A 72,089-nucleotide genomic window follows, 5' to 3' on the forward strand; every position below is an offset into this window, starting at 1 on the left:
GGGAGAAATGTCAGTAAGAAGTTCAGGAGCCTTGTTCACCATGAAAATATTAAATAAATGCCTAGAAACCATCGAAAGTAACTTTATAGGAACTGTAGAGATCAGTCAAAGATCCACAGCAGTGAAGCAAATTCCCAACCAGGCAGACGGAGTAGGTGAAATGGTGGCTTGATCCCCGGTTACTTTCGCAAACTAAAATGAAAGCACAATATTTTGGCCTGACTGTAGGCCATCAGGGAGATTGGATTCAGTCCCCTAACTTGGAGTTTAGACACTCCAAAGTGGCTAGGATGTCATGCTAGGGAAAGCCATACAAAACAATGAGTGTAGCTTTTGAAAACTACAGAACTATAGATGTTTGGGGTAAGATATTATCAAACAAAGAATTAAACAGAGCAGTGGAAGTCATAAAACAAAACATGAATGAGACTATCAGGGAAATTAAGATATTTAAAAGCATATATAGGGAATTTGAAAAAGGCACATACACAAGGTTAAAGAAAATGCATACCTCAAAAACCCTAAGAAGACTTCAAGTCTTCATGTTGGTGTAAGGGTCCCGCGAAACGTCGGAGAAAGAGACCACCAAGTGACCACTCATGCAATTGGCAGAAGGGGGATTTATTGAACCAGCATGCTGGGGCTCCGTGCCCACTCAAGAAGGGAAAGCAGCCCAGAGCCCCGAGCAGGGGCTGAGCACTGCTTAAGAACACTTTTTGGGGAGGGCGGAGGGCTTTGTATACATCAGAACAAATCATCATGAGGCGCGGGAAAATTGAATAACAACTCCTAAACATGATTGGTTCATTCATTGGCGGGAACAGGTCAGGCTGGAGTGATAGGTCATTCCTAAAGAGGGGGTTACATTTAAACTGATTGGTCCAGGCCCTGCAATGCCTACGTGCGACCACACAGAGCCCTTATTAAACAACCAATAGTCAGGGGAAATATTTACTGGGCAGTTCCAAGCATTGTCTCAACAGCTACAGAAATTTCAGGTTTTGCAGGTAGCATAGAAACCTAACAATACCTAATCCTTTACATTTTAACTCAGACCTTGCAGCTTAGAAACTTTACAACACCGGTCTTTTACCCTTTAACTTTTACGCTTTAACTTCAATTTCTTTTACCCTTACATTGGATTGATTAGGAAAGATGTCCCCCTGCACAGGGTCATTCTGCAAGGACTGGAAAAGGGGGCTGTTTTTTCAGATTGTCCAGTTTTTAACACAAGATCACAAGGCATACAGAAAAGCAGAAAAAAAAAGTGATTCTGAAGAAAAAATAAATCTGCAGAAACTACCTCTGAAGAAACACAGGTATTAGAATACTTACTTGAAAATAACTACTTTGAATAAGCTCAAACAGCTAGTGAAAATATGGACAAATAACTAAAAGAAATCAAGAAAAATGATACATGAACAAAATGAGAAGTTCAGGAAAGAGACATAAATTATAAAGAACCAAACAGATTCTGAAGCTGAAAAAATTCAAAAGCTGAATTGGGGGGAAAAAAATCACTAGAGGGATTCAGCAGCAGATTCTGACAGAAGAAATAGTCCATAAACTTGAAGACAGTTGATTTGAAATTATTATTCTAAGGAACAACAACAAAGGAATAAAAGTGAAAGGAGTCTAAGAGTCATACAGAACACCACTAAGTGGACCATACCCATGTTGTGAGAATCTGATGAGGAAAAGAGAAAAAGACAATGAATTTATTTATTTATTTATTTATTTGAACAAATAATGACCAAAAATTTCTTAGATATGAGGAAACACAAAGGAAAGAAGCCCAATGGACTCGATGGAGGATAAATGCAGAGAGACCTACCCAGAGGTATATTGCACTTGACATAATCTGGATCTGGACGGTCCCTCAAAGATCATGTTTTGGAGGCTTGGTCCCCATTGCAGCAATGTTCAGAGGTGCCCTGGGAAGAGACTGGATCATGAGGGCTCTGACCACATCAATGGATTGATCCATTAATGGGATAACAATTGAATGGACTATTGGAAGGTGGTAAAAACTGTAGGTGGTGGGCACTAGTGGGAAGCAGTAAGTCTCTGGAGACATTCCCTGGAAGGGGATATTTTATCACTGGCCCCTTCCTCATGCCCCCACATCCTATTTTCTGGCCACCATGAGGCGCAGTTTTGCTCCACCATGCCCTCCTACCACAATGAGCTGCCTCACCGCAGTACAAGAAACAATAGAACCCAGCTGCTGTTGGACAGTATCCTCAGGAAACATGAGCCAAAATAAATCTTTCCTCCTTTAAGTTGATTTCCTCAGACATTTTGCTATAGCAATGGAAAGGTGCAAACCCAATATGCAAACTGTTGAATGCTAAAGACAAAGATAGAACTATGAAAGCAGCAAGAGAAAAGGGTCATCCAGAATTATCAGTGGATTTCTCAGTAGAAACCTTGAAGAACAGAAGGCAGGGGGAATACAACTTTAAGTGTTGAAAGAAGGAAAAACAGTCAGCTGAAAATTCTGTATCTGATAAGACTGTATTTCAAAATTAAGAAGAAATGAAGATTTCCCAGATGAGCAAAACTGAGGGAGTTCAGTAAGACAAACTTTACTACAAAAAATATATATCTAAGGGAGGCTTTTAATTGAAACTAAAGAACACTATGTAGTATAGTAACTCAAAGCCATATGGTATAGTAAGAGCTTCTGAAGGTAAATGCATGTGCAAATTTTAAAATCATTATTATTCTAATTTTTGTTCATAGCTCTACTTTTCTTCCCAAGATTTAAAAGGCAAAAACATAAAAGATAATTACAAATTTAAGTTAATGAGCAGAGAATATAAATAAAGGATGATTTATGACATCAATAACATAAAACCTCTCAGTAGAGTTTTTGCATATGATTGAAGTTGGTATTGCTATAACCCCATGATGTCACAGGTAATATCCACAATAAACAAAAAAGAAAATACCTATGGAATATGCACAATATGAAACAGGAAGGGAATATGTCTTGTCTTTTTATACATCTTCCTTTAATTAAAAAAAAAATGATGCTAAGACCATCCAAATTCAAATTTAATCAATCGTTGTTGATCATATAACAAACACTGGTATTCTTAAGAGAACAATACTGGACTCTGAAGTCCTATGACATGGCATCCACGATGTTAACTAGGCAATAAAAATTACTAGATATGCAAATTGGGGGTCAAGCAAAGAAGAGTCAATTGAAACAAATGCAAAACAATGTACCAGATATTGTACTGCAATAAAACTTGAATTAAGTATATTAAAAGAATTAAAAGAAAACATGCTCAAAGAATCGATGCTCAATGGTCTTAACAAATCAACAAGGAAAGGATCTCAGAAATGATTAAAGAAAATTATGATGTAGAATCAAATGGAAATTCTAGAACAGAATAAGGAGAGCAAAGGTAAATTTTAAACTTGCTGCCCATGGGCAACAGCAGATTGAAATAGCGGATGAGTCAATCAACTCAAAAATGGATAAATAGAAATCATGTAATCTGAAGAAGGTAGAAAAAAAGAAACAGTGCCTCCAGAGCTGTGGAGCAAAACCTGTGATAAACACAAATATTCACCGCCCAGTTCCTCTCTCAAGAAGGGCTTACAGTCCAGCTGCAGGGAATTGGCGTGCAGCCTCCAGCTACCAGCAACTTCAGTGCCTGACTTTTCTGCCGAGCTGCCTTGCCCGGTTCTGTTTGCAGCAGTTTGTGTGTGCTGACTACATAAGGCAGAGACCTGAAAGCCCAATTCTTTCAGTTCAGCATGGACAACATTAACTAGAGAGACCTGTGACGCTTGGGCCAATGTTTGGTCTTCCTGCCTCTCAGTTACACATCTCCCTCAGCCAAAGTGAACTTCTTCTCCCGTCTTTTTACACGGATCCATCCCTTGTGAACCTTTTTACTTACAAATGCTGTTGGAACATCCACTTTCAGAGGACTCAACCTTGAAGAGTTGGTACAGTGTCCTGAGAAAGCAGGCGGTGAGATGCGATGGTGGAGGTGAATCAACCATTGCTCAGTGGCTCTGAGAATCCTCAGCTGATGCTCAGTGGAGAATAGTCAGTCAGTCTGTCAATCTGTCAGCAGGGGTGGCTCAAATGTTAAACTTCACCATTATTGAACTGGGCAAATTTAATAATGGTGATTATTACTCTGACCTCCCCATTCAGTGTTCTCTGGAAGAAGAACCTGAATGAACTGAGCAAGAACCTCCCGTGTCTTATCGTTGGGCACCTGAGGCCCCCTTCTGCGGCCTCTTCTCTGTTTTCATTTTCCAAGTTTCATTAAGGCTGTGATGAAAGCTGTTTTTTTTTTTTTTTACCCTACTATCCTTTTAAAAAAATTAATTCATATTATGGACTGAACTTGCTCTCACAAAATATGGATTTTAGGAGAACACTGTTCTAACCCCCAGTGTGACTATGTTTGGAGATGGGGTCCTTAAAGGGAGTAATTAAGGTTAAGTGAAGTCAGAGGGTAGGGCTCTAGTCAATTATCAATAGTATCTTTATAAAAAGAGAAGACACATGAAACCACAGTAAGAAGGCAGCAGTCTAAAAGCCAGGGAGAGAGGCCCCAGGAAACACCAAACCTACAAACCCCTTCATCTTGGCCTCCCAGCCTCCAGAACAGGGAGAAAATTCATCTCTAATGTTTAAGCCTTTCAGTCTAAGATATGTTGTTATAGCAGCCCTAGCTGCTATATATTTGCAAATTCATACAATACCCAACTCTGCCTGTATCGCACAGGTAGGAATGATCCTAACTTTAACCCTACAATGTTAACCGTTGCCCACTCTAGTACAAAATCCCAACTCAGGTCTGAGAGTTTGGTTTGGAGTTAAATATTTGAGCAGCACCACATCAAAGTATCCAGGATATCACCCCAGAATTCTGGGCAAGGGGACGTTCATCTCCTCTGAGGCTGCTTAACTGATGGAGTACAAACCCACAGCCGCTGAAATTAAGTTTTTCACCTTGAAGGAAGTGGAAGTCTGAGAATGAAGCCAAGACAGAAAAATCAGAGCCAGGACTTGGGGAAACTCAGCTACCAGACTTCACTGTGTGAGCACCTGGACTTGGCCATGCCTCCTATCATCCCCCAAGACTTGGAGTTGTGGGAGCTAACAAATTCCCTCCTGTGACAAAGATGTAGAATTAAGTTTCTTTCAATTAGAAAGCTCTTCACTAAAGCAAAAGGCTGGGTCTTGCTTTACTATGCAAATGTTGCAAATGTTGGGGGCAAGCCTCTGGGGTGTATATTTTGGGAGCTGAGCTTAGTCTCTCTCTCTCTATGCTTCCTGGTGTGATGTCCTGAGCCACTTTCCTCCACCACATTCTTCCACTATGATGTTCAGCCTCATCTCTACCCCCAAGAAATGGAGCTGACTGTCTGGGAAAGAGACTTCTGAAATTGTGAACAACAAATAAACTTTTCCCCCTTAAAATTGTTCTTGTCAGGTCACAGCAAAAAAAAAAAAAAAAAAGCCTTCATAAAATAGCAAGTCTTTGCCTAGATATGCAGATGGGGCTGTCATGTTCATGAGAGCAGGCTGCATTCCCAAGGTGAGGCTCCCTGTCTCCCTCAGACTCCTCTGATTACTTGTCAGAATTCATCAGCCTCTTGTGAGGCCTTTGGTGCAGCTGTTGCCTCTGTGAGGTGTGCAAAGGGTGTGGTCCCACAGCGTTCTGAAAGGCAATGTCAAAGATGAGCTGAGATTGCAAAATAAAACCATCACCCTTCCTCTTGACTTCATCAGCCAGATGTTACTTCTTAGAAAACGATGCTGCTCTTTTTCTCATTTAGAGAAAGATTTTGCTTTGGATTGACTTGAAGTAAAATAATGGCACATTCTGGCAAAATGCTTCAGGATGGAAGTTAGCTTTGTTCCTCCTGCTTCCCATGAGGGAACGAGCACACTTCCTGAATGAGGTAGATCTTAGTGGACACCTTTACATAGACATGCTTTATCCTCAAGGCTAACACTTTGTGAGTGGTTTGGGAGGTCTCCTCTAAATTATATAAAGCATATATAAGGAGTGCTTATGTAAAAAAAAAAACATAAGTACAGATTTTCTCAAACCAGAATAAGAATACCTATGAAGAGTCTGTTATTGTAAGCTTTCTTTGCACCAAAATGATATATATTAAATATATCAAAGATGCTCATATGACCAGGAAATGCATTATTGATTGAAGATCAAATTCCACAGGGCTAGAGTCTATACTATTATACCTAATTTCTATCACATAACCCAAAACTAAACTCCAAACACAACCAAGTCATATACCATGTATTAAGCAAATGAAAGACCGTAATAAAAGACCAGAATATATCCAATTCATTTATAAACAAAATTCCATGCAATAACGCTGTTTGACGTCTAATAACCATCACAAATTTAACATGTTAAAAATGGAATTCCTGATTTTCTCTAGCCAGAAAAAAAGAAAAAAATAAAGCAAAAATGTTCCTGCATTTTATAGTCTTTCTCATTTCTCATTTGAAAATTCCATTCTATCAGTTGTTTACACCTAACCTAAAAATATTGATTGATGTAAACTTCAAATAGTAATCCTAATGACAATCCTAAAAAAAAAAAAAGAGCACTTTCCTGCCCCAGCACTCTATGCCTCCATGTGCTGCTTCTCAACACTTACCCATAGAACACTGAATATTTGCTAAGGAGGACAGAAACTTTATCTATGCTCTTCACTACCTAATCCACCACACCTGGGAGTGTGCTCGGGATTGAATAGATGTGCATATTTTTCGATAATGAGTAAATGAAGAAGTTTCAGCAAAATTCAATGTTATTAAAAGATGAAAAATCTCAAAATACATATGCTAATGACCTTAACATGTCACTTTCTCTCTATAGAAGACTGCCATTCATTCATTCATAAAAGCAAAATCTGTGTCCATGTAGCAGTGATTAAACACTCAGGAGGCAGCATAATGCATGGATGCCTATGACCCAGGGCTGACTTCTTCCTTCCCTCTCTTTCCCTTCTTTCCCTCTCCTTCTTTACCTACTCTTCCACATGCTTCTTTCCTTGTAGTTGATAATATACATTTATTATAGGTAAAGTAAACAAATATTTCTGAGTTTGAAATATTAATTTTCTTGATATTGCTATTAATGGATTTCCAGTTTGATGTTTGACTTTGCACTCACACCAGCAACACCTAATCAGGTCTATATTTTTGCACCCCAAAAAGTACTAGATGCTCATTTGCTTTACCTTATTATTTTAATGATAAAAGTTAAAATAATATTGCTTTTAACATTTTCATTTCTTTGATTACCCAAGGGGCACAGTTTCCTTGCCAAGAGGGTCTGTACACATCTGTTCCCTCCTCTTGGAATTCTGGTTTAGATTGCATGAATCTCAGGATGCTAGAAGTGGAAAGGGCTATCCTTGCATCTTATAGATGAGAAGATCAAGGCCAGCAAAGCAAGACATCTTTATTGTAAGTCTTTCACCTAATATATAGCAGGTACTGAGACCAAAATGAGGAATAACCTGATTCCAAGACTAGTTGTCTGGTTATTACAGTAATTAAAAAGAGGTTGCTATTTTAAAGATTTTATAATGAGAGAATTTAGGAAACACAGGGACAGTCAGGGTCCTTACAAAAGCAGCCCTTTGAAAAGTTGAGCAACTTGTCCTTTATTTGAGTAATACCATTGGGAACTTAAAACAGAAAATTTCAAAAATATAGTGAGTTCAGAGATGTGGCCTTTTCAGACATGAATAACATAAGATTTTGCTATCCTGTCAACATGCAGAGGTAAGACTGTTTGCCCACCTCTGCCATGTGGCCTGTGCCCCAGGACTGTGTAATTAGAAGAGTGTCGGGGCCATACCACAAGCAATCTCAGCCATGGAACTAAAATTTTCAAGATTAGCTCCTGGACTTTTGTAATTTCCCCTCATTGCCATTTTTTAAAATCTCCCACACAAAGGAAGGAATTCTCCACCCAGAGATATCTTCCTGGCTGACTTGGCCACACTTTTTAACACATTCTCTCACTGATTCTTGCTGGTCTTGAGCAAAGAATGATTTACCACAGCCACTTCTGCAAGCCGACAGCACAGACAGAGCCTCCGTCTGAAAGAGATTAAGATCTGAATCCACTAGACAAAGAGGCCTGTGTTTCCTCAGGGAGAGGCTCTCTGAGAGTGATCTCCCAAAGGATTTTGGAATGAGCTCCTGCCAGTGCACTCAGGAGGAAAGATCTAGCAGAAAGCTCTGCGTGTGGAATCAGGAGAGGGTGGAACTCCATCTTCCCAGAGGTTGGGATGTCTCAAGATTGTCAATAACATTCATCCCTTGGTGGTTTGGAATAACCCAGAGGGAGAAAAGAACAGTAGAGTTCATTTCAAAGCTACTTACTCAATATCTTTACTTATTCAGTCAATCTATGGTCTGAGACACCATTTTTCTACAGGAGGCAGGAGACCCCAACAGTTTCAGATTCTGTCTTTCTGCAGAACCTTGCAGCCGTCTCCCAGTCAGCCCACATACAACAGAGGTTTGCTGCTGTTACAGCTCTGACCTCAGACCTGACCTTGCAGGTTAAATGCATTACCTGTTTTCCCCAAGGTCTCCAAACAACCATACCTGCAAATCATCAGTCAGAGAAGCCTGAGCATTCCAGTTCATCTTTTATCTTTTTTCCCCCTCTCTAAAACTGACCTTTTTTTTTTCTTTTAAATCTGTGTGTTGTAATCATGCAGACTAGTGAAATTCATTGTTAAATATTATATCATGCACATAACATGATTTGGTCAATTTCCCAGTACCTCTCCTTGCTCTACCCCCCTCCCCTGGGCCCCTTCCTCTACTGACCCATCTTATTAACTAACCATCATCATTTTGGCCCTTGAACTGTGTGCTGTCATCCACAAACCCCTCTATGTCTTCAACATCTTCTCTGAAAATTTCCTCCACTTCTTTCCTGTTCCCTGAAAATACGGTTCTTTTCAGTTCTCTTCAGTGGATGCTGTTCAGTGGCCATCTTTCCTATCTTTCACTAGGACTGTTGGAGACACCATCCATGTCTTTCATGGAGGTGGGGTGACTTCTCCCATGCTCTCTCCTGCTGCTCCCCAATCATCTCATTCCTCTTTATTTCAAACCTCATTCCTGGGGAAGTTCATGTCAGCTGAACTTGCTGGTCAGTAAACCTTCTGTCATCATCTACCAAAATCCCGATCGCATCCCTCCCTTTCTGATGACAGCTGATGCACCTGTGATACTGTCTTTGTTTTTCAGTTTGACTCCCCCATCATTCTCTTGTGTCCTGCATCCATGCAAGTGACCCCCGAACAATGCCAGTCTCAGACTCTCAGCACCAGGCACCTACCTATTCTCCACCTCCCACCACCATCCCACTCTGGTCTACTTGACCTCATCCGATCTCACATTTTTGTTGTCTGAAAATCATCAGTTTCAGGCATCTCACTCAGCGATAACCATCTGGTAATTCCAGCTCATCGCTTAATGGCTATACCTCATTGTTCTCAAGAAAATGTAAAATCCATTGAGCATAAAAACTTTTCCCAGTCCATATTCATCTGCATGTGGTCATCTTTTTACTCAATTTAAGTCATGTGGTCCATTGTTGTCTTTTCCTTGCTAACAGCCTTAATTATCTTTACCCTCTCCTTCCATTCACGGCTCAAATGGAAAACAAACACAAACAAAAACCACAACAAAAATCCAATTCTTCCCTGAACCTGAGTAGCTGAATGCTACCTGGTTAGAGTACAAAACCGTGCTCTCCGTTCTCACTTTGTATTTATTACCTAGGTCTGCACAGACAGCTCCCTGGGAGATGGCCTTCCTACCTCACTTGCTTCACATTCACTTTCTTACCTCCCCAGAGAGCTGTTTTCTACTTTTTTCTTCCTCCTCACTCTTTGCCATTTCTCCCTACCCATACTTCTCAGTCGAGGAAAGTACCTCAGATGGCACAGAGAAACTATTAAAAATGGAAGCCTCCCTATTTTCCCTCCCAATCTACTTATCTTCCATGGTATGTACCTGGCTTGTTGAATTCTATCCTGTTACTGTGGAGGGAACGTCTCTACTTCTGTCCAAGGCCAACTCCTCCTCCTACACTAGAGATCCATCACCTCTCGCCTCTGTTTTTAAAAAGCCATAGCGGGCTGGGGCTATACTGTAGCTCATTGGTAGAGCGCCTGCCTCGCACGTGTGGACGCTGGGTTTGATCCTCAGCACCACATAAAAATAAGTAAAGATATTGTGTCCAACTACAACTAAAAAAAATATTTTTTAAAAAAGCCATAGCAAACACACATATTATATACATACTCATATACATTACATATGTGTGTGTATATGTTATATCCCCTTGATGAATTAACCCCTTTATCACTATATAAGGACCTTCTCTGTCTGATTTTAAAGTTCTTGAATTGAGGTCTATTTTATCTAATACAAGGATAGTTCCCTCTCTTCTTTGGTGTCTGCATGTGTGGAATGTCATTTTGCATCTTCAATCCATGTGTGTCCTTAAAGATGAAGCAAATCTCTCATAGGCAGCACATAGTTGGGTCCTGTATTTTATCCATCCTGAGAGGGGGATTTTAATCACATTTAAGGGAACTATTGCTAGGACGGATGCACTACTGCCATTCTGGTAATGCGTCCTGGCTGTTCTGTAGATCATTTGTGCTCTTTTCCCCGCTGCGGTCCTCTGTGTGTTTTTCTCCAGTGGTATGCTTTGATTCTTTACTTTTCATCTTTTGCATATCTAGTAGTTTTTTGTTGTTGTTTGCTTGTTTGTTTTGAGACAGGGTCTTGCTCTGTTGCCGGGTTTGTCTCAAACTCCTGGCTCAAGTGCTGCTTCCTCTCACATCAGCCTCCCTGGCAGCTGGGACTACAGGTGTGTGTCACTGCGTCCAGCTCTGACACACACATTTACTCTGCCATAGTGAAGCTTGCATAAGACACCTCACAGCTGTAAAAGTCTATGTACGCTGATAACAACCTTACTTTGATTACATGAAAATACTCAAAGCCTTATATCCATCCCACCTCCACATTTTATGTTTATGGTATTAAAGTTTTCATCTTTTAATATTGTGTAGTCTTTAAAGTATTACAGCTATTATTATTGGAATGGTTTTGCCTTTTTACCTTCCTACTAAAGACAGGAGTGACTGACACATTCTCACTTTACTGAACATCTCAGCAGCATCCCTTGTGGTTGACCACTCCACTGGTTTTGAATGTTTTCTGTCTTTTGACTTTATAACATCAACTCCACTAATATCCTGGTTTTCCTTGTGTGTATATATATTATTCCCTCCTTTTCGGTTTTCTTTCATGAGTTTTCCTCCTCTGAAAGATAAAGAGGTTCTTGCATGTTCCAGGACATGGTTCTGGAAACTCTTTTCTTGTCAATCCATCTTCTCCCTTAAATGCCACATATACATGAGGCACTGCAGAACAGAGAATTATGTATATTTAAAATAGCCCTATCTCATGGCAAATAAATGCAGAAATCTGCAATGTATACAGGAGCGCTGAGAACATGGGAAGTATAAAACAATCTCCCAGAAATGGCTCTTACTTACTTCTCAGGAATACGTAATGCAATCAGAATAACTGATATCTAGTGCACATATTTTCTACCAACTCAGGGTTCTTATGCAGTGACACCTGTGATGACACATGTGATCATGTATATGAAGTTGTGTAAATGGGTGTGCTTGTGTTTGTGAGTCTGTGCATCTCCATAGAGAGTATTCATAGTTTTTATCAGATTCTCTTTGGGGTTTAGGGTGAGATTATCTTCTGAAGCAGTTTAAGAATCATTTCTACTGGTTTGAGCTGTTGCACTGTGAGGTTATCTTGGTGGCCACTGTTTATACCAAGTAAATGTTTCCTGAGTGAAATTCATTAGGTGTAAATTGTACTGTGTGTGTATTTTAGTACCTACATTTTATTTTTATGTGCCTATCTCTACTAATTGTTAATTATATAAATTGACAAAAGACTGATTTTTTTTATTTTTACTGCTTAGCTAATACAGTTCCAAGGAATTTAAAGCCATCAATTTTGCTTGTTGGTATTGTATCCAGACACCTTAAAAATTCCTTTAATTTTTTTCTGGTACTTTTCAATAATACATTATTTAATTGGCAAAAAAAATGGCTTTTGCTGATGAAATATTTTAAGATTTAATCTCAAAGATAAAACCTTGATGTGATAAAATCACCAAGTAAAATTTATCAAAACACTTGAAAAATATTTTCAGACTAAAATTAGAAAAATGAAATTAATAATTTTCATTTCTTTAAGTTTGATAATGGCTGATATTGGCATTGATGTAAAAAATTAGTTTTATATACTTCTGATGAGAGTGTAAATTGTTCTTTTTGTGAGGGGAATATTGCTAAGCAAATAAATATTTAGATAAAAAACCCCTTTGACTCAGAAAGCATTCCTAAAGATGTCTATGAAACAGAATTCCTGAAAGATGTACATGATATGATATGTGTCTTTGTGGAGGAGATCACACCCGAGTTGAGACTTAAAGAATGTTCAATAAAATTCTGCAAGCAAAGAATACTAAAATAAATAGATTTTGAGAATTTATATATATCAGCATGTTTAAAGTTTGGGAAAATGTTATTTAAAAAAACTAAAAAGCTAAATAAGCACAAAATGATTGGCTAAAAACCAAAACTACATATGTATACTTTTTTGTGGTCATAAGTCATATGTGTTGCTGTGTGTGCTTAGAATTCTATAGATTTATTTTTTAAAGTTATTTATTTATTCTAATTTGTTAGAATATTCTAATTCTAATTTATTCTAATTTGTCATGTACGACAACAGAATGCATTTCAATTCATAGCACACATATAGAGCACAATTTTTCATGTCTGGTTGTACACAAAGTAGAGTCTCACCATTCGTGTCTTCATACATGTACTTGGGGTAATGATGTCCATCTCATTCCACAGTCTTTCCTACCCCCATTCTCCTCCTTCCCCTCCCTCCCCTTTGTCCTATATAAAGTTCCTTCATTCCTCCCATGCTCCCCCACACCACCCCCATTATGGATCAGCATCTACATATCACATAAAACATTTGGCCTTTGGATTTTGTGGATTGGCTTACTTCACTTAGCACGATATTCTCCAACTCCATCCATTTACCTGTAAATGCTATTATTTTATTCTCTTTTAATACTGAATAATATTCCATTGTGTATTTATACCACAGTTTCTTTACCCATTCATCTACTGAAGGGCATCTATATTGGTTCCACAATTTAGCTATTATGAATTGTGCTGCTATAAACATTGATATGGCTGTGTTACTGTCGTATGCTGTTTTTAAGTCCTTTGGGTATAAACTGAGGAGTAGAATAGCTGGGTCAAATGGTGGTTCTATTCCAGATTTTCTAAGAAATCTCCATACAACTTTCCAGATTGGTTAAATCAATTTGAAGTCCCACCAGAAATGTATGAGTGTACCTTTTTCCCCACATCCTGGCCAACACCTATTGTTGTTTGTATTCTTAATAGCTGCCATTCTGAGTGGAGTGGGATGAAATCTTTAGAGTAGGTTTGATTTGCATGTCTGTAATTGCTAGAAATGTTGAACATTTTTTCATATATTTGTTGATTCATTGTATATATACTTCTGAGAAGTGTCTGTTCATTTCCTTGGCCCATTATTAATTGGGGTATTTGGGTTTTTGGTGTTAAGTTTTTTGAGTGTTTTATATATCCTAGAGATTAGTGCTCTATCTGATGGGTGTGTAGTAGACTCTCTATTCACCTCATTGATTATTTCTTTTTCTGAGAAGAAGCTTTTCAGTTTGAATCCATCCCATTTATTGATTCTTGATTTTATTTCTTACACTAAAGGAGTCTTGTTAAAGAAGTTGGGGCCTAATATAACATGATGAAGATTTGGGCCTACTTTTTCTTCAGTTAGGTACAGAGTCTCTGGTCTAATTCCTAGGTCATTGAATCACTTTGAGTTGAATTTTATACAGGGTGAGAGATAGGGGTTTAATTTCATTTTTCTGCATATGCATTTCCAGTTCTCCCAGCACCATTATTGAAGAGGCTGTCTTTTTCTCCAATATATGTTTTGGCGCCTTTGTGTAGTATGAGATAACTACATTCATGTGGGTTAGTCTCTGTGTCCCCTCTTCTGTATCATTGGTCTACAAGTCTATTTTGGTGCCAATACCATGCCGTCTTTGTTACTATTGCTCTGTAGTATAGTTTAAGATCTGGTATAGTGATGCCACCTGCTTCACTCTTGCTGAGGATTGCTTTAATTATTCTGGATCTCTTATTTTTCCAGATGAATTTCATGACTGCTTTTTTCTATTTCTATAGGGAATGTCATTGGAATTTTGATTGGAATTGCATTAAATCTGTATAGTGTTTTTGGTAGTATGATCATTTTGACAATATTAATTCTGCTTCTCCAAGAACAAAGGAGAGCTCTTTCTATCTTCTAAGTTTTTTTTTAAATTTCTTTCTTTTAGATTGTATAGATTTAAATAGCAGCAAACTAATCCAGTTTCAAGAGAATGGGTTTTACGTTTTATAAGTATTTTATATTTATTGTATATGTGCTTAACATATAAAACACCCATAGTAGCTAATTTAGTTCTCCCAACAAACCTGTGGTTCCAATTTTACAATGTGGAAACTGAGGTCTAAGAGGTCAGGTGAATATTTAAGGTCACAGGCCAGTTAAAAAAAAGAGCTACCATGATACTGTTCATTCAAAAGGGAACATCAGGACATAGCTCAAATTAAATTAGACAAAAATAAGAATTGGTTGACCCACACCACTGGGCAAGGCCAGAAGAGTAGACTTCCACCAGTTGTCAGCTTTACCATCTCCTGTGCAGATCAGCCTTCCCTGGCTGGGAGAAACTCATAGACATGTCTTCTGGGTTTCACCATGTGAGAATTAAGACCACTCTTCTCTTAAGTCATGCTGCAAAAAACTAAAGGAAATACTGAGCAGCCTGGTTTGCATCTTATGCCCTCCGTGGTGTCTCTGGCAGAGGAGTAACCTGGTAGACTGGACCACCACTGGTCGAAGAAGAGATCTGAGTTGTCCTCACACAGGAGGAGGTGCCAGGGAATTCAACAATCAGGGAAAGAAGAGGAGAGATGCTTCAACCCTATGGCACTTCCTCAGTCCCACCTGCAGAAGAAACACCAGCCACCCCCATAAAATGTCCTTGTAAATGCTTTGGGACTTTGTGCTTGAAGGGTTCTCTTTTGTTGCTTATCCTAGAGGCATGCCAGAGGACTTTCAAAAATACGCTAAGCATTTTTGTTACATATGGGTTTTTTATTGAAAACAAAATATTTGCATAGAGCAAAGCATGTAATAGTAGTGCAGCCGTGTTGGAACTTCTTTTATGGGTGGCAAAGAGCTTGGCAGGGATTTGTGGCTGTTATGGCATTAATAACATAGTTTCTTTCAGTTCTGGTGTTGATTGGTACGTGGAAAGTGTTTAGAACCTTGTACAATCACCACTAAGTTTTTCTGTAATATGCTATGAATGTCATGAAAATTGAGTCCGGTCTCTTGCTTGCTTACATGAGACCCACGCAGATTTCATAAGAAGGTACCATGAGAAAAAAAGCCACGTGGTCTGGGACTCCATTCTCCCCCACTGCATGGCTCTCTTTTTGATTTTCAAAGTTAAAATAAGCTTATTGGTCTGGTCATAAATGAGATCTTTCTACTATAATGTTCCCTGAGGCATATACATTCCTGGAATATATCTCCTTTACAGTAAACCTGTTTGAAAAATTCTTTCAAGAAAATTTCATCTTCTATCACACATTTCTTGACTCTTTGTAAGTTAATTAAGAATTACACATTAAAATTTACATTTATATAAAATTTAAGTAATAGTTAAAGCAAATAACAAATGACCATATTTTGCACATGGTACCATACCATGATTGCTAGTACAAAAATAAGGATCTTAAGGAATAGTAAAATCCTGTGGACTATTAGAAATTGACTAAATCGTGTTACTTTAATTCAATGTATTTGTTGTCAGTACATAACTCTAAAATAACTAAAATAATGGACTTATCAGATGATACAAATTTCAATATTCCAGATAAAAGGTTTTCTATAGTTTCATTTCAATACAATGAATACCATTCTTTTTTTCAAGAGTATTGTACTAACAGTTAAAGAATTGTTACTTCAAAACAACAAATAACTGTCTTGTTGTCTTAGTCTGCTTTCTGTTGCTATGACAAAATACCACAAACAGGGTAACATGTAAAGAAAATAAGTATAATTGACTCGTGGTTCTAGAGTCTAGCAGGTCCACGAGCATGGTGCCAGCACTTGGTGAGGGCTTTCTTGTCATGTCATAACATGGTGGAAGGGCAAGGGAGCATGGATGACACAGAGAGAGAGAAAGAGGGGCCAAGCTTATAACCAACCCACTTATAGTAACTAACCTACTCCCTTGATAATGACATCAGTCCATTCATAAGGGCAGAGCCCTCAGGATGTCATCACCTCATTAGGCTCCATCTCCCACACTGTTGCATTGGGTATTAAATCTCCAACACATGAGCTTCAAGGGATATACTCCAACCGTAGCATTTCTCAAGGACCAAATGGTGGAAATGAGCAAAGAGCACAGAGTTCACAATCTACTGGTCAGACTATTGGCCAGCCCTGAGCGAGGTGCACATAGGAGTCTGCAGATCAGCAAGGGTAGAATTCACAGATGCCACCATGTATTTGAGAACAAGGTGGCTTTATATTTCATAATCATTGATCAAATTCCATCATCCCATTTCTTAAGTCTCTACTATGTGTTAATTCATTGCTTTTTTTGGTCCCATTGCGTTATCTGTCCCTTTTAACCTAATTTGTTTGTACCAGTTTTTCTCAGAGGAGTGCCTCTTTTTCTTCGTCACGGGATTGTGCTAGTGTGGAATCAAAGCCAGGGTTCTTCTCTCAGCTGTCATTCTTTCATTCAGGAGCTTGTGTCTAAAACCAAGGGAAAGACTCAAGTTTCTAGAATTGGCCACATAAGAGCCCCTGTGAACTTATTCTGAGGTTTAAAGTCTGGCAGGATCACCCTTGGCACACAGGCAAATTTGTTCTGATTACCCATTTTTCATTAGCTTTAGCTTTGTAGGTTTGATCCTGGTGGTTGTGGCACCTCCTGCCTCTGTATTATGGGATTTAATCACAGTCACAGACCGACAACAAATTTTCTTTTGTTTTTACGTTTTATTTCGCACACCTGTTTCGTTCCCTAACCAAGGTCAGAAATCTCCAGTGAGCTCCCTCCTCCAACATCCTCCCTCTACAAACATGACTCCATTCAGGTGCTCTTTCAAGATCACTCTGCTTTCCAGGGTTTGGTGTTTCCCCAGCACCACCTCCAATTGCTTTCCCTGCCAATGTGCCTATTTGTTCCCTCTCAGAATCCAAGTGGTGACACACTCCTAATTATTTTCAGATGATCCTTAATGATGTCATTTTATTTGAGTACATGGCAAGGAATAAAAGCAAACCATATGAATCATATACCCATGCTTGAAATAAGGACCTAATGCAAATAAACTTCCAAATCCCTTTAACAACAAATTATATGTTGTATTTACTGCTGCTTTTGGTAGTATAAACTTCCCAGTACACCATTCTCCCAGAGGGACATTTTCAAAAGTAGTACAAGAGCATTTGAGTGAGCCAAACATTCTCTGGAAATGGACCATCCAACCATACATCATGTGATGATCCTTCAGGTAAGAGCCCTCTCCTCACCAAGGCACAGATATCTTGTGGAACGCAGCCATTTCCCATTCACAAGACATTTCCTTTCAAAGGAGTGATTGGCCTTCAAACGATGATTTCAGGAACATAACCGCAGTCCTTTATCCAACCACCCAAATCCAAAGCAGTAAATTGAAGTATGACATCATTAATACTTTAAGTTTCATCAGACTTATAGAAATTGCTACAGAGTTGAAAAGTCTTTTAACTACCATTTTATTCAATATTGTCTGTGATTCTAGTTGATGTACTCAGGCAGGGATTAGAAGGGGAAGAAGTGTCACTATTGGAAAATAATTATCATTTATAAATTTAGTTAGAAACTATGTGCTACACATAGCTTATCCATTTAGAAAATATCCCCACAAAATAGGGAAAAGTATTGAAACCCATAAAATCTATTAAGTTTTAGGTGGTCAAATATATGATAAATAAAAAAACTTAATAGTTTTATTTTATATATTAGCAATACTCAGATAATACAATAAAATGAATCATTTATAATATCAATGGTTAAGATAAAATGTATAGAAATTAACTTTATTAAAAATGTTCAAGCTTGGTATAAGCAAAAAATTTAATTTTATTTAAGGTCATAAAAAAGAATTGAAAAGGGCTAGTGTTGTGGCTCAGTGGTAGAGCACTTGCCTAGCATGTGTGAGGCCCTGGGTTCGATCCTCAGCACCACATAAAAATAAATAAATAAAATAAAGACATTTTTAAAAATTAAAAAAAAATAATTGAAAAGATAAAAAAAAAGTTCATGTACCAACAAAGACAATCTTGATATAAAGCTGCCAACTCATCTGAAATGTATGCCATAAATTCAATACAATTTCAGTTAAAGTTGCAAAAGGTTTGTTCTGTTGGCAAATTGACCTTAAAGTTCATCAGAAAGATTTCATGCTCAGATTCAATGGTGATTACAGAGAATTAATCTGAGAGCATGATGACAGGATTATTAGATTTAACTGCTTTGTGCAGCTATTTATGTGATAATTATGTAAGGGAAAACTTAAAATACTTTAATGAGACAGCCAGGGGTATAGAGAGAACAGATGTTTAAACCTAATGTTGTCTTTATCTCTACTAAACTTCCCCCCGTGCTATTCCTCTCAGGAATCAATGAGTAATTCTTTTATCTATCTATCTATCTATCTATCTATTTTAGAACCAGAGATTGAACTCAGAGAGAGCACTTAACCATTGAACCACATCCCCTGCCTGCCTCTCTCTATATATATATGGTTTGTTTGATTAATTTTGAGAAAAGATCTCACTAAAGTAATTCTTTATGATGTCTCTAATTGTAATGTTCTTTTTCTCATTTTATTTTCAGTACATTAAATTTACTCATAAAAACATTCTACAAATGTACAATTTTTCATTTTCAACAAAGTGTAGTAAGACATAAAAAATCCTCAAAACACAGCACATAACATTTACAATTCAAAATGAAATTAAGCCACACAGAGTGGCACATGCCTGTAATCCCAGCAGCTCAGGAGGTTAAGACAGGAGGATTGCCAGTTCAAAGCCAGGCTCAGCAACAGTGAGGCACTAAGCAATTCAGTGAGATCCTGTCTCTAAATAAGATACAAAATAGGGCTGGGGATGTGGCTCAGTGGCCAAGTGCCCCTGAGTTCAATCCTGGTACCCCCCCAAAATCAAATTAGCAGAATATTAAATATTTACAAAACTATATCTTTTAAAAATGTTTACAAAGTTACATGCAACTTTGTAGAATTGACAAAAGAATGGCTCAAAAATGGAAGAATATTCCTTCATTCCTAAAAAGAAATCATGGCCAATAGAAGCCGTGAAGATTTCATTCTCAGCATCATCTAGCCATGATGTTCTTGACCACACCTGCAGATTACTCAACCAGCCTCTTCAAAATCCTCCCTATCTTCATTCTCTTGATGCTCCAAAACATTCAAAACCCTACTTTCTTAGCCTTTCACAGTGCTTCAGATTTTGCAAAGACCTGAAATTGGCTTCCAAATCAAATTTAAATGATCACATACATTGTTTTTAGGTGGTGTAGCCATAAGGTCAGGCAATATTGGACTAACGATGTAATCTAAGGTGTATTTCTGAAACCTCAATGAGCCTCAATATCCTCATAATTAATGGGCTTTCTATTACCACAAAGGATTGTTGTAACCATCAAAAAGCAGTTTATTCAGAAATCATCTCGGGTTTGTGCTAATAGATGTAGACAGAATAAAAGACAGCTTTCCTCTCACATCTGGAAGCTAGATGGGCGCTGCTTTCAGTTCTGAGTTTCTTGCCTTGGGAATTTGGGTTTTTATGATGAATACAGAAATTTCCAAGCACTCCTAACAGCCAAGCCCCTGAAGAGTCCCAGCACAGAAGTGAGAGATTTTTGAGAACCCTATTTTGGGCTTGGGGGGTAGTAAATGGGACCAACCCCATGAGCAGTGGGACCAGCACCTGGTTTCCCTAGTGGCTTAAAGAAGCTGCAGAACCTTAAATGGGGCAAGCCGCACAACGCCATTAATTTTGAAACTGAGAAAATTAAAGTAAGGTCAAGGCCAGTGAATTCATCTCCAGATGTTCTGGCCTGGGACTCAGACATGATCTGAGAAAAGGGAAGAGTCCCCATAAAACACAACCGAGAGGGAATTTCCCATCAGCTGAGAATGGGGATGAGGACTACATTACATTATTTTAGAAAAAAATCGAAGCATGAATTTCCTTATATTCAAAAGTCATGGGATAAAGTTTCATGCAAGGTACATAAAAAAAATAATGAAAATAATGTGCTCATCACAGCAGCAGGCACACATAAATGCTCACTGCGTGCCGGTAATTATTACCTGTTTTATTATTTGCATATCATTCATAACACGTCTTCTATCAGTACCTGTCCGTCAGTCCTTATGCTGCCCCCCACAGCACCTCTGTCAGGCAGGCTGCTCCTCCTTCACTGCCACACTTGCCTGCTCACCGCTCTTCTCCTTGTGGATTCCACTCCCTTCATCTACAGGGCTGGGCTCTCTTCTCTCTGGGCTTCCTTCTCTCTGGTGTTCCATCTGCACCCATCCTTTAGAGCCATATTCAAAGGAAACTTCCCACAGGACAATTTCCTGAATAACCCTTGATATTCTCCCTGTGTCCAGGGCTAATTTACACAACACCTGACATCAGCAGAAGGTGAACATCCCTGCCCATAGCTCATCATCCCTGTCAGTCCCTTATACACCTATGGTTTTTTATTACACGAACCTGTGTCTCTGCCCAAAGGCTTCCCCTGGACAACAAAACATACCCAGCACGTGTGTGGGGCCAGAGGAGACACCAGAATGCCCTGGAAGCAAAGCAGTCCTCAATCAGAGACATGAGGAAATCGAGAACAAATGCTTTTGTTTCCTCACAGTGTCGCATGGGACAACTCAGTCTGTATGCACTCGAAGGGTCCAATTCCATTTATTTCCATCTCCCTCTGTATAGCATCCTTCCTTTCCTGCCTTCACATTCCCACATCCCAAGAGGCTTTGCCACCTTGTACACTACACCTCCCTCCAACTTCTTGTCTCTGGGTCTGCTCCCTGAAGGCAGAACAGAAATGACATCACCTCACAACTTTCTCATGTGCTGCGTAAGAAATAGTGATTTCCCTTTCTTAACTATTACCTTCCCAACAAGATTGTAAACTCCCCGGGTGCACAGCATGACTTATTTCTTTGCTGCTGTTCTGGGACCTGTTTGTAACTGCAACGAGGTAAATACAGAAATCAAGAGTGAATTGTTAGAGATCTGGGAATGCATCTCAGTGGGAGAGCACTTGCCTACTATGCATGAGGACCAAGGTTTGATCCCCAGCACTGCAAAAAGAAAACAAATAAGAAAGTGCTTAGTAATTTTCATAACAATTTTCCATTGCCAGCACATCCAAGCATGTGATGGGAGAGGCTGCCAATGAACAAATAAAGACCAGCTGCAAGATGCTGAAAGTTCAAGGGTACCTGGGACATCAGCTGCCTACTTGTGACATGCAAGATAACTTGGACAGATTGGAAATGTTATGAAAAGCTCCTCCACCACAGATGCTTTCAACATCACTGTTCTAAAGCAACTAAAACAGCTCTGGGCATGGAACTAGTATGGGCAGTAATATTTAACTTTTTGTTTTCGACACCTGAAGATAAATATGTGATCAGCACAGTGGATACATCTCCATTTTTATTTGCCATTGATTTTTACATGGATTTATCCCAGGGTGGATCGTATCTGAATACACTCTGGATCAATTATGCACCAGGTCTCAAAAGTGTGAGCTTTACATGGTGGAAGCAGAAAGACATATGAAAGCAGAAATTGACAAATGCTGAGGTGCTAAGAGGATCTGGAGATACTGCTGGTCTCCTGCCTGCCTTGCTTAAATTATCTATGCTATGCATCTTACTCAGACGAGTGTTGATCTCTGGGTAGATTTCAAAACAGTGGCACTATAATTTGCTCTGTTCCTTTACTGTTAAATCTCAGAAGAATATAAAACATTTGGAAGGCCCAATCAGTTTTCAGTTATATCTCCAGGGTAGATGTGGGGACAAATGGGAATGAAGCCAGACAAGGAATCAGGGATTCCTTTTAAAGTCCAGTATGTCACTGATGTAGTTATAACACATTAGCTCTATGTAATAGAATGAGAGGCCTTCATTCATCAACAGACCCAAAAATAAGTTCTCCCAAAATCCAAGACTGTCCATAAAAATCATGTGACCAAAATTACTAGCTGCGACTGCACCTTCTTTTTTCCTTAATAACAGAACCTTCATCTGTGGGGCGGGCTACAATGTGCCCAGCTATAAGACATCACTTGTCAATCTTCCTTGAAGATAGGGGTAGCTCATGAGACATAGGAGGAAAGCATTGGGTGGTGCTCTTGAGAAAGCCCCTTTAAAAGAGAACATCTTCCCAAATGAAAGGGTCCTTTGGCCTTGCTCCTCCTCTTCCTGTCTAGAATGTAGATGTAATGGCACTCCTGAAAGCTTTCTGTAAATATGAGGGAATAGCTTATACCTTAAGATGGCAGGACAGTGAGCTGGAAAGACCTTAGACCCAGATGAACTATAATAGTATATTAGAATGTGTTATATAACAAACCACTCCCAAAACTTAATAGCTTAAAACAAACAATGCCACAGACAGGGTGGCTTAATCAACAGATATTACTTATTGAACTCCATATTTGCAGTTTGCAAATTTAGTCTGGGCTAAACTAGATGGTTCTTCTTCTAATCTGAGATAGTGTTGATTGGTCTTGGCTGTGTTCACTGGGGCTTTAGTTAGATGGGTTTTGAAAGTCAATGTTGATGCAGCAGATGGAATGTCAGATAAAGAATTCAGGATATACATGCTTCAGACGATCTGGAGTATCAAGGAAGACATTAAACAGCAAAATCAGACAATGAAAGATCACTTCGACAACGAATTACGCAAACAAATCCAGGAAGCAAAGGATCAACTATACAGGGAGATAGAGGTTATAAAAAACAAACAAACAGAAATCCTAGAAATGCAGGAAGCAATAAACCAACTTAAAAACTCAATGGAGAACACTACCAGCAGAGTAGAACACTTAGAAGATAGAACATCAGACAATGAAGACAAAGTATTTCAACTGGAAAAGAACATAGACAGCTCAGCAAGACTGTTAAGAAACCATGAGCAGAACATCCAAGAAATATGGGATAACATTAAGAGACCAAACTTAAGAGGCATTGGGATACAGGAAGGTACAGAGCTCCAAACCAAAGGAATGAGCAGTCTATTCAATGAAATAATACGAGAAAACTTCCCAGACTTGAAGAATGAGACAGAATCCCAAATCCTAGAAGCCTACAGGATGCCGAATGTGCAAAATCATAAGAGATCGACACCTAGACACGTTATAATGAAGATGCCCACAGAATAAGGAGAGAATTTTAAAAGCTACAAGAGAAAGGAAGCAGATTACATTTAGGGGTAAGCCAATCAGGATAACAGCTGATCTTTCAACACAGACTCTGAAAGCTAGAAGATCCTGGAATAACATATTTCAAACACTGAAAGAAAATGGGTTCCAACCAAGAATTGTGTATCCAGCGAAATTAAGCTTCAGGATGGAAGATGAAATTAAAACCTTCCACGATAAACAAAAGTTTAAAGAATTCGCAGCTAGAAAACCATCTCTTCAAAACATCCTCGCCAAAACATTACAGGAAGAGGAAATGGAAAATAACAATGAAAACCAACAGTGGGAGGTAGGACAGTAAAGGGGGGGAAAATAATCAAAGAGGAAAACAAACCATGTTTAGTAACAGAAATAAACAAATATGGCTGGAAGAACAACCCATATCTCAATAATAACCCTAAATGTTAATGGCTTAAACTCACCAATTAAGAGACACAGGCTAGTAGAATGGATCACAAAACAAGACCCAACAATATGCTGCCTACAGGAGACGCATTTGATAGGAAAAGACATACATAGGCTGAAGGTGAAAGGTTGGGAAAAATCATATCACTCATATGGACTTCGGAAACAAGCAGGAGTGTCCATACTCATATCAAATAAAATAGATTTCAAGCCAAAGTTAATCAAAAGGGATAAAGAGGGACACTACATACTGCTTAAGGGAACCATACACCAACAAGACATAACAATCATAAATATATATGCCCCAAACAATGGTGCAGCTATGTTCGTCAAACAAACTCTTCTCAAGTTCAAGAGTCTAATAGACCACCATACCATAATCATGGGAGACTTCAACACACCTCTCTCGCCACTGGACAGATCTTCCAAACAAAAGTTGAATAAGGAAACTATAGAACTCAATAACACAATTAATAACCTAGACCTAATTGACATATATAGAGTATACCACCCAACATCAAGCAGTTACACTTTTTTCTCAGCAGCACATGGATCCTTCTCAAAAATAGATCATATATTATGTCACAGGGCAACTCTTAGACAATATAAAGGAGTAGAGATAATACCATGCATCTTATCTGATCATAATGGAATGAAACTGAAAATCAACGATAAAAGAAGGAAGGAAAAAGCATACATCACTTGGAGAATGAACAATAGGTTACTGAATGATCAATGGGTTATAGAAGACATCAAGGAGGAAATTAAAAAATTCTTAGAGATAAATGAAAACACAGACACAACATATCGGAATCTATGGGACACATTGAAAGCAGTTCTAAGAGGAAAATTCATTGCTTGGAGTTCATTCCTTAAAAAAAGAAAAAACCAACAAATAAATGATCTCATACTTCATCTCAAAATCCTTGAAAAAGAAGAGCAAAACAACAGCAAAAGAAGCAGAAGGCAAGAAATAATTAAAATCAGAGCTGAAATTAATGAAATCGAAACAAAAGAAACAATTAAAAAAATTGACAAAACTAAAAGTTGGTTCTTTGAAAAAATAAACAAAATCGACAGACCCTTAGCGATGCTAGCGAAGAGAAGAAGAGAGAGAACTCAAATTACTAACATACGGGATGAAAAAGGCAATATCACAACAGACACTTCAGAAATACAGAAGATAATCAAAAACTATTTTGAATCCTTATACTCCAATAAATTAGAAGATAGTGAAGGCATAGATAAATTTCTTAAGTCATATGATCTGCCCAGATTGAGGAGGAGGATATAGAAAACCTAAACAGACCAATATCAATTGAGGAAATAGAAGAAACCATCAAAAGACTACCAACTAAGAAAAGCCCAGGACCGGATGGGTATACAGCAGAATTTTATAAAACCTTTAAAGAAGAACTAATACCAATACTTTTCAAGCTACTTCAGGAAATAGAAAAAGAGGGAGAACTTCCAAATTCATTCTATGAGGCCAACATCAACCTGATACCTAAACCAGACAAAGACACTTCAAAGAAAGAAAACTACAGACCAATATCTCTAATGAACCTAGATGCAAAAATCCTCAACAAAATTCTGGCGAATCGGATACAAAAACATATCAAAAAAATTGTACACCATGATCAAGTAGGATTCATCCCTGGGATGCATGGCTGGTTCAATATATGGAAATCAATAAATGTTATTCACCACATCAATAGACTTAAAAATAAGAACCATATGATCATCTCGATAGATGCAGAAAAAGCATTCGACAAAGTACAGCATCCCTTTATGTTCAAAACTCTAGAAAAACTAGGGATAACAGGAACATACCTCAATATTGTAAAAGCAATCTATGCTAAGCCTCAGGCTAGCATCATTCTGAATGGAGAAAAACTGAAGGCATTCCCTCTAAAATCTGGAACAAGACAGGGATGCCCTCTCTCTCCACTTCTGTTCAACATAGTTCTCGAAACACTGGCCAGAGCAATTAGACAGACGAAAGAAATTAAAGGCATAAAAATAGGAAAAGAAGAACTTAAATTATCACTATTTGCAGATGATATGATTCTATACCTAGCAGACCCAAAAGGGTCTACAAAGAAACTATTAGAGCTAATAAATGAATTCAGCAAAGTGGCAGGATTTAAAATCAACACGCATAAATCAAAGGCATTCCTGTATATCAGCGACAAATCCTCTGAAATGGAAATGAGGACAACCACTCCATTCAAAATATCTTCAAAAAAAATAAAATACTTGGGAATCAACCTAACAAAAGAGGTGAAAGACTTATACAATGAAAACTACAGAACCCTAAAGAGAGAAATAGAAGAAGATCTTAGAAGATGGAAAAATATACCCTGTTCATGGATAGGCAGAACTAACATCATCAAAATGGCGATATTACCAAAAGTTCTCTATAGGTTTAATGCAATGCCAATCAAAATCCCAATGGCATTTCTTGTAGAAATAGAGAAAGCAATCATGAAATTCATATGGAAAAATAAAAGACCCAGAATAGCAAAAACAATGCTAAGCAAGAAGTGTGAATCAGGCGGTATAGCGATACCAGACTTCAAACTATACTACAGAGCAATAGTAACAAAAACAGCATGGTACTGGTACCAAAACAGGCGTGTGGACCAATGGTACAGAATAGAGGACACAGAAACCAATCCACAAAACTACAACTATCTTATATTTGATAAAGGGGCTAAAAGCATGCAATGGAGGAAGGATAGCATCTTCAACAAATGGTGCTGGGAAAACTGGAAATCCATATGCAACAAAATGAAACTGAATCCCTTTCTCTCGCCATGCACAAAAGTGAATTCAAAATGGATCAAGGAACTTGATATCAAATCAGAGACGCGCCGTCTGATAGAAGAAAAAGTTGGCTACGATCTACAGTCGGTGGGGTCGGGCTCCAAATTCCTCAATAGGACACCCATAGCACAAAAGTTAATAACTAGAATCAACAAATGGGACTTACTCAAACTAAGAAGTTTTTTCTCAGCAAAAGAAACAATAAGAGAGGTAAATAGGGAGCCTACATCCTGGGAACAAATCTTTACTCCTCACACTTCAGATAGAGCCCTAATATCCAGAGTATACAAAGAACTCAAAAAATTAGACAATAAGAGAACAAACAACCCAATCAACAAATGGGCCAAGGACCTGAACAGACACTTCACAGAGGAGGACATACAGTCAATCAACAAGTACATGAAAAAATGCTCAACATCTCTAGCTGTCAGAGAAATGCAAATCAAAACCACCCTAAGATACCATCTCACTCCAGTAAGATTGGCAGCCATTAGGAAGTCAAACAACAACAAGTGCTGGCGAGGATGTGGGGAAAAGGGTACACTTGTACATTGCTGGTGGGACTGCAGATTGGTGCAGCCAATTTGGAAAGCAGTATGGAGATTTCTTGGAAAGCTGGGAATGGAGCCACCATTTGACCCAGCTATTCCCCTTCTTGGTCTATTCCCTAAAGACCTAAAAAGAGCATGCTACAGGGACACTGCTACATCGATGTTCATAGCAGCACAGTTCACAATAGCAAGACTGTGGAACCAACCTAGATGCCCTTCAATAGACGAATGGATAAAAAAAATGTGGCATTTATACACAATGGAGTATTACTCTGCATTAAAAAATGACAAAATCATAGAATTTACAGGGAAATGGATGGCATTAGAGCAGATTATGCTAAGTGAAGCTAGCCAATCCCTAAAAAACAAATGCCAAATGTCTTCTTTGATATAAGGAAAGTAACTAAGAACAGAGTAGGGACGAAGAACAGGAGAAGAAGATTAACATTTAACAGGGATGAGAGGTGGGAGGGAAAGGGAGAGAGAAGGTAAATTGCACGGTAATGGAAGGAGACCCTCAGGGTTATACAGTGGAGGGGGTAGAGAGAGAGGAGGGGAGGGGAGGGGAGAGGTGGGGAGGGGGGAGGGTGGATGATGGGAAAGGCAGCGGAGCACAACAGACACTAGTATGGCAATTTGTAAATCAATGGATGTGTAACTGATGTGAATCTGCAATCTGTGTATGGGGTGAAGGTGGGAGTTCATAACCCACTAGAATCAAAGTGTGGAATATGATATGTCAAGAAATTTGTAATGTTTTGAACAACCCACAATAAAAAATTAAAAAAAAAAAAAAAAGAAGTGCATCTGCCCTCTCAGAGGGTACACTTGCAGGTCAATGACTTCTTTCTATGGAGAGTCCTCTCTCCTGGAAACCAAGGTTTTTCTGTTGGTGGCTTCTCTCCTGAAGTGAATTTTTGCCTGTCTTACCTGGGACCCTCCTAATTCTAGCATCTACTCATGCTACATGGGTTGGTTCACAATAAAATTTCTCACTTATCTTGCTGTTTGATATGTGTAACTTGATTTTCTTCCTAAGATTCCTGAGTTGGAAGCACTAAAGGCTTCCATTAAAAAATTATGGCTTTATACAAATAAATACACAACTTAAAAATTATGGCTTCGGCAACTCTTGGGTAAAATATAAAGATGACACTGTTAAAGCTTTAAATTTAATTTCTTCTTTAAGGAGACTCTCAGAGCAAAAAGAAAAATGATTTCACCATGTTAAGCATGCAAATTCTGGGGTCAATGAAGAGTCTAGAATTATTAGAAAACTCATATCTCAATAAAAATCTCAATATTAACTATGCCATATATGCAAATATTACCATGCATATGTATGTATATACCCATGTATCATATATTCATATGTGTATTTATATATCACACATGCATGTCTGTTTTTAAGAAATGTTTCACACATTACAACTAAGTACAAACAAATGTTTAATAACTTAAAACATGCCAATATAAACTCTCAGAATTTCTAAAAAAGTTAATATTCATGACTCTGTCTCCTCTCATAGCCCCAGAATGGTGATCTTCTTGAATCTGTTACTGGCTCAGTGGATCCTTCAGCTTATATAGGATGAAAACTGATTAGTTGGCTTTTTTTTTTCCTGCTGTAACTAAAAGAACTAATCAGAACAATTTTAGAGGAGGAAAAGTTTATTTGGGGGACCACAGTTTCAGAGGTCTCAATCCATAGAGAGCAGGCTCCATTCCTTGGGGCTCAAGGTGAGGTAGAACATCATGGTAGAAGCAGCTCACATGAAAATCAGGGAGCAGAGAGAGGGATGCTTCACTTGTCAAATACAAAACATACCCCAAAGTCACGCCTCCAATGACACCTCCTCCAACCACACCGCCCTACCCACCTTCAGGTTCCACTCATTAATCCCATCAGGGGATTAATTCATTGATTGGGTTAAGGCTTTCATACCCCAATCATTTCTCCTCTAAACCTTCTTGCATTGTCTCTTACATGAGTTTTTAGGGACACCTCACATCTAAACCACAATAGAACCAAAACAATGCTAACAAAGAGGAGGTTAGTAAAATCACTTATTGCATGGATCCACAGAGCATGGTGGCCACTACATAGGCACAGTAGCAAGGAGATCAAGAGGTGAATAGTGTATAAATGCTTTAAGGCTAGAAACTAACATATCCGTAAGGTATGCTGCAGTCTCTCCTTGAGCCTATGCCAGTTTGTACACCATCAAAAATGTGTCTACGATTTTTTTAGGTCACCCCCACTGGGCATATCTTTTAGCATGTAAATGAATCTAAATGAGGGTCTCCCTTACTTCTGGGCAAGTGGTTTTGATCAGATGTGCTTGCACTGGTTCCATTCTTCCTTGTTTATTCTAAGCAAGGAATGTAGGTGGGGAAGGTTCTCCTGTCATTTATCTCAAGTATAGAGTGTGCAGTCCTTTTCTTCAAATTGTCACCAGTCACCTATACTCCTGCCTTGGATTATACAGGAAAAGAATTTCCTCTATGCAAGATTTTTAAGTATGAATATACTCAATATATGAGTAGTCAGAAGACCCAATAAACACATGATTCTCAATATAGAGACTCTACCTTCTAAATGAAAAATTAAAGAACTCAATTGAAGCATAAAATATATATGTAGAAACTAAATATTGCAAATACAAGAAGTTGCAAGATGCACTACCCATTTCTTTGAAGAGCTTGAGATCTGCAGCAAATAAGAATTTAAATTCGCATACATAATTTATAGGTTATTGAAATATTTGTCATTATTTAGGGTCTATCAGTAGCCAACATATGTGGGTCATATAATGATTGAATTACTTTAAGGCATTATTGAAGCATGTCAAAGATTCATTAATTCACTCATTTAAGGAATATTTATTGCACACTTAGTATATAAAAGATCTTTCAGTTTCAGCAGTGAAAGAAACCATGATCCTTACCCTTTTTGAGCTTACAATCGAGATGGACAATTTTTAAAGAAATCAAAATAAACTAGTAAATTATATAGAACATTAGAAGGTAATGAGAATGAAGAAAGGGGCTGGGTATGTGGCTCAGCAGTAGAGCACTTGCCTAGCATGTGCAAGGCCCTGGGTTCGACCCCCATCCCCACATAAAAATAAATAAATAAAGGTATTATGTCTAACTACAACTAAAAAATAACTATTTTTAAAAAAATATGATGTAAAAGAAAAATTATGCAAAAAATTCTACAAAGGTGTTAGAAGTGTGAAGGAAGTTGAGAGAATCAGGCAACAGTTTTAAACAGGCTTACTACTAAAACAGTGACACCTAAGCAAAAATGTGGAGTTAAGATGGTCATACAGATATTCCTGGGATGAGCATTTACAGAATTTGTCAAAGAAAGAGGCCTTTAAATGCCAAAGCCCACCAATCATTAGCTTTGTCCTCAACTGTCAATCCTACCAGTCTATGTCCAGGCTCTCTGCCACAGAACACATGGTCCACAGCCATTTAGCAACTCCTCATCTCTCATGTCAGGGAGTTGTTATTCCACTGTTGTGACAACCTACAAGGACCTCTTGCATCTTCCAAACTACACGAACCTATCCAATAGGTCTTGGGCTTCACCTATAGTTTGAAGGCAGGAAAATCTAAGCCCAGGTTGGGGATTTATCCATTAGTTTCCTTGACACTCCAGAGAGACTCTCACCTCACAGGTGAGACAGACACATAATCTCCAAAGGATCAGTCCTCCACCTGGCCTGTGTTAACAGGAAAACTTTATAACTTTGTTTTGTTTCCATGTAAATTTGAACTCACAGATAATCCATCCCCACTCCTGGCCTGTCACATAGCCCATGCCTAGCCATTGTCACAGTGCCATAGCTAGTTATCCCTCCCCTGATAAAGAGAGTTCATCACCAAGTAAAGTGTGTGGAGCTAGGAAAAAACAGCTCAGCCGAGAATCAACAATCCTCCTCATCACTCTATTGTGGTGAAAGTCTCAGTGGTAGAGAGAAGAAGATCTGTTGTCATGGACTAATCAAATTGATCCCTGATGAAATAAGGGGTCTGTACTTTTACTAGTACAATGTTTTGTCTATTGGAGCTCAAGGACCTAGGAACTACATGGCTCTTAATCCCTTGTTTCAGGATACAAGTGATACATGGGCTTTTAGATGTTACTCATTCATGCGACACTAAATGCTAAAGGGATATTATTTCCCCCAAATTGAAATATATAACAATTAAACATCAAGAGTTGAAAATTCATCTGATAGGTCTGTCTATAACAATGATCTAACCTAACAAACTATTATTTCCCCAAATTTTAGATTTATCCTTTAGTTAGCAACCTTCATCTCTAGATTATGTTATGCTAAAAACGATACTAGGATCTTAGAAACTACACCCAGAAGTACATTTCCAAGTTGCAAGATCACTCTTTTTAGGGACCAAAAAAGTAGCTTTATAAAAGGTGTAATAGATATGGAACCCAGTATGAAAACAAGAAATATAACTTTTTCAAGGTATTATTATAAATACTGAAAATAAAATACCTGTTAGATATAAAAGCAATGTTAATAAATGGTGCTAAAGTTTTATCTTTCAAAAAAAGGCCAATATCTCTTATAACATGCTGAACAAAATGAAGAAATGTGTATATATAGAAAAATTGATTTAAAAATCTCAAAGTGAGCCAGGCACAGTGGCTCATGCCTGTAATCTCAGCAGCTCAGGAGGCTGAGACAGGAGGATGGCAAGTTCAAAGCCAGCCTCAGCAAAAGTGAGGCGCTAAGCAACTCAGTGAGACCTTGTCTCTAAATAAAATACAAAATAGGACTGAGCGTGTGGCTCAGTGTTAGAGTGCCCTGAGTTCAATCCCTGGTACCCCTCCAAGAAAAAAAAAATTCAAAGTGTCTCTGAAAACAGGTGTAACCTTGGAATAATTGATGCCAAAAGAAGCATTAAAAAGGAAAACCTCAAAAGAATATTAACTCTTTATTACTTTCTTAGAGATGTTGATACTGAAGTTCTTTTATTAGAGAATTAGTCTTCTTTAATCCAGTATTTATAATTCCCTTCTCACCAAATGAAATTCTGTCTGTAGCTATGAATATGCAGGACTTCCTACTGAGTTGTGCCAACATAAGGAATTCTGAACGTGCTGAGTGGGGTGTTTAAAGTACAAGAAAGAGACAGAATTCCAAAGAGTAAAACCATTAAGAAATGTATTAGAAAACTTTGAATATGCACAGAATTAAATTTCTTACAGGGTTTGATAACCAAGCAATCATTCTTTTAAGTTTGTCTAGAAAAAATCCCCTTTGAATCCAGATGGATTACAAAGGCTCAGTGTTATCTCCCATGGAGTATAAAAATATTGCATGCTAATAGACTGTCATGGTACCTACACTGAAATTGGCATCTGTAACCCCCAAACATTTTGATTGGCAGAAAGGACCAGACACATTCTATCTCTTCATCTAGCCAAAAGACAAGTTAATAAATCAATGCCTCTGGAAGATAGTGCATAGAGAATTTGATCACCACTTTCAAAGCAGAATTACCCTTCATGTGGTAACAAGACAAAATGAACTAATATTCTTGATTTATGCCTCAGGTAAGGAAACAGCTAGACTTTTGTAGTCTTATCTTTAAAATGGACATCATCACATTTTACATTCCTGAACGCATGGATAGGATCATAACTTCCCCTAAGATTCTGTACAGATATATAAGACTTTAGAAACTATACAATACTTTAGATATTTTAACTTTCTTCCACTGACTTCAGAAAAATCAAAATATCTGATCCTGGAAACCAATATTCTTTATGATCTGAATCTTCCACTACATACCTCATTTTATCTCATTACATCCCAGTAGAAGATCCTAAAACAATCAGAAATCTTCCTCGTTGTGCTGAAACATAATGTACTCCTACTTTCATTATTTGGAAAATGATTCTCAACTACTCCAATTCTACCTATAGTAAGCAGAATAATGGTCCCAGTTCCTGGAAACTGTGATCATGTTACCTGATGTAGCAAAGAACTCTTGCAGGTATGATAAGGTTAATGATCTGGAGATGAGAAAATTACCCTGAATTATCTGTGTAGGCTGCATACAATCATTAGTGCTCTTATTAATGAAAGAGAGACAGGAGCAGCCATCAGAGAAGATGTACAGAAGGAACTGAGGACAGCACTTTGTGACAGCTGGCTTTGTGGATAGACAGATGTGCCCAGCTACACAGCAGTCTCTGGAAGGAAATGGATTCTCTCCTAGAGCATCAAATGAAACCTAGCCCTGCTGATACCTTGAGATAAGCACAATTTGGACTCCTGACCTTCAGAGTTATAATTAATTAATTTTGTGGTGATTTGTTACAGCAGCAATAGGAAACTAAGACACCTACCTTCAATGTTCCCCTCACTTCCATGGAACCTAATCCACTTTGCCACTTTCTTAAAAACTGTGTTGTGTACCTACTTCAGTTTTCTATTGTAAGAGATACAGTAACAGTAAAACTACATTGATATAAACACATGGGAAGCCTCTGCTGAGGATACACATGGTGTTAATAGCACACTGAAACCAGAAAAATAAATAAAATCCTTTAGGGTTCAAAAACATGAGCTTTGAAGAAAAAGGTCAATTTTTTCTGTTTTGGAATGCTTTGCCTACCTTAAAGTCAAAATGATATTTTCTAATACTTCCTTTTGGATGCTTTTTTAGTTTGTAGTTGATTTTGATCAATTTTTGTAGGTGACATGACATAGGAGTTGATGTTTATTTTTTTCCATACTGATATCCACTTGTTTCAGGACCTTTGTAGAATGATGCCCATTTCCACATTGAATTAGCTTGGTGCTTCTGTCCCAAAATACATAAAAGAATCTGTGTGGTTCAGTCTATTTAGGAAGCCTCTATTATGGTGTGTAAATCTGTATGTCTATCTTTGGGGCAATATCACACTGTCTTGATTTTTACATCTTCATAGGAAGTCTTAAGGTAGTTAAGAACTTTTCTATTTCTTTTAGTGCTGAAAATTTTTATTTCACATATTTTGAAGCTCTTTTATGACATATGTGTACTTTAAGTATTGTTTTGTGTTCCCAATAAACTAACCTTTGGATCACTATAAAATGACCTTCTTTACCTTTAGTGATTTACCTTTCTTTGAAATTCACTTTGTGCAATGATATATAGGATATGAGCTTTCATGTTTAGAACTTGCATGATATATCATCTTCCATTTACTCTGTTTTATATTTATTGGGAATCTTATAGATGGCGTATAGATATGTGAACTTAAAAGAATCTAATCTGAAGATACATATGCTTTCTTCAAAGAGTTTTGAGCACATCTGGATTGAATGCAATGATTGATAGAGCTGTGTTTATATCATCTTACATGCTTTCTAGTTAATCTTTCTGTTTTTGTTGTTATTTTTATTATTTTAATCCTTGTTTCTACTTTCTTTTGGATTAATGATGCATCATATATACACAAAACAGAACATTACTAGGCCTTAAAGAAGAATGAAATGTATCCTGTACACACAAAGGGACAGAGCTAAGTTCATGGTAATACATATTTCATATTTAATTTTCTGACAATCATTTGCCTCATAGAGTGTTTATTCTTTCCATTGAAAATATTTGTCTATCAGAGGCAGTCTAGTTGTTACACTGATAACTACACCTTATAAATGAATATTCTGTGTTTACAGGATCATTCTTCTTGAATGTGTCTCATTTAAATATTATATTAAGTAACTCAGCATTTTGGGTCTCTGGGAAGAAGGAGCATGTAAGTAAAATACAATGATTTTTTCAATGAAATGAGTAACTCAAGAAAATACAGAGCTTGGTTCTTTTCTGTCTGAAGAAATAAATTTGAGACAACAAGATCTCAGAGTTACCTTGAGAGTTTCCATCAGAACTAATATGCCAGTATCTCAGAGAGTCTTAAAGATTTCTCAAATAAGCATGAGTGTCTTGAAGGAAAAACTATTTGCATATCTCTTTCCTTCTTTCTGCTGCCATTTTGAATAGGAGCATTTGCTGTAGTTCTGTTCATCATAACCCATCTGGTGCATTCAATGTATGACCACAGAGATGCTAAAAGACAATGGATTTTCTGTTTGAAAATGTGCTTCCTCTACCTGTTAAGAACATAAATGTGTTAGCAGGAAGAAACACATTTTCTTCAATATATCTCACTAAAACCAAAAGTGCAAATAACCTTGGAAAGGGTAATTCATTAGCTTCAAATCACATAGAGAAAAGTCGACTGAAATCAAAGCCCTCCCTTAGCCATGTTTTGATAAAACCAAGAAAGAACAGAAACCAAAAGGAAAGAAGGTTCTTCTCCAAAGGGATTGGAGGAAGAAGCAAAAAAGGAGAAAAGAGCCCAGAAGTGGAAACAGGCAGAGGCCAAGCTGTCTCCCCTGCCCCACAGTTCTGCCTTGACTGGAAAACTCAGTGAGGAGCCAGCTGTATCTGCTCTTCATTCCCACCACCTTCCAGAAGGAGACATTTCCCTGACAAATCGATAGAGCAATCTGATATCCAACGTTTGACAAGAGAGGAAAAATACTGGTATTTACTCCTCTTTACTCAAAAATTTTAATGTTAAATTTTTCACTAAGTACCAGTAACCTAGTTTATAAAGTAATTAGTTTTTAACTGTGAAGAAAATTATACATAAAAGATATCAGTGAAAAGTAAAATTAAAAATATATAAAATTATAATATAATTAAAATTTTATACTACTATGTATTTAAATATATAAAATTAATATAATAATTTATGGTATATTGGGAATCATGGATTCTGATCCCTAATCATTCACCGATTAGCAAAGATTATTTCCTGTCATTTTTTGTTTGTTTGTTTAATTTTTGTAATACAAAATGGAACTATAAAGAAAAGCTTCATGATTACTATAATCTTTCAGGGTGTTTAATTTTAACATTTTATAAAATCCATCCAACAACTTTGAAAAAAAAAAAAAGCAAGTCTATTTGACTATTCACTGTGCCAGGAAAACCACATTAAATTACATGAGCACTTTTTGCTAAGTACTTTCAGAAGATCACATTTGATATAAAATAATTTACTAGTTCACATTCTTTAGACTTCTAATATATAGTCTTTAATAGACTATGTATTTCCCTTTCCTTCCATATCAACATGAACTCTCCTTTTTCTTAATTTTTTTTTCAACTAACATATTAATAAGAATGCTTGGGGTAAAAATGGGAGCTCATAACCCACTTGAATCAAATTGTGAAATATGATATATCAAGAACTATGTAATGTTTTGAACAGCCAACAATAAAAAATTTAAAAAAAAAAAAAGAATGCTAACCTTGTGATAAAAGATACATTCAGATGAGGCAGTGGAGAAGAGAACAATACAGACAGGGCCTGAAAACAGCAATTTATAAAAAGCAACTATCAATTTCACTTATAGTTCTCATTCAGTTCCCACACATCACTGTCTGGAGGTCAGCAGGCAAAACTCTAGGATCCTGTTTAACAGTGAAAAACTGAAGCTCAGAGATGTTCTGTAACTTCTTATTTTAAAATATTTTTGATTAGATAATCAATGACATTTATTAGATTCAATGCAGTTCACATTCCTGCTTCGGACAGTGATTATGATAACTTCTATCTTATGTTTTTTTCAAAGGGCTAATGAATCAGCTGAAGTTCTTGGGCTCTGGAAGGAAAAGAAAAAAAATATATATATATATGTATTTGTGTGTATATATATATATTTATATTACATATAATAATATCAACACTATATACAATAATATCAAAATAATAGCTAGCATTTTATATTATATATAATAACATCAATAATATGAATAAAATAATATCAAAATAATATCTAGCATTACTGAAGCTTCTACTATACACTAAGCCCAAATATTTTATCTCCACTTCACGGAAGAGGAAATGGAGGTGTGGGGAGTTTAAATGCCCTAACTGGTCAAGGTAGAGTTTGCTTCCTGTGCTTGGGCTATACTGCATGTTGCAACAATTTTAATCCTAAATGCTACAGAAAAAAAATGCTTTATTTTTTATTTATTTCTTGATTTTCTGTTCTCTAAATCTATATTGCAATAGAATATTTGAGGGTATCAGGCAAAGTATCAATCTATCTTCCTTTTTTTTTTTTTTCAGCTTTCCCATGGGGAAAATATAGCACTAGGTGCTTAGAAGGCTGGAATTCCAGTTGCAGGCAGATGCTGTTGAGTTGTACAGCCATGGGCAGGTCATCCAAACTCCTCTGAGGCCTTAGTTTACTGTAAAGTGAAGTTCCACTTAGCTCTAAAGGGGTGAAATTTGCTGACTTATTGGCTTTCTTTCCATTCTATTACACAAGGAGTTAAGCTTTTGGAATACATCTTTTCTGTTTTGGAAGCAAGGTGGGTTTTGGGGTGTGTGTGTGTGTGTGTGTGTGTGTATTATACTATGGTGATTTGAAATTTAAACCTACATAATCACTGTACCAGGCAGGAATGTGAACTGTATTGGCTCTAATAAACTTCATTGATTATCTAATCAAAAATATTTTAGAACAGCAACTACATAAGGCAACATACAATAAACCATCCATTATCCATTTTCAAAATGGGAATAAAAAGAACATCAGTAAAATACTATCTGATAAGACTTTCAAAACACAATTTCATTCTAATTAAGTCTAGAATTGTGTCTGTAACTAATGAAGTTCACTTAAATCGTCTCACACATAAAATTATTTCTCTTGCTAAATATATAAATGAGGTATTGGTGCAGGCTATTATGGAAGGCCAGAGGGGAAAGTTGTATGTCTGTAACTAAAAATTAAATTTATATCCCACAGATACATCAGGAAAAAGAACAAGTTAGATGTTTTTGTATTGATAAAATATTATGAGAAAGTTTACACAAGAGATTCTGGATTATTAGAAACAAGGAAGAATTTTGAAGCAAAAGAACTAATTTGAAATCCTGGCATTTTAATAATTACTTTCCTTTGGGTAAGTTGTTTGTTGTTTTGTTTTGTTTTGTTAACTTTTCTGAGTCTCTGTTTTCTCATTTATAATATGCAATGCTGCTTTTGTCTACTGCACAGGGCTCAATCCTAGGCTCACTTTATTTTTTATCTGGTAGCTGGGAGATCTTACTAAGATTCACACTGTCAAATACCATCTACATATTGATAACTCAAAACTCTTTTCTACCAGCTGAGCCTCTCCATATCCTCCAAACATGTACATCTAATTCTGTGTTTGACATCTCCACTTTGATATTTACTAGATATATCAGACTTGAAATTCCTGAAGCAAACACCTTTCCTCTTCCTAGAATATTCTTTATTTTGGGTAAATCATAATTCAAGTTGGTCAGGTCAAAAATCATCTCACAGCTCCCATTCCATCAATCAGCAAATCCTGTTGGTTCTATCTTCAAAATATATAGAGAATCTGACTACTTCTCACCAATTCCATTTCTAATGCTCTCTGTGGAGCCACCAATATTTTTCAAGTGGTTATTGCATGAATCTCCCTACTTTAGCCCTTGCTATATGAATTTCCTGTGTCTGCCATAAGGAAGTACCACAAACTTGGTGCCTTAAAACAATAGAAATGCACTGTGCACAGTTCTGGAGGCTAGAGCTCAAAAACAGTTGTCAGCAGAGTCAAGCTCCCTGTGCGACTGGCTAAAATCCTCTTTGGCTCTTCCTAGCTTCTTGATGGGCCTGAAATCTTGGTTTGGCACGCCTCACTCCAATCTCTGTCATCACATGAAACTCTCCCTGGGTGTCTTTGTCCACATTTTCCTCTGCTTATTAGTCAAGAGTCTTATCAGATTAGGGATCAAATAAATGGTATCATCTGAACTTGATTACATTCACAAAGACCCTGTTTCCAAATAAGGTAATGTCCATAGGTATAGTGGAGTTAGCACTTTAATATGTGTTTTGAGGGAGGGGACACAATTCAACCCATATCAACCTTATAAATTTCTTCAATCCATCAGAATGACCCTTTGAAATCTATATCAGACATGTTCTTCAAAAGATAAAATCTTCACAATGATCTACAAGGATCCTGAAGGCCCCATATTTTCTGTCCTTCCTAATCCCTGTGAGGCTATAACCAAGGGAAACTTTAAGTAAGCCCTCTAACTTTAGTCAATTTTAGTTGACTTTTAAAAATCACTAATTTTGGAGGCCACAGAGCTGAGCACTTTGTCATTAGTCTCCCACTAGCTTGGCTGCCGATGGCACCTCTCACTGAAGCCATATAACAGGTTATAAATGTTGTCTTTGGCTATTTCTGCTGTTTTCCAGCAAAAGACACCTTTTGTATCTTGACGATTAAGTGCAAAGTTAGCTATTCTGGGGAAAATGAACTAAACAGACAAGAGTCATAAAAATTACTAATCAGAAACTTTACTCTAGATTTATAGAACCCAGGAAATCTGATGGTCTTCAAATGACATCAAAATATGAGCCAAGGACTTGCTAATCTTGTTCTTTAATTAAAAGTAGAATAATGTTTTACTTGAAGAAGAAAAATTTTTTGCCTAAAAAAAAATAGGGACTGTTCTTGGAGATTAAAGTGAATTATTATCACAAGATGCTCTAGAAAAAAAATAATAATTCCCCTGAGTGACAGAGATGAGTATCAAACCTGGATGCATGACTCAGTGTGAGCTCTTTTGCCCATCGCTCCCCTGTTCCTCCTGTCCCTCCCTATATAAGCCCTTTGTGCCCTTGAACTCTAGGAGATGGAGCTTTGAAGACAATAGTCTGCCTCTCCCCATGTTCTCAAAGCCAGCCCCTGAGTAAAACTGACTTCCTTCCCACCAAATACCATCTCCTTAGTATTGGCTTTTGAGAGGTGAGCAGTCAGAGCAGGTCTAAGAGCAAGATTTATGGCCTGAAGGATTTCTCTTCCAGATAGTACCAGGGCTTACCTCACACTCTCACTTCCTTCAAGTGTTTGCTCAAGTGTGCCTTCAGAAAGGCCTTTCCTGATTATCTACTAAAAAATAACAATCCCACTTTCAATCCTGGGATAATCTTTTTTTAAAATATTTTTAGCTGAAGATGGACACAATAACTTTATTTTATTTATTTAACTTTTTATGTGGTGCTGAGGATCAAACCCAGTGTCTCACTAGGCACTGTGCTACCACTGAGCCAAAACCCCAGACCCTGGGATAATCTTCTTATTCCTTGTCTGATTACTCTTCTCAGATACTATTATCATAATGCATTCTATTTATTTACCTCTTTGTTTTCTTCACTTAGATGTTAAGAATAGGAACACTCTTGATGCTATCACTTTAGTTTGCTTAAAACACAATAGACACTCATTAAATATCTGTTGAATTAATAAATGTGAGTAAGAATAAAGTGAGAAGTTTTAGAAGTTGATCTAATTTAGAGAAAGGCTTATTGTTTTATAGTAATAATAACTAATCATTGGGATCATTTTTAAGTCTGTTCAGCCCATCAACAACAATTTGCCTCCATAAACATGCTTTTGCAAGTTAACCAATCACCTTCCCTCCTCATTTCTGCAAGTTATCTCATCAGTGATGAACCATAACCCCTAAGTATCCACCAAGCAACAAGCAAATGAACCAGAGAAATCACACTTCTTCAGATGACATCAGACCATTTAGGCCTTTGAAAGTCTACTAATCCGTAAGGAAGAAAGTACACCTGAGCAGAGTAGCTTTCTTTTCCTATATGGTCAGCAATAAGTAATCCTGCTTTTTATGCCATATATTAGTAGTGTTCTCTTCATCCTCTGAGGAATGTACAAGAAGAAAAAAAATATGGGAAAACTAAACTAAATAAATATAGTATTACCAATATTTTGCTGTAAAATCATCAATTTGTTAGAAGGAAAAATGGACAATATTTGCACATTAAGTTATGCTGAAACTACACTTTCTTCAAGTGATTTTATTTCATTGCTATTAACAACTGAATCAGACTAGTTTTACATTTAGTCTTTCATGTATTTAACAACTTCACTATGACAAGCCTATACTTATTGCAGCAGAAAGTTTCATAGTAATGTCTTTTGTACTTGTCACCAAATAAACATCACTGAGGGTCACGTATTTAAGAGGGATTTTCTTCTTTACAATACCACATGATGACTATGTACCAGGTGCTGGGCTTAGTCCTGGGTGAAGAAGGTCTCCAACCTTGGGGAGCTCACAGTCTAGTGGGAGAGACGGGTTTTGGATTCAGAGATATAATCCTCATTCTGTTCACACTGTGCGTGGGGTAAGTTCAGCATGCCATAAGAGAAGTTTCCAGAAGCATGGACTGATGAGAAATCCAGAAAGTCTGCCTAAGGAAATGGCATTTCACCAGACAAGGAAGAAGAATGTGCCAAATAAGATATTTCTTTGAATTTTCAAAATTCTTATCAAAGTACAGTGTCTATTTTGGTCCTTATAACTTCCTGGGTAGGAAGGCCAAATTGTCTCACTCTAAAGACAGTTAAGAAAAAGTAGGTAGATAAAGTCAGGCACATAGTATGCACTGAAGGACATCTTTTCCCATGTCACTGTGTGCCCCACTGCTTTATCTTGTTGTCTTTACAATAAGAATCAACAGACACTATTTACTACGTGGGCCTACCTGAAATTTTTAATTGCACATCTGCATTCTCTAAAAACAAGTGTTGTTTGCACTTTATGTATTATCTGAATAAAACAGGCACACACACACACACACACCAAAAAAATAACACATATAATACATAGTCACATTCCACTTAAGGATAGGGATACAACCTGAGAAAGCGTTGTTAAGCAATTCTGCCATTGTATGAACATCATAGAGTATAGGTAACACATGCCTGGATGGAGTAGTACACTACACACCTAGGGTATATAAATGTATGTGCTATACTGTATATGACTGGCAGTGTAGTAGTATGTTCACACCAGCATCACCGGGTGAGTGATGCCTTGTGCTGTGACATTACAGTGGTTGCCATGTCACTGGACAGCAGGATTTTTTTTTACTTCATTACAGTATCACAACATCATTGTCCTGTATGTGTTCTGTTGCTGAACAAAAAGCCATCATGAAACACAACAGTATATATACACAACATGTATGTGGAGAGGGTTGAATGGTATCTCCCTATTTGGGTTTGATTAGGTCTTAGAGGTGCCCCCAAAAGCTCCTGAGTAAATGCAGGAATGTTGGAGGTTAAGTGACTGGAATGTGACTGCAGTAACCTAATCAGTTTGTCCCAGTTTGAGCAGACTGGCTACTGTGGGCTGATGGGGCATGGCTGGAGGAGATGGGTCAGTGTGGCCGTGACCTGGAAGGGTTGTTCTTTCCTTCAGCTGCGTCCCCAGCACTGCCTCTCTGCTTCCTGGCCATGAAGTGAGCTACTTTTCTCCACTCTGCGCTTTGGCCATGATGTCTTGCCTCACCTTGGGCCCAGAGCAATGGAGTTAGCTGTATATGGACTGAGACCACAAACCCCAAGGAAGCTTTCCATCCTCTAAATTGTTCTTCTCAGGTATATTGATCACAATAATGTAAAGCTGACCAACACACCACTCAAAACGGCATATCCCCAGAAGCTATGCACTTTCTTACCTGATTGGATAATGGATCACTGCAAGTGTGATTAGATTAGGCATCTTGGGATGAAAAGATCCTCTGGATTATCCAGGCTGGCCCTAAACCCAAAGACAAGTGTCCTCATAAGAGACACAGGGAGAGAAAAACAGAGAAGGGAGGAGGAATATGAGTTTGGAGGTAGAGATTGGAATGATACGGCTTCAAGCCAAGAAACACCTCGGGCCACCAGAAGCCGGAAGAAGTAAAGGAGACAATCTCCTCCAAAGAGAGTTCAAACCTGCTCACTCCTTGATTTCTGACCTTTTCTCCAGAGCTCCAGGATAAACTTGAGTTGTTTTAAATACTCCACTTGTGGCCATTTGTTACACCAGCCTTGGGAAACATATATATATATATATATATATATATATATATATATATATATATATATATATTTCTTCAAATTATCCCAACAGATTTAAAAGTGACTATAGATGTCTAATCCAAAACTGATGTAACTAGACTCACTTTTCCTTCTGTCTTTCTTTTCATAATGTCAAAATTTTAATACTAAAACTAATAATAATGAATGGCTGTTATTACATCATTCTTGTTGAGCAGAAACTCTGTGAGTACCTTACGTGTTTTAAGGCTAAATTTAATCCTCATGACAACCTGTGGATTCAGTGCTCTTCTCTGGTCAGTGATTTCAAATAATTGGGCTGAAGTTTAGTTTAATTGACCCAGATTATACAGTTAGTGTGTGGACAAAAAATAGCATTTGAATTCCAATTTTATGTCAAGCTTTTCCAACTATACCATGGTGCCTCTTTAGGAAGAGATCAACTGACCCTTCAATTACTTGTCAACAGTAATGGAGATGAGGCTCTCCATATTCAAGGGCTCGCTTGCTCTCCTAGGTCCTCGCGTGTCTCTCCTCTCCCCCACCCCCTCTTTTTCTTTCTCTCACTATCTCTCCTTTCCTCCCTCCTTTGAATTCTCGCCAGCTGGAGGAAACCATGTTCCCTGACACTTTGTCCGGTTGAAATATTCAGATTCAATCACAAAAAGCTGGCAGGTTTGATAGAATCCAAATGCTGAGTCTTCTAAGGGCTCGGGGTTGGGTGCTGTGGAGGAGATTTCCTGGAAGAAATGCCATGTCCATTATTTTCGGTTTTAGCTTTAAAAAGTTTGCCTGGAGAATGTCACTGAACACCAAAACTTAACCTTACTGTGGTATTTGATATGAGAATAAATGAAACTGTCTAAGAAGCCTAGGACTTCCCTAAAATAAAGATGTTAAATAAATCTAGTTAATGTGCTAGAACTATTTGGAAGTTTTCATGACCAGCTTAATGGGTTGGAAGCAAAATGCTCGATTTTTCCAAATGCATGATTCACTGCTGGCATACCGTGACTGAATGTGAGGATGGATGGAGTGGTCAAAATGAGTTTTAAGTGGCTTGAAAATGACCCTTGATCTTAAGTGAGCCGGGGTCACGTAGCCTGGGGATTCTTGCACTTCCTTGGGCTCTGTGTGACTCCTCTTCCAGAGCCTGGCTGCCCTCCCACTCCTCCCCAGGGATGAGCAGTGGGTCTTTCCTAAAGGCCGCCTGCCTGCCACACTCAGGGCACTGCGTCATATGACAGAGTTCTCTTCTTTGATCTGTCTTCCCTAATGACTTCAAGTTTCTCAAGAAAGGACTAATGCCACACTCGCATCCCTGTTTCTTAACCCTCGTCACTGCGGGTCCTTCATGAGGTGGGTTCTTTGCCCACCTCCTAACCTTGCACCACTGGCCGGGGTGCTCCTTGCAATGCAGACAGGGCTTGGTGGTGGCCACCAGGAGCTTTCACAGTCCCCCTTTGGGTGAGGATGAATGTAGAGTTGGAGAGAAAGAAAGTAAAAACTAGGTCACAGTAAACGATCTGATGAGCAATGACCTTGGAGACCTCCTAAACTTCCAGGTAAAGATCATTCTGACCATGACCCTTTTTTTTTTTGCCTCAAAAAGCCACAGTCTCTTCTCCTAAGACTGAGTGTTTGGGAATAAGCTACTGCTCACCACCCACTGGGACATGAGACTGGCCGCTTTGAACACAGAGTGACATCTAAATTGGAGAAGCACCAGCAAGTGAGCTGACCCTGAGGATGCCTTTCCACAGAGAAATGGATTGTTTCAGGAAAGCAGATGCTAACACACCAGGGTCCAGAGGTTTGGGGCATCAAGAAGGCTAGAACCTTCCTCCCACACACACCGATGTGGTTGTTGTGGCTGGTGGTGGTAGTGGTGGTGTGTGTGTTCATGTGTGCACACTTTGGAAGTCCAAATAACCCATGTTTCAGCCTCACAATCTATCATCCCTGTCTATCATATTAGCCAGAGTTCTATAGACAAACAAAACCACTGTGGGATAGACAGATGGGCAGATGGAAAGATAGATGGACTAATGAATAGATGAATAAATAAATACTATAAATAGACAGACAGATGGACAGATGGATAGTCTAATGGACAGATGGATGGATGGACGGATAGATAGATAGACAGATAGATAGATGATTGATAGATAGATAGATAGAGTTATTTTAGGGAACTGTCTGGAAGCTGGAAATTCGGGAAAGAGGTGACGCTGCAGTTGACTCAGCAGTGCCCCTTCTCTGGGGAGGAGTAGGAGTTTGTTCACTTCTTTGTTCTTCTCTCTGGCTCTGAGCTCGACCTTCTGTATCTAGCAGTTTTCTGTTTGCCTCCATTCCACCATTCCCACGGTGACAGGAAGGATACTATTGTCCCTGTCCCTAAGCCGGTGGGGTAGGTGGTTTGGCCCATGTCATGCTGGTGAGGCAGAGTCTGCCTTTCTTCATTCCCCAAAATGTGGATAGAAATGGCCACAGCTACTTTCATCTTCAGTCACCCCCTCACACAGGGCACTTCTATTTTCCACTAGCAATCAACAGTAGACCTTCCACAGCCTCCACTCAGCTCCTTTTCTGGACCCCAAATCATTTCGGATTCTATCAGTGTTTCTGTATTACTTAAATTTAGCTAACCTTGTTTCACAGAGGCATCACTTGATTTTAGATGTGGCTATCATTTTTTCTCATATATATATATATATATATATATATATATATATATATATATAATTATCAGTAAAATCACATTTAATCTGTCATTGCTTATACTTGAAGAAAGGTGAAGAGTTTCAGCATATACTTCTACTATGCCATTTGATTACTTTGCTTTTGATAAATTTGTGAAAATATCTACTTGGCCATTGTCTACTTTCCATAAGAGCTCATTTGATTAATATTTTTCAGTTATTTAGTAAAAAGAAACATATTTTAAATAATAAGAGTTTATTGCCATGATACATGAGCAATTTAAAATAAGGAACAGGTGCAGTAAGAAAATAGCCTTCCGGGAAAATAAGATGCTCATCATGAAACTACAGCAAGAGGCGTGTCTCACCAGCAGCTCTGTTTTCCATGTCTCCCCCCTTTCTGTTCCCTATGGCCACCTTATCTGACTGTCTCTTTGCACTCAACCTCATGGTTTCTGCCAACTCATAGCTTCTGCTGCCTCATTGCCTCTTTCTTGTATTTGGCTCTTCCTCTCTCGGATTCTGTTTTATTCTACCATCTATCTTGGTCTTTCCTATCCTATAGTCCAACTTCTCAAAAAAAGATGACCTTATTGGTTTATTAAATTACCACCAACAAAGCAGAACTCCTCTGCAGGATAGCCTCCTAGGTCCCTGGGATTCCTTACATGCAGACATCATCTTTGTTGCATCAGGAGGCGTTGTGACCCAATGTGTAGAAATCTAAACACAAAACCTTCTGCTACTTCATTGCTCAGAGTTATTTTAAGGAACATGGACATGGCAGGCACTTGGAAAAGAACAAACTCTGCAGTGGAGAGCTGGTGTAAGCTCTTTCTGTTCCTAGCCCCAGGCATCTACAATTATATTCAGCTCTGCTCAAATATCATTATAGGACTCCCTTTTATCTATCAGGAAATCCTGATATTGTATGTAGCACTTTTTCTTGTGAAATTTTACCATTGGAACTCCTGTTTTATTTTTTAATTCTTATGTGCAAAATACACATCAGCATTTCTCAAAATCATGAGATGTACAATTGTCAGAAAGATGGGGAGCAAAATCAGGTAAAATTGTTTTTGGATATTTCTTCAAACACTCTTTGAACCCATATATTCTGAAGAAAATCCCCTTTTCTTTATACTATTTTAAATTATCATCTATATTTATTATCTGCTGAAAATTCCCTAAGGGTTTAACTCAACAAAGATAAAGTCCATTTCACAGTCACCTGTATTTTTTAAGGTCCATCCTTTTATCATGAAGAGTTTCCCTACGTGGCAATTAGAAACTCTATGCAAGTACATGAACAAATTGCCATAGTTGGGAGAACTCTTTTTTTTTTTTCAATGCCTAATCAAAAGCCAAGACTAGTAAAGACCATTTATATGGCATTTAAATTCTGTTTTCTGGTTAAACATAACACGTGTGTGAAAGAATACAACATAATATTGGTTGCACTGCTAGAAACTCCCTAGATTTCCAAAACTCTTTTTGCTAATTTCATTCTCTCCATGGGGCGGTTAGCGATGGAAGCAAAACCCATCTGTTCCCTCTAATGGGACTGGAGAAGCTTTCTTCCATGTTCCATGTCTGGCCATTGGCTTGAGTTCATGTTTGTAAAATCCACATGGAGTAGGGCCCAAAGGACTTAAATGGTGCCTGAAAGCACTTAGAAGGCCTGGCTGAGCCACACAGGGAGAGAGAGATTTCTGGCAATATGATGGGCTGGGCATTAGACTCAGTTTTCCCAGGAAAGGAGACTAAAAATGATGGTAAAAACAATAGTATCAAATAATACATTTTTCCTAAAAGCATCGATAAGCTTCAAGATAGTAAAAAGTCTGAGGCCAAAATCTAAGTGGAAGCTGGAAGCTATAACAGGAAGCCAAGTGCTCTAACCCTGTTGGCCTGAGGGCATTTGCCAAAGTGGGAACTTGGGTGGTGATTTGATCTCATTAGGGCTTGCAGAACGGGACAAAGTGGGTGGTCTAATAATAGATGTTTCCCCCATAAAGCTGAGGCCCTAAAGGGTTCCACTTTCAGTTTAAGGATTAACTGAAAGAAAAATTATCACTGAAGACTGCAAGGAAAATTACTTAGTTGCTTTGGCAATAAGCAAAGCAGAGGAAAAGAGGTTGGGGGGAAAGACAAAAAAGAAAGACAGACAGACAAATGGTAATGACAAGCTAATTGTTACACAAAGTTTTTGTCTAAATTCACATAAGCAAATTCAAGCAGCAGATTTAAAGAGTATCCAGACTGGGGTGGTTCCCAGGCACCTGACTAAAGCAAACTCAACTCTTATCTAGAGGAATCTGCCTTCATTTTAGATCTCAAAAGGCTTTCCACAATCAGTTCTCCAAGAAATAAAAATCCACAAACAATAACCAACATTTCAGAGCAAAAATTAAAATCCAGACTTGAAAATATCTGCACAGTAAATGAAACAACAAAGAATGATCATGTTCATGTGCAGGAATCAGATACACTTAGAAATAAAAAATATAATTGAAAACTAAAGTCAATGGATAGGTTCAGTAGTATACGAGACCCAGCTAAGGAGATAGAGAGATCGGGGAGAGTAAATCTGGACATTTTTCAGCCATCGTCACTCCAAATATTGCCTCTGCTCCATTTTCTCTCCTTTCCTGGAACTCTAAATATTTGATTGTTATAATGAACAAATATTTACTAATACCCAAATATTTAGAGTTCCAGATGGAGAAGAGAAAGGATGGAAAGACCCACAGTATTTGCAGTTTTTCCAGATATGGTGGAAGATCAAAGCTTAATTTCAAGAATCCCAAACAATCCTAAATGAAAATAAATTGACACCTAGATACAACAGAATGAAAAACAGAAAGATAAAGTGTACCCCAAGAGATGGGAAAAAACCAAACAAACAGTGCAGGGACCTGATTCAGTCTGACCAATGACCCTGAACAGAATAATGGAAGCTGGGATGCCATGGTGTGATGTCTCAATACAAGCAAGTTTCAGTTATTCATTGCTTAAAAACAAACCTCATCAAAGATTATTGGCTTAAAGCCTCAAGGATCATTCATTTGCTCTAGAGTCTATGATTTGGGCAGTATTTGACAAAGATGTCTCATCTGTCTCATGAAGCACCAGACAAGGAGTGTCAACTGGGGGATGAAAGAAGTGCCTGCCGCACGCTCTCCTCTGGAGACCAGTGCTTCCTGTGGGCCTCTCCTTGGGTGCCTGCGTCTCCCCTCCAGCATGGTGGAGGGCTTCCAACAGCAAGCATCAGGAAGAACAGAGAAGCATCTGGCCTTGTTATGACCTAACTCAGAAGACTCACTTCATCATGTCTACCACACCTTATTGGTCAAAAGAATCCCAAATACTGCTGGGCCACAGACTCCGCCTCCTGATGGAAGAAAGATAAGCCTCCATAACAGGCAGGAGGACAGATACTTTTTCAGCTTAAATGTGGTTTTAAAAAAGGGGGGCGGGGCGGGGTATGCAGCAGTCACTAATGTACAGTGATTCTGAAATCCAGCTAAGCATACGTTGCCAGTTGCTAGGTTAGCTCTAAATCCTGTTCCTTGGGATTATTCTCCAAACTGTTGGCTCCTCTTTTTGACTTATCTTCCCTTTACTATTAAATGCAGCACATGTTTGAAGCAGGTGGTTTTCTCAGCTTCGTGGTTTCTATAAGACATATAAGCTCCATGGTGAAAACAAAACAAAACAAAACAAAACCCTGTCTTTCTTTTTTCTTAGTTCACTCTGAGAGTATTTATTTTAGAATCTTCCATGAAACATTATGGGTTTTCTATCAATCATACTGGAGTTTTCTCTGCTAGACAAATGCCAAAACCACAAAATTCCTGATAGTCCTTTATCTTCCTTGGAAGACACTGTTGGACGATACCTTTAAGATTCTTATGAGCCTATTATTTAAAGAAGAGAATTGCTGAGATAGGTGTGCCTTCAAGATCTGTAGAGACCCAAAGAGCCAGAGAAAAATTCTGGAAAGTATGCCCCTGGATTGTTTAAAAAAAAGAAAAAGAAAAAGAAATAGACGTACAATTTTTCTCTAGATTCTATCTTTAGCCTGAGGATCTTTTCTTACTTTGAAAATTGTTTGAAGTCTGGGGAAGCTGGGAAAGTCCTGGTTCCTTTACATTTAACAGTTCAGATCTGGGATGCTTCCATGTCAACAACCCAGTGGGGAGTGGGTAGGAGAATTGTGGAGTCACCCTGTCCAATGTTCTGGCCTAGGTGTCATTGTGGCACACATCTCCTCCCAGAGTTTGTGAGAGGATATAAGTATGAGGTGCCCCCCAAGCTCAGGTATGAGACCATGAAAGAACGTTTGAAATGATGAGGTTATAAGACATATACTCTAATCAGTGGATTAATACACTGATATGGATGAACTGGTGATAACGGTGGGCAGGTAGGGTGTGGCTGTAGGAAGTAGGTCCCTGGCGGGTATGACTTTGGGTTTTATATTTTTTTCCCTAGTGAGTGAGCAAAGCTCTCTCTCTCTCTCTCTCTCTCTCTCTCTCTCCCTCTCCTTCCTGGCTGCCATGTTCTGAGATGCTCTCCTTGGCCACACCCTTCTGCCATGTTGTTCAGCCTCACCTCAGGTCCACATCTATGGAGTCAGCTGACCAGAGACACAAGCCCTGAAACCCTGGACCAAAATAAAGTTTTATTCCTCTAATTTTTTTTTTTTTTTTTTTTTTTTTTTTTTTTTTTTTTTTTTTTTAATTTTTTATTGTGGGTTATTCAAAACATTACAAATTTCTTGACATATCATATTCCACACTTTGATTCTAGTGGGTTATGAACTCCCACCTTCACCCCATACACAGATTGCAGATTCACATCAGTTACACATCCATTGATTTACATATTGCCATACTAGTGTCTGTTGTGCTCCGCTGCCTTTCCCATCATCCACCCTCCCCCCTCCCCACCTCTCCCCTCCCCTCCCCTCCCCTCCTCTCTCTCTACCCCCTCCACTGTATAACCCTGAGGGTCTCCTTCCATTACCGTGCAATTTACCTTCTCTCTCCCTTTCCCTCCCACCTCTCATCCCTGTTAAATGTTAATCTTCTTCTCCTGTTCTTCGTCCCTACTCTGTTCTTAGTTACTTTCCTTATATCAAAGAAGACATTTGGCATTTGTTTTTTAGGGATTGGCTAGCTTCACTTAGCATAATCTGCTCTAATGCCATCCATTTCCCTGTAAATTCTATGATTTTGTCATTTTTTAATGCAGAGTAATACTCCATTGTGTATAAATGCCACATTTTTTTTATCCATTCGTCTATTGAAGGGCATCTAGGTTGGTTCCACAGTCTTGCTACTGTGAACTGTGCTGCTATGAACATCGATGTAGCAGTGTCCCTGTAGCATGCTCTTTTTAGGTCTTTAGGGAATAGACCAAGAAGGGGAATAGCTGGGTCAAATGGTGGCTCCATTCCCAGCTTTCCAAGAACTCTCCATACTGCTTTCCAAATTGGCTGCACCAATCTGCAGTCCCACCAGCAATGTACAAGTGTACCCTTTTCCCCACATCCTCGCCAGCACTTGTTGTTGTTTGACTTCATAATGGCTGCCAATCTTACTGGAGTGAGATGGTATCTTAGGGTGGTTTTGATTTGCATTTCTCTGACAGCTAGAGATGGTGAGCATTTTTTCATGTACTTGTTGATTGACTGTATGTCCTCCTCTGTGAAGTGTCTGTTCAGGTCCTTGGCCCATTTGTTGATTGGGTTGTTTGTTCTCTTATTGTCTAATTTTTTGAGTTCTTTGTATACTCTGGATATTAGGGCTCTATCTGAAGTGTGAGGAGTAAAGATTTGTTCCCAGGATGTAGGCTCCCTATTTACCTCTCTTATTGTTTCTTTTGCTGAGAAAAAACTTCTTAGTTTGAGTAAGTCCCATTTGTTGATTCTAGTTATTAACTTTTGTGCTATGGGTGTCCTATTGAGGAATTTGGAGCCCGACCCCACTGACTGTAGATCGTAGCCAACTTTTTCTTCTATCAGACGGCGCGTCTCTGATTTGATATCAAGTTCCTTGATCCATTTTGAATTCACTTTTGTGCATGGCGAGAGAAAGGGATTCAGTTTCATTTTGTTGCATATGGATTTCCAGTTTTCCCAGCACCATTTGTTGAAGATGCTATCCTTCCTCCATTGCATGCTTTTAGCCCCTTTATCAAATATAAGATAGTTGTAGTTTTGTGGATTGGTTTCTGTGTCCTCTATTCTGTACCATTGGTCCACACGCCTGTTTTGGTACCAGTACCATGCTGTTTTTGTTACTATTGCTCTGTAGTATAGTTTGAAGTCTGGTATCGCTATACCGCCTGATTCACACTTCTTGCTTAGCATTGTTTTTGCTATTCTGGGTCTTTTATTTTTCCATATGAATTTCATGATTGCTTTCTCTATTTCTACAAGAAATGCCATTGGGATTTTGATTGGCATTGCATTAAACCTATAGAGAACTTTTGGTAATATCGCCATTTTGATGATGTTAGTTCTGCCTATCCATGAACAGGGTATATTTTTCCATCTTCTAAGATCTTCTTCTATTTCTCTCTTTAGGGTTCTGTAGTTTTCATTGTATAAGTCTTTCACCTCTTTTGTTAGGTTGATTCCCAAGTATTTTATTTTTTTTGAAGATATTTTGAATGGAGTGGTTGCCCTCATTTCCATTTCAGAGGATTTGTCGCTGATATACAGGAATGCCTTTGATTTATGCGTGTTGATTTTAAATCCTGCCACTTTGCTGAATTCATTTATTAGCTCTAATAGTTTCTTTGTAGAGCCTTTTGGGTCTGCTAGATATAGAATCATATCATCTGCAAATAGTGATAATTTAATTTCTTCTTTTCCTATTTTTATGCCTTTAATTTCTTTCGTCTGTCTAATTGCTCTGGCCAGTGTTTCGAGAACTATGTTGAAGAGAAGTGGAGAGAGAGGGCATCCCTGTCTTGTTCCAGATTTTAGAGGGAATGCCTTCAGTTTTTCTCCATTCAGAATAATGCTAGCCTGAGGCTTAGCATAGATTGCTTTTACAATATTGAGGTATGTTCCTGTTATCCCTAGTTTTTCTAGAGTTTTGAACATAAAGGGATGCTGTACTTTGTCAAATGCTTTTTCCGCATCTATCGAGATGATCATATGGTTCTTATTTTTAAGTCTATTGATGTGGTGAATAACATTTATTGATTTCCGTATATTGAACCAGCCTTGCATCCCAGGGATGAATCCTACTTGATCATGGTGTACAATTTTTTTGATATGTTTTTGTATCCGATTCGCCAGAATTTTATTGAGGATTTTTGCATCTAGGTTCATTAGAGATATTGGTCTGTAGTTTTCTTTCTTTGAAGTGTCTTTGTCTGGTTTAGGTATCAGGGTGATGTTGGCCTCATAGAATGAATTTGGAAGTTCTCCCTCCTTTTCTATTTCCTGAAGTAGCTTGAAAAGTATTGGTATTAGTTCTTCTTTAAAGGTTTTGTAAAATTCTGCTGTATACCCATCGGGACCTGGGCTTTTCTTAGTTGGTAGTCTTTTGATGGTTTCTTCTATCTCCTCAATTGATATTGGTCTGTTTAGGTTTTCTATATCCTCCTGACTCAATCTGGGCAGATCATATGACTTAAGAAATTTATCTATGCCTTCACTATCTTCTAATTTATTGGAGTATAAGGATTCAAAATAGTTTTTGATTATCTTCTGTATTTCTGAAGTGTCTGTTGTGATATTGCCTTTTTCATCCCGTATGCTAGTAATTTGAGTTCTCTCTCTTCTTCTCTTCACTAGCATCGCTAAGGGTCTGTCGATTTTGTTTATTTTTTCAAAGAACCAACTTTTAGTTTTGTCAATTTTTTCAATTGTTTCTTTTGTTTCGATTTCATTAATTTCAGCTCTGATTTTAATTATTTCTTGCCTTCTACTTCTTTTGCTGTTGTTTTGCTCTTCTTTTTCAAGGATTTTGAGATGAAGTATGAGATCATTTATTTGTTGGTTTTTTCTTTTTTTAAGGAATGAACTCCAAGCAATGAATTTTCCTCTTAGAACTGCTTTCAATGTGTCCCATAGATTCCGATATGTTGTGTCTGTGTTTTCATTTATCTCTAAGAATTTTTTAATTTCCTCCTTGATGTCTTCTATAACCCATTGATCATTCAGTAACCTATTGTTCATTCTCCAATTGATGTATGCTTTTTCCTTCCTTCTTTTATCGTTGATTTTCAGTTTCATTCCATTATGATCAGATAAGATGCATGGTAATATCTCTACTCCTTTATATTGTCTAAGAGTTGCCCTGTGACATAATATATGATCTATTTTTGAGAAGGATCCATGTGCTGCTGAGAAAAAAGTGTAACTGCTTGATGTTGGGTGGTATACTCTATATATGTCAATTAGGTCTAGGTTATTAATAGTGTTATTGAGTTCTATAGTTTCCTTATTCAACTTTTGTTTGGAAGATCTGTCCAGTGGCGAGAGAGGTGTGTTGAAGTCTCCCATGATTATGGTGTGGTGGTCTATTAGACTCTTGAACTTGAGAAGAGTTTGTTTGACGAACATAGCTGCACCATTGTTTGGGGCATAAATATTTATGATTGTTATGTCTTGTTGGTGTATGGTTCCCTTAAGCAGTATGTAGTGTCCCTCTTTATCTCTTTTGATTAACTTTGGCTTGAAATCTATTTTATTTGATATGAGTATGGACACGCCTGCTTGTTTCCGAAGTCCATATGAGTGATATGATTTTTCCCAACCTTTCACCTTCAGCCTATGTATGTCTTTTCCTATCAAATGCGTCTCCTGTAGGCAGCATATTGTTGGGTCTTGTTTTGTGATCCATTCTACTAGCCTGTGTCTCTTAATTGGTGAGTTTAAGCCATTAACATTTAGGGTTATTATTGAGATATGGGTTGTTCTTCCAGCCATATTTGTTTATTTCTGTTACTAAACATTGTTTGTTTTCCTCTTTGATTGTTTCCCCCCCCCCTTTACTGTCCTACCTCCCACTGTTGGTTTTCATTGTTATTTTCCATTTCCTCTTCCTGTAATACTTTGGCTAGGATGTTTTGAAGAGATGGTTTTCTAGCTGCGAATTCTTTAAACTTTTGTTTATCGTGGAAGGTTTTAATTTCATTCTCCATCCTGAAGCTTAATTTCGCTGGATACACAATTCTTGGTTGGAACCCATTATCTTTCAGTGTTTGAAATATGTTATTCCAGGATCTTCTAGCTTTCAGAGTCTGTGTTGAAAGATCAGCTGTTATCCTGATTGGCTTGCCCCTAAATGTAATCTGCTTCCTTTCTCTTGTAGCTTTTAAAATTCTCTCCTTATTCTGTATGTTGGGCATCTTCATTATAATGTGTCTAGGTGTGGATCTCTTATGATTTTGCACATTCGGCGTCCTGTAGGCTTCTAGGATTTGGGATTCTGTTTCATTCTTCAAGTCTGGGAAGTTTTCTTGTATTATTTCATGGAATAGACTGCTCATTCCTTTGGTTTGGAGCTCTGTACCTTCCTGTATCCCAATGACTCTTAAGTTTGGTCTCTTAATGTTATCCCATATTTCTTGGATGTTCTGCTCATGGTTTCTTAACAGTCTTGCTGAGCTGTCTATGTTCTTTTCCAGTTGAAATACTTTGTCTTCATTGTCTGATGTTCTATCTTCTAAGTGTTCTACTCTGTTGGTAGTATTCTCCATTGAGTTTTTAAGTTGGTTTATTGCTTCCTGCATTTCTAGGATTTCTGATTGCTTGTTTTTTATAACCTCTATCTCCCTGTATAGTTGATCCTTTGCTTCCTGGATTTGTTTGCGTAATTCGTTGTCGAAGTGATCTTTCATTGTCTGATTTTGCTGTTTAATGTCTTCCTTGATACTCCAGATCATCTGAAGCATGTATATCCTGAATTCTTTATCTGACATTCCATCTGCTGCAGCTGTTACCTCTTCTAAAGTTGCGTTGACCTGCATTGCTTGTGGTCCTTTCTTTCCTTGTCTTTTCATACTGCTTGCGTATCTTTCCTGCAGGTGCGGGCGGCGGCTCTGCTCTCTCCTTATTCCAATTGGGGTGTCGTGGCTACCACGCCGGCAGGTCACTGGGCCTGTTCTGGGAGCTGGTGGCGGCTCTGTTCTGCCCCTACTCCAATTGGGGTGACGTGTCTGTCGTACCAGCAGGCCACTGGGCCTGTCCTGCTGGTCGGTCGCAGATCTGCCCACCTTTCGGGCACGAGTGGAGGCTCTGCTTTGCCCCTACTCCAATTGGGGTGTCGTGACTACCCCGCCTGCAGGATGCTGGGTCTGTTCCTGGCAAGGGAGGCGACTCTGCTCTGTCACTACTCCAATTAGGGTGGTATTTGTACCCCGCCGGCAGGCTCCTGGGCCTGATCCGCAGGTCTGTTGTAGGTCTGCCTACCTTGAAGGCGCGGGCGGCGGATCTGCCCTGCCCCTCCTACCACGCCTGCGGACCCCTGGGCCTGATCTGCAGGTTGATCACTGGTCTGCTCACCCTGCGGGCACGGGTGGCGGTTCCGCTCCACCCCCACTCCAATTGGGGTCACGTGACCACCACACCGGCAGGGCCTGATCCGGGCGTGGGATAAGGATCTGCTCTGCCCCTACTCGAGTTGGGGTGACGTGTGTACCACACTGGCAGGCCACTGGGCCTGACCCGCCAGGCTGTCACAGGTCTGTTTACCTTGCAAGCGCGAAGGGCGGCTCTGCCCTGCCCCTCCTACCACGCCCATGTACTACTGGGTCGTGGGTCTGCCCACCTGGCGGGTGTGGGTGGCGGCTCCGCTCCGCCCCCTCTCCAATTGGGGTCACGCGGTCACCACGCTGGCGAGCCGCTGGGCCTGCTCCGGGGGCTGGCGGCGGCCCGGCTCCTTCCCTCTGGCTCGAGGACAAATTGAGGAGACTCGGGTGACTGAGCCTCACCCCCCTTACCAGGAGACCAACTGCTTATGTCACCGCTGGTATTGATGAAGATCTCTCCTCCACCGCTTTCTGCTGACATCAGATCTCTGCCATGTTGGTATCCTATGCGAATGGCAGCATTTCGTTCCCCTTGCCAGGCAACCCAAGCAATGGGTGAGTCCTGACCTGCCCTCAGCAGGACCCGGACCGAGACACAGTTTCCGCGGGCTCCCAGCCCCGGTCCAGGGAAGTTCCGGGAGCCGGAACTCGGCCGCTCCGTGCTCGGTGTAAGCTCCTATAAGTGTAGGCTCCAAGAAGCAGCCCCCGCGGGCTCAGTTCCGGGAGCCGGAATTCGGCCGCCTAGTGTTTGGTGTATGCTCTGATAGTAGCAGGGTCCAAGAAGCAGCCTCCGCGGGCTCCGCAGCCCTGAGCCAGGGCGGTTCCGGGACGGTTCCGGGAGCCGGAACTCGGCCGCTCTGTGCTCGGTGTAAGCTCCTACAAGTGTAAGCTCCAAGAAGCAGTCCCCGCGGGCTCAGTTCCGGGAGCCGGAACTCGGCCTCTTGGTGTTTCGTGTTTGCTCTGATATTAGCAGGGTCCAAGAAGCAGCCTCCGCAGGCTCCGCAGCCCGGAGCCAGGGCGGTTCCGGGACGGCTCCGGGAGCCGGGACTCGCCCCGCGCTCCGTGTTCACTCCGATAAGATCAGATTTTAAGAAGCCCCCAGGCGCTGAACCCTAGCAATCTGTCTGCAAGCCGCAGGCGAATTGCAGCCTGAAATTACCTGTTCTATGGCTGAATGAGCTGCGGTCAGTCAAAAACAGGTGTGGTGACGTCAGTTTACCAACATGGTGGCTGCTGGCCTCCTCTGTGGTCTGACCGGTGTGGAGAACCGAGATGGACCGCTTCCTTCCCCGTCTCGAACCCAGAATTCAGCCCTGAGTGCGGTGCTTGCGCGTCTGGCAGAAACTGCAGCGCTGTAACCCTGCGTCTCTATCCCAGCGCGCCTTGCAGACTCCAGCCGCGGGGCGATTCGCTGAATAAGCAGTTTTACCCTCCGTGCGACAAACCTCTCGCGTTTGAGTCCCCGTAGCCGATCCTCATGCGATGGAAATCCTTCCTCCAGGTTCCCGCGCACCCCACTATTGCTGGAAATTCCCAACAAGATATCCTTCAGCCGTCCTGACTTGTCACACTCCCACACAGTGAAGCAGCACACGGGGGTAATGCACTCCCCTCGCCGCCATCTTCCCTCCCCCTCCTCCTCTAAGTTGTTCTTGACAGATCCTTTGATCACAATGATGAAAAACCTGGCTGAAACAATTTATTTTTAAGAACTCAGTAAAATGACTGTGTGAAACTATGAAGGAAGCCATGGAAGTAAATCTGACTGGGTAGCCAACCATCCAGCTAAAACTGTGACGCAGAACAAAGTGAGAGATATTTTTGCTGACAATTAGCAGTCATTGCCATAATCATTAACCGTAAGTGGATTAATCCAGCTATGCTTCCTCAGTGCACACCCTCTCCTACTCGTTTGAACTTAAAGTCCTACCTTCCCCCTGTATTTTTAAATACACAGGTCTTCCCCATTCTCATTCTCAATCCATGGGCTTCTGGCTACCTCTCTGAGATATCTGAAGCAATCAGAAGAGAACTTCCTCCCTCTCCCACTACATCTGCACAACTCTCTTCCTGTCTGTCTTCAGGAGGCTTCTCTCCTATGTGAATGATTCCCGTGCCCCAGTAATGGAGACCTCTGCTTATTCACTAGAGTCCAAGCCCTGCCATGTGCTGAAGGACCGCCGTCCAGCAGTAATCCCCCCTCTTTCCCTCACATCAACTTTCCCCTCCACTAGTTCATCGCCAAGCATATTCTTATGTCCCTGGTGAGCAAAGCTCAGCCCTCTCTTGACCCTCACTTTCCACCTCCAACTACCTTCCAATTTCTGCTCTTCATCTGATTATAAAAAATACTAATTATACCCATTATCATGAATTTCTCTCTTTCTTCTCCTCCCACTCTCATTTGATCAAGTCCAGCCTGACTTTCTCACCTACACATCACAAAAATTTCTCTTCTCAGAATCATCGAGTAATTCCCTACTAATTAAATTATCCAGTTCAGTTCTCCATTCACATTTCACTTGATCATCAACAGTCTGTGATCCAGCTGATAGCTCTTCACTCCCCCAAAACATGGTCTTCACTAGATTTCAAGGTTTCTATACTCATCTGGCTGTCCTGCTACCACTCATGCCACCCCTCAGATTTTTTGACTGGCTCCACCCCTTTCACCTGACATCCAAGTAGTTGGTCTACCAGTATTGAGTCCTTTACCTTTTCTCATTTCTCTACTCTCATTCCCCTGTGATCTCGTCCATTCTTATGTAATTATATATGATTATGCACACAATCTTTTAAATTTGTATCTCTCACCCAGATCTTTTCTTTCCATCATAGAGTCATATACATGCCTGCTTATTAAATCCCCTTGCATCTCCACAAGCATCTCAGTCTTTACCTATTAAAAGCAATCTATAGTATTTCCCCAAAGTCTGCTCTTTCTTTATTCTTCACTGTCTTAGAAAATGACAACTACACTCTTCCATTTATTCAAGCCAAAAATATATATATATATATATATATGTGGAATTATCATTGATCAACTCCATTTCAAAGAATCCTGCTAATAAAGTTATCTTCAAAACAAATCATGGATCAGTTCACTTTTAATTATTTTACTTATGTTGTTCTATTCAAGCCATGGTATCTCTCTCAGTTAGGTGACAGTGTGAAGCCATCCTGATCTCTCGCCTATGTCACTGCAGTATGATCAGACTTCCTCATTGCACCCTTGACCCACTACATGCAGTCTCTCTTCAACACTTCAGCCAGATTACCCTTATTGAAATGAGAGTCAGATAATGCCATGCCCCTGCCTGTGGCTTCCTATTCCGTTCAGAGTAAAAGACAAAACAATCATAGTGACCTTTGAGGTCTATGGGTCTGACCCTCACCTCTGCCCAACCACACCTGCAGTCATGAGATTCTGCCTGTGTTCCACACTCCTTCCTCCTTAAATACATCTATCTACCTCAGCATTTTGTACTGAGTGTATCTTCTGCCTGGAGTAGGCATCTGAAATATATCCACAAAGCTGCACCATTTCTTCGGTTAGGTTTCACTTAATGTTTTCCTGGGAAGAACTTTCCCTAGAGCTAGTGAGGACATCCTCTAGATACCATGTGTAAAACTGGATAAAAGCAAAACCATAAAAATACTTGGATATCACACCCTCTTTCCCTGCTTGATTCTTTACTACAGCACCAAAAACATTGCATGATTTATATATCAGCGATTCCCAAATACTAATATGTCTATATGAAGTCTGTGGTTGTCTTATTAAAAGGCAGATTCTGATTGAGTAAGTCTGGGGGGAGCCAGAGAGTCTGCATTTCCAGCAAACATTCAGTTAATGCTAATTCTGCTGGAATGTAAGCCACATGAAGGAGCCAGGTTCAAAAGGTCTAAACAGCTCTGACCCGTAGAAATGTAATGCCAACCATCTGTACATTTAAATTGTCTAATAGCCACATTAAAAAATAAAAAGGTAGAATTAACTTTAATAATATATCTTGTTAGCCCCCCATATCTTAATTAACATACCACTATGTTTTCAATAAAAAAGTATGAATCAGCTATTATGTATTATGGTTTCATAGTATGTCTCTAAAATCCAGTGCATATTTTTTCCCTTAATTTGGAGTGGTCATACTTCAAGTGCTCAATGGTCACGTGTGTCTAGAGGCTGCCACATTGGGTAGCACAGGCCTAAACTTTAATATTTGTCCTGCTATTGTCTCTCTTCTTCAAGAAAGAAAGCCACAAAAGACACACATTTTTTTTATTTCATTAACTGACATATTGCCCCATGCAGAAAAGAATGTCTAGGCTCAATGGATCTCAAAAATATTTGAATAAATGTCTTGTTGGGTATCTTTAGTATATTGAGAGGAAACCTTGGGCTTAGTGTTTCCCAGAATCTCCCAGAGGAAATAACCTGGTCACCCATAATGGTAACTTGCCTTTATTGGTTGCTTTTTCTCTGATCCACCCCTTCCCAAGAAAACTATGGGTTCAAGAATCCTCATCTCAGAATCTGCTTTGGAGAAATCCCAAATTAAAGCACTGGCTTCAACCTACCAGTTTGTTCCTCCCAACTGCCATGTGGGTCCCTTGCTTAGACTCTCCATCTGCTAAAGAATGGCCAAAATTCACTTGCAAAAGAGATATGAGACCAACTTATTTGCTCAGAGTCCCTTGTCCCATTGACAGTTCCCCAGTCCCTTTTCTGCCTACCACCAAATTCAAAGAAAATAATTTGTTAGATAGAAATTACCCAAATACCATCCAAGGCCCATTGACATGCCTGGAAACATTAAATGTGAACTACATCCCAGAAATTCTTCGAGAGTGACAAGGCTTTCTTTATATTTTGCTTTGGTGTTGACAACTGAGAGAAAATGTACACAAAGCAGTCCATGTGATAATTCAGCAAGGGCTGGACAGGGCCATTTCATCTTAAGGGACAGAAACAGAAAGCCTTTTATGTAGGATTACTCCTCCAAAATCAACATTTTTGAAATGGTGCCCTTTCTCACCACCTCCTTCTCTGAAGCATAAACATTTTTAACCACCTCTTTGAATCTCAAGAGTTAGGCCACAAGGCCAGGGTACAAATAATGTGTTCCAGTATTAAATGCTAGATCAGCTATCGGCTGAAATCCCTGGGGTCTTTTAGTACAATGTAGCTGTCTGAAGAGGAAACATTTTTTTTCCAAAATAGCAAATTCTGTAGCTCTGAGATTCTGAGTTCTGGATCAGATTTGTTTTGATAATGCATACCTCAGCTTCTCCAGAGAAAGCTCGCTCTTGGTCGTGAAATGATGGCTTCAATTAGACTTGGTTACACCAGTCAAAGCCTGCGATTGTGTTTCAATGGACTATCGATGTTTTATTCTGCCACCTTTGACATAAATTGTTTTCTGTCTGTGGCTCAGCCCATGCACTGTTCCAAGAAAGCCATCCATGAGGGGAAAATGCCCCTTGCACAATAGCACCATTGATGCCCAATGAGTGAAATGGCGCCTGTATTCCTCTTTCTACCTGTAGAGACCCCGCTCTTAAAATATAAATGTCCACGGGTCATTGAAGAGTGCTAGGATAAGCCAGATGACACAGAAACCCTAGGAAAATGCACATACAACCTAGTGACTTCTTCTTATTGTGTGGAATATTAGGAAAGTTCAGTAACAGAGAAAAATACTGAACCTCTTGGGTAGTATTTTAACATTTCATTTCTTATGATGCCTAATAATTGCATATTCTTATGGGGTTCAGTGTGGTGTTTCGATGCTTGTATATATTGGGTAATGATCAAGTCAGGGAATTTAGCATATATATTACCTCAAAATTATCATTTATTCATGGTTTAAAAATTCTCTCTTCTACATATTTTGAAATATGCAAACAATGTTGTTGACTATAGTCATTCCACTATGAAATACAATGCTAACATTTATACCTCCTATCTGACAAATGAATTTTTATTTAGACTTGGGTCCCATTCTCAAGATATCTCATTACACACATGCAAATATTCCAAAATACAAAAAGAAATCAAAAAGCCAAAAACACTTCTGGTTCCAAGCATTTCAGATAAGAGATACTCAATCCAAACTACATCCTTCTAATTTCATGATTTTATCTGGATCTTGCTCCCATGCTCTCAAAATATAAAACCTAACTTCTTGCAGTATGTGATGCTGAGGAATGCTAGATAAAGTGGTTTGCATTAGATTGTTGTATAATTCAGCTATTACTGTGTAAAAAAATATGCTCGTTACTCAGGCCGGCAGGGGTGGTTTCTCTTCTTCATGTCTCATGTTGACTTTGGGAGAGGGGTGGCAATTTTGAAAAAAATCAGATGGGTTGTCCACCAAGCAAGGATCCAAGCCTCCACCAGTCACATCCAGTCACATCCCTCTGCCTAGTAAGAATGCACCAGTCACATATCCCGTGGCAAGGATATACTAAAGACACCATTTGGTGCTCTTCTGCATTTGCCCCCATATATGTACTGAGGCCTCTCTGCCTCCGGCTGCTTCTTGACCATGATTGATGTAGGAGTGGAGGCTAAGGTAAGTTCAAGTCCCTTAGTTTGGGTGACTTTGGCTTGAGAACTCCCCATCAATCTGGCCAAACACTCCACAAATTGCACTGCAGTGTGTGTCACCTTCAGTCCTCTCCCCCACTCTCCTGCCCCTGTCAGCTCTGTACCTGAGCTGAAAACTCTTTCCACCTTCTCAACCCCCTCCCTTTATCCTTCACAAGCAAGTCACCTGGCCAACCCCAAAACCAGGGAGTGGAAAATTTTATTCCCCTACAGATTAGGTAATTATAATTCTTCTATAGTGTAGTGAAACATAGGAAGTAGATGTTCAATTTGCCATAGGAATAGAATGTAAAATAATTTATGGAAGTGACATGTGAAAAAACAATATAAAGAAATGAATGCAATATGCAGAAACCTAAGATAACCCCCAAATTCTCACTCTGATCACTGATCAGGTTATTAATCAGTTGTCTCTGTGTTAGTCAAAAGACAGGCTATACTGGAAATAGCTGACCCAGTCAGGTCAGGTGAGCCCTAAAGAGAAATCAGACTGTCCTGCTGGCTTTGAAGGAGTAAACTAGCCCATGGGAACAGGTCATGTGGCAGTGTCTTGAAGATGGCCTCTAGGGGCTGAGAGAAGTCCCACCCAGGACTGAAAATTGGTGCAACCCCTCTGGAAAGCAGTATGGAGTTACCTCAAAAAAAAAAAAAAAAACTAGCAATGGAACCACCATTTGACCCAGTTATCACACTCCTGAGTGTATATCCAAAGGAGTTAAAATCAGTATACTACAGTGACACAGCACAGCAAGGTTTATAGCACTTCAGTTCACAATAGTTAAGCTATAGAACCAACTTAGGTGCCCTTTGACAGTTGAATTGATGTTTTAAATGTGGATGTATACACAATGGAGTATTACTGGTCATAGAGAATAATTTTTGCCAGTGAATGGATGGATCTGGAGACTATCATGCTAAATAAAATAAGCCAATCCCCAAAACCTGAAGGCAGAATGTTCTCTCTGATATGTGGATGCTAAACTACAACAAGTGGGGAGGGGAAGAATAGAAGTTCAATGGATTACACAAAGGGGAAAAAAGGTGGGGGGAAGTCGGTGGAATGAATTGGACATGACTTTCCTAGGTAGACAACTTTCCCATGTACAAGGCATCATAAATACCTTGACATGAAAGGAATAGAGTACTAGACTTTACACTTTTGATTTTGTCTCTGCTGGACACTCCTCTCGGCTAGGAAGTCTCCCCGGCTGGCTCTCCTTCTTCATCTGTGGTAGTGGCCCCCACACCCTTCTCAACCCTGTCTTATGCCCCCCTCACTCTCAGATGAGGCCACCACCTGATTTCAGCCACATGGAACAATAAATTCCATGTGTGCTTATCCCCCTTTGATTTAGGTTTTCTGTTTCTCAGAAGAAGAGCTTCCTGTAAGCAATTGCCTTCCCATGTTATCACCCTTTCTTCTATTTGGCTTGGTAACCAAATGTCTGAAAAACATTGCTCCATTTCCTACTCATCATCTAGGAAGAGAGCGCCATCTTTACTGTGCTAAAGGAGCCACTGTCACCATGGTCCCTGACAACCACGGCGGCTGGTGCCATGGTCACTTCCAAAGCTTGTTGGGCTTGATCCTTCAGTAGCATTTAGCTCTATTGACCACACTCTCCAGTGAGACGTGCTCCCTGAACTTCTATTTTTCCTTATTTTTCTCTTAGTTCTTAAGGAATTCCCTCTTAGTAAACAAGCAGCACCACCACCCTCACCTCCTCCCCCTCTTCTTCTCACCTCCACTCTCCAGCAGTGGTGTTAGTAAATGACTTGAGTCATGAACTTGCATGTTTGACTCCAATCTCTTTCTAATTCCTTAAATCAAACTATTGTCAATTATTATCATCAGATATAAACTCCAAAATATCTCCTGAGCCTGTCTACTGCTCATCCCAAATTCCACCCCACCATGCAGGGAATTCCATCACCATGCAGGGAATGTCCACACCAGTCCCCTCTCTGGTCTCCAAGCCTCTGTTCTCACCTTGCTCTAATCCATGCTCCCCTCCACAGTCCTCCGTCACTGTGCAGTGTGCAACACCTCAGTGCCTCTTCAATCCTCTCAAAAGAATTTGAACACAGCTGCAGGGTCCTGGTGGTCTGACTTCCACCCTCGCCCCTCAGCTCTCCAGCCTCATGCCTCCTCGTCCTTTGCACCTTCTGAGCAGCAGCCTCCTCAGGTGTGAGAGCTTGCCATCTCTCTCCTGCACTTGTTTCCTCTTGAAGGAATGATTTTCAGCCTTTGCTCCCCACCTCCTCCTTCCTCCAGGAAATTTTTTTAGGGGGAGGAGAATACCAGGGATTGAACTCAGGGGCACTCAACCACTGAGCCACATCCCCAGCCCTATTTTGTATTTTATTTAAAGTCAGGGTCTCACTGAGTTGCTCAGCACCTCACCATTGCTCAGGCTGGCTTTGAACTCACAATCCTCCTGCCTCAGCCTCCTGAGTCACTGGGATTACAGGTATGTGCCACTGTGCCCAGCCAGGAACTTCTTTATTACCACATTCTAAATGGTCACCCAGCTGTGGGCCCTAACACCTGGACAACACCATCCCAATGCTTTTATCTTTTAACTGATTATACCTGTCTGTGTCCTCCATTAGTCTACTATCTCCATGAGAACAGGCCTCACGAATGTCTCCCTGCCATCTTATCCTAGGGCCCAGAACAGGTCCTGGCACATAACAAATGCTCAGGAATCCTTACTGAGTCAACACTGAGTGAATATGACCCATGTGAGCTAGGCACATCCCATCACTAGTTTCACTTCTTCCAAGGTCTAAGATATGCATCTCAGAAAATAAGCCCTGTTTTGTGCTGAGGGTCCACCAGTAGGCCCCAGCTAGGGACTACTCAGCTCCCAGGATGCCCAGGCTGACCTTCCTCCACACAGACAGAGGAGGCAGCAGTGCTGGAAACCTTGGCACCAGCCTCTACTGTCCGTCCTCAAGGGGCCAGTCCCCCTCCCTTAGGGCAAAGGCTGTCTTACCACACAGCCTTTAATGAAAAAAAAGTAATAATAATGTAGGTCCAGCGCCAGCAAAGCTTGTAGATCAAGAGTTCTTGACCTGAAGTCTATACGTACATCTATGGAATTCAGAGATTCTAAAAACCCAATGGGGAAAGATTAATCTTGATTTTTACTACTCTCTAACTGGAATGTAACATCTCTTGTAATATCAATGATATTTTATATATATATATATATATATATACAATCACATGTGTATGTATATGTATATTTCAGTTAGACATTTGTCATTTATTACTAATCTGGTGATTGCAGTATAATTCAAGAAAATTAAGATTTTTTAATTAATGTATTATATTTTATTCTTTTAAAAATATTATTCTGAGACATGGTCCATAAGTTTCACCAAACCACCAAAGGAAACGAAATAAATGCTTAAGTTATTTATTCATTCATTTGCTTTGTTTGCTTAATATTCTTTAAAAATAGTAGGAAAAATAAACACTAATAGAGCTGTTAAACAGCGCTTGCAGACACAAAATTTGCAGTTCTTTTCTGCAACTCTTGTCTCTAGAATAGACTTCAGAGCCTATTTTGAAACTTTAAAGCATAATTCTTTCTCTCTGTATATTTTGTGACAGTCCTAAATCCCCCCTATGGCATGACAGCCTCTGGTTGGACTAGGAAAGGATCAGGTATAAGAAAATGTGAAGAACAAAAGTGTGTCCGTCAGCACTGAAAAATACAATTTGTCTGCAAGTAAGTGATAAAAACCAAGAAGGATCCCTGGTGCTCTAGATGTATCCCCCAAAGACTGACGCTCCCTCCCTATGACATCCTATCCTCTCCCAGTCTGGGATGAAAACTAGCAGTGAGACTGAACAAGGAGGTAGGAACAGGAAGGATCCCACTGGCTTTAGCATTACAGTCATTAGTGGCCTTCAGTGGACACCTGCTGGTGCACACCAGCCACCTTCCCAGCAGAGCTCATCTCAGAGGATCCAACTCCAGCAGCAGCCTCCCCTCCTGTCCCTGCCCAACTGAAGAGAGAAAATCCATAGTTCAGTCCAGCTTCTCAAGAAGCACCCAAGGAGCCAGATACTCCAAATCCATCTCACTTTTTGATTTCCTCTCTTTGTGATAGTCCCATTCAGACATCTCCTGCTGTCCCAGAAATTCATAAATTTATGATGCCATTAGTGTTTTGAAAAGCAAGTACATCTTTTCTCAGACATGGTTTCGTATAAAGCTTTTTCCTGGTCTCTACCAGTTCAAGTGAACCATGCCATGGGGATAATTTGAATGAAGGCACAGACATGGCTCTCTGTCACAATCCAGCCTGGAACCTGATGTGTCTCCATGCTGGTGGGGACCAGGCAGGCTCCTCCCCAGTCCCACCAGGCAGGCAGCACAGACCTTGATGTTGACAACTGCCAGGATCTCGCCAACCATTGGCAGGAATCAGTGCAGTTTAATTTGCAACCTATCACAGGACTTCAGAATCAAAAGGGGCTGCTGTAGCACCCATGGGTATGCCTAATTGTTAATGCACAACACTGAGAGGTACAAAGGGTACATAGCACACCCTGGGGGTTGTCACTAGCCAAGGAGTCCCTAGTAAAATAACCAGGGGAAGAGCTTGGCCGTCAAGATTCATCTTAGAAATAGGAAAACTTTTAAGATAAATAAATTGAGAGGGATATAATTGAGGGATAACCAGGAGAGGACTTCTTTGTGATTCCTTATGTTACAAAAGGATATTCAAAAGCAATTTCTAATATTTAAAAAGAGCTACTCCGTTCTGTGGCGTAAATGTGAGCCAGTTTGTGTCCACTGGTCAGGACCCATGAAGGCAATTCAGCCCTACCCAGGCTGAACCTCAGCTTCTTTCTCAACACAGCACACTTCCTGGCAGTCACTACTTTCATTCTGTGCTGTCCAGAGGGATGGAACTTACCATGCCTCCCCTGCATTAGGAATTTTCCAGAAGGAAGAAACCGAAAGTGGTAAAATGTCAAAGAAAGGAGCATTTGCCCATCTCTCTCTCTCAAAGCCCTGATAATCCAAAGACCTTTTCTATACTTATCCTTTCTTTGAAGTTATTCTTAAGGTTTTTTACCTCTAGAACTCAGCCTCAGCATGTTTTTTAAAAGTATTTGGTTCATGCTATTCAATGGTATGTTTGCAATATACTGAGCTGTATGATAATTGTGTGTGCATTTCTGTCATCTCCTTCACTTGTTGTATTCATTCACCCAATTTGATTGAGGTTGGGAAATCAGGTATTATGTGCCAGATTCTGGGGATACAAAAACACAATGATAAAATCCCTGTCCCCAGTTACTCACAGAAATAGCTAAGTACTATCAAAAATGACTTAAGTGTGATTATGTGTTTAAAAATCCTACGTCCTTAACTACATTAAAGCAGCTGATTGTAAATTATATTAACTACATATAATAAAATTTTATTAATACATGAAATCTAAAATCAAAACTAGAAAAAAATATGGAAACAGGGCAATCAAGTCACGGGGAGATGAGGAGGAAGGAGAGTTAAAGAAAAATATACAACAAGGAACTTAAACAAGATATTATTTGAAGATCTTCTGTGTCCACAAAAGTGCCACAGAAATTTTGAAGTATGGAATTAACAGAATCAGATTTTATTACTATTGGGGGAGCATACTATAAATTCTAACTTGCTCATTTCCCATATATCTGCCTCAGTGATCTGCACTTGGTGGATGTTCAATAAACACACAGGGAGTGTGCAGGTGGGTGAGAGAAAGAAGATGGGGTGCCTAGAACAAAAAGCACATCTCACTTCTGTCCTGGGTCGGTCCTCCTGGGAATACTGTGAGGTGAGAAGTAGAAATGGGAATGAATGTGTTCCTCAGAACTTCTCAAACTACAGGATTTGGAAGATGCTCTTCCAGATGTCCTCAAGAATGGCAACCTCTCCTGGTCATGGTATCTCTCAGTAGAGATGGAAGTCATATGGAGTCAGGGATCCAGATCTGTTATTGCAGAAAGGAAAATGGCACCCAACCTGAAGGAAAAGCAGGACATCATGAAGTGGTCACTCTGCCAGTATTAAAGTTTCCCGTGAAGAATGCATCGGTAAAATTCATTAACATCATGAAATGCACATGCTTGTGTGTCAGAGAATCTCAGTTAGTGGAACTCGAAGCACCCACACTGAATTAGTCAGCTTTGAGAAATTAAAGATCTTATGTAAGAATATAGTTGGAAGGCAAAGTCATGAATGGACTCAAAGCATTTATCAATATATTTCACAATCTCTGAATTACAGACCTCCCAGAAGAGATTATTTGTGGAATTTTTTATCCTTTAGAACTCAATAATAACATGTTTCTACTTAACACTCTGCTTTTTATCCCTCTGAGGGATCCCCTCTCCTGTGCTTTTCTGCTGGTATGCCTGGACTTGCTGCACTGACTTCCCTGTCCCACGGGTGCCCTCTCCCCCCGTGTCCCCTGCCGTATCCTGGTGCAACCTCAGCTCTCCTCCTGCTGGACCTTCTCTTGCCTTTCCAGTTCCTGATCTTACCCTCTTATTTACATACAGGCATGAAACAGTAATTTTTATATGATGACATAGCTATCCTTCAATCCTCGAAGAAGATTGCCAGTTTTAAGGCCACAGATATGACAATGTTAGAATTGTATGTAACATTCCTGTTACGGTTTAGATGTCCCCCAAAAGCTCATGAGTGAGACAAAGCAAGGAAGTTTAGAGATGAAATGACTGGATTATGAGAGCCTTGAACTGATCAGTGCATCAATCCCCCAATAGGGATTAACTGAATGGTAACCTTAGGCAGATAGGGTGTGGCTGGAAGAGATGGGTCCTTGGGGGCGTGGCTTTGGGGTTCATACTTTATTATTCTGGTTGAGCAGAGTTCTCTCTCTCTACTTCCTGGGTGCCATGCTCCCAGCTACTTTCCTCAGCCACACCCTTCTGCCATGATGCTTAGCCTTACTGGCCCCTCGAGGAATGGAGCTGGGAGTCTATGAACTGAGAAGTCTGAAACCATGAGCCCCAAATAAACTTGTCCTTCTTAAAATTCTTCTTGTCAGGTCTTTGGTCACAGTAGCAAAAAAAATCTAAAACAATTCGCTTGATTGTTTTATGCATGATTTTTTTTTTTTTCCTGTGGCAGGAATCAAACCCAGGACTCCTCACATGCTAGGCAAGCACTCTACCACTGAGCTACAGCCAAGGCCTTGATTACTTTTTCACATGCACTCTCCACCCTTCCACACCCTGCTATGTGCCTCCATGTCGACCTCTATAGACTGCAATGATGAGCCCCCCTTACCTTTTGGTTTTTAGGAGGTTTGGCCAAGGCAAAGTATTAGCGTAAGGTCAGAAATCAGGAAGCCAGAGGTATTGTGCATTCAATTCTCTGGATCTCTCACTCTAGGAATAGCTTATCAGCAATGCATCTCCTACCTAGAAGAAGGCCTCTGCTCTTCTTCCAGGAGAGGCTGCCCTTTAGCTAAGGCCCTCTCCAGTCCAACAGCCTGCCCTTCCCCTGACCTGCTCCTGTCTGGGAAGGCAAATCTTGCTTTGCAGCCCTTATTCATTCCCATTACCTCTTCCACTTCTTACAAGTAGCTTCTTCATTAATCTCCCCCTCAGTCACCTCCTTGGAGAGCATCACCCAGTTCCTGCTGGGATGCTAAAAGAAGAACTTATCCATGCACGTTTGTGGATTTTTTGTCAGGTACTAGCTCTACTCAACAGACAAGCAACTCGTGCTTGTGAACAGAAGTTTAGCCTGGAGCGTAAGACGTGGTGTCTGTCCTCTTGACTTGAACCTTATTGGTTTAATTATATAATCTCAGAAATCATTTGTTTTAATTATAGCAAATGAAAGCATGTTCTATTTCAATGTTTGAATTTTAAACAAACCAAGAGTACACTATAATCTTCCTGCCTCAGATCCACCTTTAATTGGATTCCAGAATAGAGATGCAAACAGAACTGAGATTCAAGAATATGTTAACTGTTCTTTGCTACAATTATATAAATAATTAACTTCCTACACTTAACCCTGTACCTTTCTTTTTATACTTTTCTTGAAGTTCAAAATCAGATATCTGAATTCTCAAGACAAAAGAGGTTTTCTTCCATTGCCTTTTCTTTCACCTTCAATTTCAATCAGATCAGAATTTGAATCTCCTTATAAAACAAGATAAGCTTTAAGCTCATTTTATTTCAGACTTGTTGACAAGGGCTAACGTCACAACCTAGGCACACAAACATACATAGATATGCTTAGCCATAACAAAAGTCCCACTAAATAATGTTATTGCATGTGATGCATCTTAATATTTTATATCCTAGACTGTTTAGAAAAATATGACTGTTACCACTCATTAACATACCTGTATAGCCCCCCAGGTATTGTGACATTTAGTTTGAAACACATAGCTTAAAGTTAAATGATAAGTGAACAGAAAGTTGAACAACATGTGGAGTAAAGTAAGAGAGTATAAGTCTCTGGAGTTAGCCAAGTTATAATTAAGTCATGCTTTAACTAAACTTACTAAAATGTATGTAAGACAA

Source organism: Marmota monax, unplaced genomic scaffold, assembly GCF_021218885.2.
Source record: "Marmota monax isolate L192 unplaced genomic scaffold, Marmota_monax_Labrador192_F-V1.1 WCK01_AAM20220418_F8-fsc00120, whole genome shotgun sequence".
NCBI lineage: Eukaryota > Metazoa > Chordata > Mammalia > Rodentia > Sciuridae > Marmota > Marmota monax.